Here is a 64,189-nt window from a genome sequence, read left to right on the forward strand (position 1 = left end):
TCTACCGTACCGGCGATTGGGGATCTGAAACTCGATCGGTCGCCCTTTTCCCATCACCCCTCTGAGTGGATCTTCTGAGCCGAGAGAATTGGGTGGATTTTACTCCATTTTTGTCTCTGCATTTCGTGGGGTTTTGCGCATGCACGGATGCACCCAATCTCAATTTTCCTTTTTCTTTTTTAATTTTGAGGGCCGGGACGATCCCATATCCAGCCACCATGATTGATGCTGCCGAGCTTGCTGCAACAATGCCATCATGCCGCTAATCTTTCTTGGAGTAGCTATCGATCGCTTCCAGTCAAGCCTCCGTGTCTCACGTCGCTGCCGGCCTGCCGCCGTGCCGCGGCTACCTGCATGCTATGCATTAAGACTGCTCATAGTGGGAGTAACTTAGGTAGTAATATCACACATTTCAAGGTGTTTTGGTGACATGGCATAGCAATAAATGAAGAAAGAGAGGGATGTGGTAACTAGCTATGTTACCATAACATCACACACCCCAAGATAAAATGAGTGTACAAACTAATAAATGAGGCTTTGCATGATACCATCTCTAAGTTACTTTCCACTATGAAGGTAGTAACATGAACTAGTAACTTATGCATGACATCACCTTATGTTACTCCCCACTATAAGCAGCCTAACATAGCCAGCGAAGCAGCAGCACCTGCCTGCTGCCGAGGCTCGAGCTCCCATTCGCTGTGCTGCTTTCGAGCGCACGAGTTTGATCGAATAAAGGTTCGATGAAGAGTGCTGTGCCTGTACTGGGTGTACTGGCTGAGCCGGCCAGATGCTGCACTGCTGCCGCCCTGTTCGTGTTGCCGACACGACTGCACGGCAGGCACTTGCGCGGAAAATAGGGAGCGTGTCCGTGTGCATTGGTACAACCTATGACGAGGAAATGCTGTACAGGGACGAACTTTGCATCGTCCTCGACCGAGAGCACGGCCAAGTTTTCGTCGTGCTGCTGATTATTGGCGCACATCGACGTTGAAAGGTGGGGGATTTGATCTGGTGCGTATCTCTTGTTCTGATAATCTGATGTACTACGTACGTTCAGTACCATGCTCGATTACATATTCACGTGCATGCATCCATAATTCCATATGCATGTTTGAATTCTTACTACTATCATGGATGCTTTTTATTATAAGCTGCGGCTGTTCATTCAGTTAGGAGCCTGCTGTGGCGCGATTTAGATTCCAGAGTAAAGCTTTCATTGTTTGGATAAATTGGATTCCTTTCCTCACTAAAGCTTTCATTTGCTAACGATTTTCAGACTAGCAATCTATTCGAGACAGTCTAACTTCGTAATAAATGTAGGAACACATACCGATCAACGCTTATGGAAAACTAAAAGAATTTTTTTACAAGCTTTACAGTAGGTTTGCCCACTGCACTTTTTATTTTTTTATTATAGTATAATAAAAAAAAAGTACTGTACACCTGTAAAAGAAGAAAAAAACAAAAAACAACTAATTACGCAAAGTTCCGCATCCAAATCCTCATCCTAGAATAAGATTTCCTTGTTGCCTTGTGAAGGAGTAGATCCATTTCATTCTTGGAAATTCTTCGGCACTTGTAGAGATTTGGCTCTAAAACCATTTGAACATGAAATCATTCCTCATAGTTCAAATAGCCCATCAAACTAGCATAATTATTTCCAAGGAAAAAGGCGGTCCAACAACCCTCTTGAGACCGTCAACGAAGTCATTAACATGAGTATGTCACACAGTATTGGCTGGAGAGATCCAAGAGGGACAAATATACTGCCAACACATGGTGGCATAAGGACAAGTAAAATACAGATGACTGTGAGCCTCCAGTAGCGATCCATTACACATTGGATAGGAATAACCAGCCAGGAAAAATCTGTTCACTGGAGAAGTTGTCTCGTGTTTAGTCTGCTTGGATAAGCAGCCAGAAGAACATTTGTGCTTCAATTGGCGGCACATTTTCGATATCTATTGAAGAAATGGATTGACAATGCCTTGTTCCATAGCCAATTTATAAGTTGCCGACACTTTAAACAAATCATCACTACCAAATCCCAACCATCTAGCATGACCATTGGAAACATGAAGGCTATCAAGAATATCCTGGAGTTGTCGAAGCTCAGCAAAAGCCTTAGTGGAGAGAGGTAAGTCAAAGTGATCTACAAGTGATTCCAAGGACTTGACCTGAAGAATAGAAACATCATCATCCTTGGAGAAGGAGAAAATGTGTGGAAGCGTCCTTTCCAAATGATCTGAAGTCCGCTTATCATGCCAAAGAAGAATAAAGGTACCAATTATATTTATAACACCAAAACCTCCTTTATCCTTGGGGTGAGAGGCAAGCTCCCAAGTAGCTAAAGGGGTACTCTTTACATCAAGATATTTATTTCTCCAAAGACAGTGACCCATTGATAAACCTTGAGAGTATTTAAATAGAAAGTGGGCAATGAAGGCAAAACAGAATTGGCAAGTCTAAGCTTGTCTCCATAACTGAGATACGTGGAGCATGCATAGAGTCTTCTTTCAGCACTAACGAGTAGAGGGCATGAAGAATTCTTTTCTGAGCTTGGTAGTGTTCAAGTGCAGTCTAAGATAAGTAGAGGCAAGGTTTCTTTCTGACACTGAAGTGCTTCCAAAAAAATAGACACTTTATCTCAACAATGTTCGATTTGCCACACTTGCATCTCCAAATCGATGGAGAAGGTTTTCAAGAAGTTCATGTGGGCTTCGGCAGGGAGAATAATAATTGTATCATCAACATACTAAATTATTGGATAGTCTAGAGAGCTTGTCAGGGAAAGTGACCTAGTTAGATCACTCTGATTCATAGAATGATTGACAATAGTTTGAAGAAAATCTGCAACAAGAACAAAAAGCAAAGGGGAAAGGGTGAAAGACAATCTTGAATGGTTCTTGACTTAATGAAGCCATATTGATTAGCATGGGTCAGCTGCATGATTACTTTCTTTAGCCTATTTGCCACTAATTTGGTACTAATTTTGAGTCTACAATCTAGAAGTGATATTGACCTATAATCATTCTTGACTATTGGCCAACATTTTCTTAGAAATTCAGCATTGAATCCATCAGGTTCAGGAGATTTGTTGCTTGGAAAATCATGTAGTACATCGTGAATATCCTTATGGGTAAAGCGCATCTCAAGGAAAGACAGTTCAACTGAATTACCCCAGAAAGATCTCTTGTTGAAGTCATTGGTGGTGGGTTCAGAAGTACCAAGCCTAGCCTTCGAGGCTTCAAGAAAAAGACCAACCTTTCCTTCATGGAAAATATTAGAGACACCATCACTGGAAATGAGTGTGGCAATGTGGTTTTTTTCTTTTCCAAACACTAGCTAAAGAGTAAAGAATTTGAAATTGGAATCCCAAGGGTAACTCAGTTAATCTTTCCTCTTTGCTTCCAGTAGGCCAACCGTTGGTCGAGAAGACGAACAAGATGAGCCTTGAGAGTAGATATCAACCTCGCCTCTCTTTGAGTTACGACTCTATAATTCTCCACGCTATCATAGCATTATGAAGTAATGTAGGTGTCTAACTTGCATTTTTGTTTTTTTATTTCCCCAGTTTTCTAGATGTCATTTATTATTATTTTCCTACTTTTCTATTTTCCATTTTTTACTTTTTCCTTTGTTTTTTATTTTTATGTATGCACATGCACGTCCTGGAAATGCATACACTTTTTTTATTTTGAAACTAAATGCATACACTTTTGTATGCTATGAACGTCGAAGTTATCTGTATATATACATTTTTCCGAGTGTGGAACCAGAGCTATATATAGCTCATTTTTTTGGAAAAACAAATCGGCATTTCAAAGTTTTATAAAACGTCCCGCCACGCATCAGTTTCTTTTGTTGAGCGGATGTCCCATATCGAGGCAGCCAGCATGATTGATGCTCCAACGGGCAGCAATGCCATGATGCCGCTACTCTCAGAGCTATCGCGATCGCTTCCGGCCTCCGTGTTTCACGTCGCTGCATTCAGCGGATACGTGCTACTCCTGGTATAGCTAGCGAAGCAGCTGTTGCTGCCGACTGCCGAGGCTCGAACTCCCATTCTTTGTGCTGGTCGATCTCAAACGCACGCACGCCGGCCCGGCCGGGGAGTTGAGTTTGATCGTCGGCAAAGAAGCGCTGTCCCGCCGTACCGGTTGAGCACTGCTCGTAGTGCTCGTGCGGCTACCTAACTCTGGCCAGACGCTGCCGCCCTGTGCTTGTTGCCTGCGCGGCAGCCGACACGATTGCACGGCACCTGTGTTGGTACAGCCGTTACGCGAGGAAATGCTGTACGTACGGGGATGAGCCGATCGAGGGTGATTTTTGTAGCGGTGCTGATTTTCGGCGCGTCCAAAGAGGTAGTTAATCTATGCAATGCTGAACGTGAAAATCGATCCGAACTGATGCCAATATGTCAGGAGATTAGGGATTTTAGGAGACCTTTTCTAGCTTTTGCATTTCGTTTGTTGGACGGGATGCTAACAATGCTGTCCATTTGTGTGCAAAACAAGCTAGTGGTGATAGGAGGAGATGCCTATGGATGAATTATAACTCAGGTTTTCCCGTTGATACTCTTCGGAGTAATTGTAATCCTGTCAATTAATATATAAAGCTCACTGATTCGCAAAAAAAGCGGATGGATTTGATCTGCTCGTTTTTTTGTTGTCTGATTATCTGCTTGTGAGTTGCGGCCGTTATTCAGCGATGAAGAGACCGTACGTGTGGTGTGATGCATATTCGTTTCGTTCCTCCGTACGTTGTCGCGTGTGGGACAACGGAGTGATCATTGCTTTTTTTTTCTCATTAGAGCTTTTGTTTGATAACGATTTTTACGGCAATAATCTTTGTTTCTTCAAAGGAAGGGCAAAATCAAAAAACCATAACCAACATGTTAATTCATCAAAAAGGCTTAAAGGCCATGGATCGACACTTTTGGAAAACTCCAATGCCATTGTTGTAAACAAAATCGACCTGGAATGCATTTTCTTGGGTTTTATTATTATCATCTATATTTTAATGATTAATAAAGGTATAAAAATAAAAGATAACTGTTATTGGGCCGTTTTCATTATGAATAGAAGGTCCCATGGACATCCGAGGCTCTCTACTCAGTCCATACTTAAACGGGCTCTTTATGTCAAGTCTTGCTGGCTGCTGCAATCCTGACACCGATCCAACCAAGTCGCACCCAAAAATGTGCTGATCAGCCCAGGCCTACATGCCACCACAAAGTCCACTTATCGTATAGACCTAACCGCGCCTAAATTTAGCCCAGTCCATCACCGCGGTGCGGCCTGCGGCCCTCCGCTCATGCTCCAGCGGCGTCTCCCCGGTTCCCGACGCTTCCCGAAGCTCGGCGGCGGCTCCGCCCGAGGCGCCCGCGTGTCGAGCTCTCTCCCGGCCTCTCCAGAAAATGCCTACCCACCTTCTTCTACCTCCTCCCCCACCTCCTTCTCCCCACTTCTGCTCAGTCAGTTTCGCGCACACCCTCGCTTCCTTTTGCGCTACCGCCAAGAAGCACCAACGAGCAGGTCCGGCGAAGAGAGTCCTCAGCGCGTGTCCGTCGACCGGTCCGGTAAGGCATCTCTGAACCCTACGAATTCTCAATTTTCTCCATGCGTGTTAATTAATTGGGAGGGAGTGAATAGCCCCGAGTTCTTTTTTATTAGTATCGAGTGAGTTGCCCTGAATTCGTTCTTAGGCGCCCAATTTGCGTTCTGTGTTATGTCGGGGTTTTTTTTTTTTTCAATTGATTATGTCGACAGTGGGTAGTACCATGTAATTGTGATTTCCTGAGTCACAAGGTTTGCATAGTTTGCGACAACATGATGTACACTTTGTTCTGGGTGTGATGTCTCTGTTCACATTTAACCAGGTAAATGCAGGATCGTGCGTGGAGGCTAGGTCCTAAGTTTTTCCTTCTGCTTAGCTTGTAGCCTTGGATAACTCTAGCAGGTCACACAGCAGCCAGGATCGTGTATTCATGTACGGAGTATTGTGGTAGTGCATGTTGACTGAAACACAAAAATTTCTATAAGTAACCCGTAAGCAAGTGTTTGATTCATCTGTCTTCTCACATGGAGTTGGTGTGGCAATCAGTTAGGAAAGCTAAGTTGGGTTGCTCTTTTTCTGGGTCACAAGTTAGATGGTGAATTCATTCATGGTTTATTACGGAGGAGTATTGTGTTCTGTCTATGCTAACTTCTGTAGTGTTTGTGATAGTCTGATTGTCTTTACAAGGTGGAAGGGCATATCCGTCAACCGTCATGATTGTATATGCTGAACCACTTGCTTTCAGTGTGTGGCTGGGGAAGACTGCCGAAGGAAAACAAACTAATTAGTTCAAATTACACGATGGGTGTTCAGAATTCATGCTGCCCTGTGTGACATGCATCATGACACAGTAGGATTATAAGTGTAGAGCATAGATGACCAATAAGGATTTTTTATCTTATTATTCACATTGAATGTGCTAATACTGTATAATTTAGCAACATACTGTTCGCACCTTGTTGTATGATGGAAGTTAAAACTTGACTGTTCATTCTATTTGTTGATCCAGGTTTGCTAGGTAGAGCAGGTAGTGGTCCATCCATTTTTTAATTTAACATAAGAAAAGCTGGACGTTCTGCTGTTTAATTTCCTTCCTAGGCTGGTGTTACTGGCTTGTATTTAATGAAATTTGCTGGCGATTCCTATTGATGATTGGAATTACCTTTTGTTCAACATTGGCTCTCAAATGTTTTACAACTTCCGTTCTGCAAGTCAGGCTAACTCCTATCTTAGATGATTCAGTATTTACTATCCATTATTTCCCCTGTTTTAAAGAGTCTGTTAACCATGTCTAACTGGACCATCTGTGTGTATATTTGCAGGATGGCTGAACAATTCTACACTGTGACATCGGATAGTGAAACCACTGGGGAAGATCAAGCACAGCAATCATTCCCTGATGTTGCTATCGGCATTGATATTGGCACTTCAAGATGCAGTGTTGCTGTTTGGAATGGTCATCAAGTGCAGCTACTGAAGAATACTCGAAGCCAGAAAGGGATGAGGTCATATGTCATGTTCAAAGATGACACCCTTTCAGCTGGTGTTACTGGAGGAGCAACCAAGGAACACGCACACGAGGAAAGAGATATCTTGTCAGGAAGTGCAATATTCAATATGAAACGTTTAATTGGGAGAATGGACACTGATGAAGTGGTTCAAGCTAGCAAGACCCTCCCTTTCCTTGTGCAGACATTGGGTATTGGTGTGAGGCCATTCATTGCAGCGCTGGTGAACAATATGTGGCGGTCCACAACTCCTGAGGAAGTTCTTGCCATCTTCCTGCTTGAATTGAAGGCCCTGGTGGAAATGCATCTGAAACATCCAGTCCGGAACGCTGTTCTAACCATTCCAGTTGCGTTCAGTCGGTTCCAGCAGACCAGGATTGAGAGAGCATGTGCCATGGCTGGACTGCACGTGCTGAGGCTCATGCCAGAGCCTACTGCTGTTGCGCTTCTGTACGCTCAGCAGCAGCAACAACTTCTGCATGACAACATGGGAAGTGGCATCGAGAAAATCGCCCTGGTGTTTAACATCGGTGCTGGTTATTGCGACGTTGCGGTGTCTGCCACTGCTGGAGGTGTTTCTCAAATCAGAGCCCTTGCAGGTTGCACAGTTGGTGGAGAGGACATTCTTCAGAATGTGATGCGCCACCTCCTACCTAATTTTGACAGCTTATATGGTAATGCTGGTCAAACAATGGACAGAATCAAGTCAATGGGTTTGCTGCGTATCGCAACTCAGGATGCGATACACAAACTGGCCACCCAGGAAAGCATCGAGATCAACGTTGATTTGGGGGGCGGTTACAAAGTGTCCAAGGTTTTGGACCGTGCAGAATTTGAGCAAGTGAATCATGCGATCTTCGAGAAATGCGAGAGGATCATCAAGCAATGCTTGGCAGATGCGAAGCTAGCGCCAGAGGACATCGATGACGTGGTCCTGGTTGGAGGATGCTCCAGGATTCCTAAGATCAGAAGCCTTGTCCTAGGATTATGCAAGAAGGAAGGCTCGTACGAGGGCGTAGACGTTCTGGATGCTGCTGTTTCAGGTGCCGCCCTGGAAGGGGCCATTGCTTCAGGAGCGACTGACACTTCAGGGAGCTTAGACCTGCTGACAATCCAGGCTACCCCGATGAACCTCGGAATCCGTGCCGACGGTGATGGATTTGCCGCGATTATTCCAAGGAATACTGCAGTTCCTGCGAGAAGGGAGATGCTGTTCACGACAACACGTGACAATCAGACCGAAGCGCTCATCGCTGTCTACGAAGGTGAAGGCAAGGAAGCGGAAGCGAACCATCTGCTGGGGTACTTTAAGATCACCGGCATTCCTCCAGGAGCAAAGGGGACTGTCGAAATCAATGTGTGCATGGACATCGACGCGGCCAACGTCCTCAGGGTGTTTGCTGGCGTTGTGAAGCCGCAAGGCGAGGCTGCCCCACCGTTCATGGAAGTGAGGATGCCCACACTGGATGACGGGCACGGCTGGTGCGGACAGGCACTGGCGAAGATGTATGGCAGGGAGCTCGACCTGGCTGTTCTCCTCCCTAAGAAGGTGCAGCCGTAAGACTTGCTTATGGCGCTCTTACAGACTATAGTTGTGTTCTACAGTATTTAATTAGTAATTAGTTTGTGAACTGCGGTTCGACGACAGTCAGTCATGTGTGCCCTCTATGCAGTACTGTATGTGTAGACAAATAAACGTTAGTGTCGTCTAATAGCGTGTCGTGTGTAGAATGGGATGTTGCTTCCTCTGTTGTGAGTTTTCTCTGTACTGCTGAACATCCGAAGTTAATAAGAGGTGTTTCATGTGCGGCATGTAGAATTTCCTAAGCTATTCGCTTCCGAAACTGGCTGGTGCTTGGAAAAAACCTCTCGGGCAATTGATATAACATACACTGCATATCATTTTCAGTTCACGATGGCTGTCTACATTTCAGGAGGAATAACTGACCTAATGGGTGGCCAGTGACTGGATGTCTACTGGCTGCAGCATCAGACACCCAATGGGCGGCCTGGAACGCGCTAAATCATCCGTGTAAAGATCATGGGCAGACACATCAGTGCTGGACTTATATTACGTTGGTGCAAACGGTGCACGCATCGATCAGTGCTGATTAGGAGAATATCGGGTGGACGACTTGCAAGGCTGTGAGTGACGATTGTCCGCTGTCAGTGCCACGAGGTCCAGCACGCGTGAATCACCTGCTTCTAGTCGCTCGATCATTTTGGACAGCTAGACGCCGCACCAGAAACAGAGCTCTCAAGAAATTCCACCCTCGCGCCCTTGACTTGGGCGCCTGTGAGCTTCAGAGGACAAATGCGATGCCGCAACATTCGACCTCCACGGCGACTCTGAGCTCCAGAATAATATACCAACCAGATCGATATGCTCAGACTTGTTGTTCGGTATAGCGATGTGAGCAGTTCTATATCAGTAGTTCTTTCTAAACTGGGTTGCCGACTTGCCGGTGTATCGCGACGTGTCAGGAGGGAGATGGCGCTTACGTCGTCAGTTACCGCAGAGTCAAGCCCGAACTGGACCGGCCGCTCCTAGTTGGAGTAGTTTCCGACTTTGCCTGAGGGTGACCGGCCGTTTGTTCAACTCAAAATTCAAAGAGATCGTTAAGGACTTCCCAACGCCAACGGCCACGGGAAGAAAACACGGTGCTTGAAGCACGTACTACGTGAGACACCCATGCGCGTGGCGCTGATTACGTACTCCCTGTGTTATACTAGTATTACAGTACAAGAAAATTTTCACTGCACTACACCTCACACTTGCTTGTGCGTTGCCGTGGCGGCCTGTGTTGCGCCCAAGTGTCGTGCTCCGTCGTGAGCAGCTGAAAATTCGCCGTCGGCGGAAACTCCAGTTTTTTTTCTCATTCTATTTTGCTTGTGCTGGTAGCACGCGCATCGAACGTCGCAATCCGGCAAAGCTGAACGAACTAGTATTAACAAAGCAAGCAGCGGCGTCGCACGTCGTTTAAAATTCCAAAACGGGTGGGCAATTTGGCGTGTAAACCGTGCTAAATCGTCTGTTTTCTTTCGATTTGACGACAGCTGAATTTTGGACGTGCTCAAGTCATTGGACATCAGAGCAACTCCAACTGAGAAATTTGACCTCTCCATCTATCCGTTTTAGACCGGGGGAATACACCGGCCCATGGCAGCCTCCCCAAACATGTCCACTAGCTGTCCTACCCGTCATGTTGTCTCCGTTCTCGGCTGCCTACACCGTCGCTGCCCCCCCGCTGCCGAGGCCATATTCCTGCCGAAAAAGGAACCTTCGTTGCAAAGAAAGAAGTTGTAGGACCGATGCCAAAGGGAGAAGGAGGAGAAGAAGGCATGCGCCATGACTACGGCCGCCCAAGCTGAAGCCAGCACTCAGTTCACCGCCGAGGCAATGGTGAACCAACAACTGTCCTTGCACATGATCACCCGACAGGAAAAAAATCCTTGCTTGCACACCAAGTCCCTTACGCGCGGCGACTTGGTCCTTTGGCATTCACCCCGCCTAGAGCATTTTGCCGCCAGTGTCATCTCAGACCAACGGGTTTCATCCCGGGAAGTGGCCATAGCCAAGCATGAGCCGCTTTTCCTCGGAAATGTTCTATCTTAAACCTATGATCCACACCATCAGCTGATTGCCAAATATATTCATAACACTATATGTATGGTCGGTATAAGATAGAACATATCAGATGAGTGGCATTACATATCTAGCAACTTGAATTGGAAAAAAAGTATTTAATAGTCTCTTCATGATGATATAAGATACACATATTGCTTCCATGCTAATTGCACTTTGTAAGGATTTTTTTTGTGAGGTTTACACCTCGATAAAGATATATAGATACCACACAAAAACTTTATTCTTTTTTGCTTCTGCCCAAAAACTCAAGTTCATGTAGTGCGACCAGCTGAACTAAGACAAACTAGGGCTTCAGTTAAAATTTCCAAAAGCAAGTGAGTTTTCCCGTGTAAAGCGTGCCGAATAATATGTTTTCTTTGGACCAAGGGATGTATTTGTTGTGAAGTGTATATGTGGATTGCCTAGCCCTTTCCATAAGTTCGGACTTTTGGTTCAAGTGGCTAGTGCATGAAGCTTAACATGGTATTAGAGCACTAGGTCTCAAGTTCAAATCCTGGCTTTCACATGGTTTTTGCAATTAAGCCTAAAAATTGTTGTTGCCCCCCTCTATAGCCACCGTTGTTTCGGTGTGCTCTTCTTCTTTCACGTGTTGATTTTCTCTTCTCCCGTCACACGCGAGTGGGGGTGTTGTGAAGTGTATATGTGGATTGCCTAGCCCTTTCCATAAGTTCGGACTTTTGGTTCAAGTGGCTAGTGCATGAAGCTTAACAGTTTTTATGTGTTTTCTGTTTTCGATGAAGGTTATGTATTCTCTATTTTTTAATAAAAGGAATATGTTAATATGGTACATATACCAATTACATCTAGCCTTTGCACCAACATGATGCTTAAAAATATCTAGGAAGTACACAACTGAAATAAAAAATGAAAATAGAAAAAAGAACCCAACATGGTGATCAACCATCCACAGGAGCACACCACCAAATACAACACTCGATCACAAAGGAGGTTCTTCAAATGCAATGTCTCCAGAAAGAAAACAATGCACAAGCGTTGGCGTTGCTCGATCAATGATCTTCGGTTTTCGCCCTAGGGAAAGACCGTCTTCCCAAACAATGCCTTCAACAAGGTCACTACAGGCCAACCAATAAAGGCATAGCAAGTCACGTACCAGCAGACTCACATGAACTCGTGTCCGGTTTAGACGGGAACATATCCCGCAAGTCATGTCCGAACAAACTGTATGTGAAGCAAACTCTTCATCTCATGCAAGACCCTAACCTCACCACTTAAAGGTCCTCCAATCACGCCATGGCATTCTCCGCATGTGTTAATCCCTTGGAAATCTTGGTCCATACATGTCCCAAGGTGTCAATAAAAGAAAGAACTTTGGTGATACCCCCATGAAGCTTGTTAGGTTGATTTTGCGTGTGCACACGTGACACGACCGACCACTATCCAATCAAGGTGTCCAAGGAGCGCCAGTATTTGTTTTTCTTCAGAAGGAGAAGCCCAGAACTCGCCGATGGCCAGATATACGAGGACCGACCGTAGGCAGATCGGTGACTTCTCACGAAGACCACTAGGGCCACCGCCTAACCAATTATTCGGCAAGACATGAGATACTGAGATCCACCATATCTCGCGGTCCACCTACAGCGGAAGGAGGAGGCCACCGTCGCCATGTCCTACCCCGCCTCCCAAGTGGTGCGGGCATAGCCACAAACCATCATTGCCACACGCAGGAACCAATAGGGTGCAGGAGCTTGGGCTCCCTCTAGGCCCATTCGGGACCAGATCAAGCCCAACCGCCTCGCCGCTGCTGCCAATCGCCTGCCGTTGCGCGACTAGCAGGAGCCCCGCCGCCACCACAGTGCATTGGCTTTGCCCGGCGGAGGAGGAAATGGAGGGGTGAGGGGAGGGGACCTTGAGCGCCGAGAGGGGAGCCTGAGCCCGGTGCGGCCACACTTATTTTGTATTTTGGACCTAATAATTTGATTTTGGCCAGACGGCATTAGTTGTCGCAGGGGCTGCTGAGTGTTTGGCCGTTGAATATTCATGTGATAAGGATAGTTGACTTATATTATACGGGTACGTACGAACTGAGCATCGATCATCAATGAGAAAACGTGCAAGTGTATTCCGGTTGCTAGCTGGATATAAAGATCGCGGCGAAATTCGATTTTGCACAGATAGGTTATGTCGAGTGTGACCGGTCGTTAGTTAGCCCACATGGTTTAATTCCACGCAAAAATAAAGGGAAAGAATGCGTGGCTTATGTTCCTTTCCCGTGAGCTAGCCTAACGTGGATAATGAGTTGCTTTTTTCAGTGGCAGCTGCGGCGTGTGCGTTTGCTCTCAGAAGTCAGAAGTACGCGGGAACTGATAGCGAACAACTATTGGAACAATGATAAATTTTTCGATAAAAGAAATATATTAATATTAATAAGATACCAATTACACCCAGCCTCTGCAACAACGCACCACCCTAATAGCACTACGGATGCACACAGCAAAAAAAGGAAAAGAAAACTAAGAAACAAAAGTCCCGCTACAGTATCTCGGACTAACAACAGCAATACATCCACCGCCAAGACAACACCTGAATTACAGACTCTCCAAAAAACGACGTCTCCAAGAAGGGAACAGTGCTCAAACACCGTCGTCGCCCGATCAAAGATCTTAGGTTTTCACCCTGAAGATAGTCCACGCTCTCAAAACAATTCCTCCACCAAGGCCATTGCCAGGCACAACCAGTTAAGGTCAGACCTTGGGTTTTCACCCTGAAAGGTAGGACTCTGCACTTCACCTGTGTTATCGCCCCCACTTTCATACCGCTGTTGTGAAGCCCGGAACACCAAGCAAGTCTCTCAACAGTGTGAAGACTTGAACCTCCCTTAGCTAGTCCTCCCCTCTGGCCTTCATGAAATTCTCTTCTTCCGACTTTCATCATGGATCCATAGTCATTTGATGCCAACACAGAAAAAGAGCTTCGTGCCGCTCCCTCCAGAACCAATCGGTCGGAATAAAAGCATGGGTGTGCACGACCGAATACCTCCAATCCAGCAAACTCCAGGCAAAGCACTGTTACATTCGTCGGTGGAGCCTTCCGGAACTCAACCCCTGGCCAGATCACGAGTCCAGGCCTCTGGTAGGTCCTTCTCTTCATGCAAGAGAGGCCCTAGGACCGCCACCTTTATACAGGTCGGACCCCCACGTCGGCGACCATCCCGGGCTGGCCAATCCAACCCTCCACCGGCGACGCCATCGCCGGCTTCCATGCCCCTCCATCTCGCCACCGGATCGCGGTGATAGATCAAAAGATCCACCACCACCAACCGCAGGCCGACCCTCTCCGGCGTAGAAGAGAGCCACCTCCTTCGTCGAACCCAAGGCTGCTGCCCCGGGCGCCCTCGTGACGCGGAAGAAGCCCGAGATCGCCTCCACGCACCAACGAGAGGCGGGGGGGAGGGCATGGCACAGACTGAGGGCCTGGCCTCCGCCCACCACCAGCCCATGCCGGTGTGCCGCGGGTGGAAGCCTAGGGGATGGGAGGGGGAAGATCGCAGCGCAAGAGCCGCCGCCGCCCATCACCATCCGCGCTGGCCGCCGCCGCGTGCGTCGAGGAGGGGAGAGCCCGTCCGCCGTCCCCCACGTCGGCGAGGAGGCCGCCATGCCCCGAGGGTCTTTGCCCCGGCGGCGCTACCGGCAGCGGCGGCGGCGGTTAGGGTTGGGGAGGGGTCGGGAGAGGAGGCAGATAAGCTCCCAGAAGCATAGTTCTATAAATTATAGCAGTACCATATAAATTATAGTAATACCATATAAATTATAGGAGTACCATATACCCGAGTACTGTATCATAATGTATTCATATCGAGTTGTCGACGAGGCTAGCTAGCTAGACTTGATAATTGCTTTACTCCTTCCGATTCGTATTATTTATTATAAATGAGATATTTCTAGATTTAAAATATGTTTAAAACTTTAGATGCATCCATATTACGATAAGTAATACTCTCGCCTTCCGTGCACTAATATAAGATGTTGTATATATTATTAAAGTAGAGTAGATACAAACAAAATACTGAACTTGTAAAATAGCTATAAATAGTTTTATATTTCTGCATGTGGGGAGTATGAAATTACGAATAAGAGGGAGTAGCATGTTCTCCGTGGACATGGTGACAATATACGAGCATGCGATCGTATCTGGCTGCGATCGTGAATGATCCGAAGCTAAACGTAAACTAGCACCACTTGGCTCGCCAAGATCTTTTTCCCATCTACTACAGAAGTACATGCATGCACGAACTGTCTATTGCCACAAGGAACAGTAGCTCGATCAGCCGACCATGAGTCAAACCGCTTACGTCTATGCTGTCCACAACAGCTCCACATCGTCACGCATTTTTTTCCGAAGCAAAATCCGTCCACACGTGCGTGTAATTTTCCTCCTTAAACTAATAATCAAAGTCAAGGTCCTCCATTCACATGAATCATCAAGCAGACAAAGGAAAGAAAACAGAGCAGCGCGCTCATTGTTGACACTCCGAAACTTCGGGCATTTGGATAGATGGTTACACAGACATGTGGGCCCAGCGAGAGGTCTCGTTGTCAAAGAGGTCGGCGCCCGATAATATCATCCAGCTTCACCGAAGTACACCACTCGCTTCTACGTACATTTTTCCTTTCCAAAAGGTGGCCTGATTTGGATAAGCTATAATTTCTGTGCGGAACGGAAAAGTCTTGCCGCTTATGCACAGTCCCTGGCCCGTGGGCCGTGGAGCCGTCCGTTGACTGGCCAGCCGCCGTAGCGCACGGGCCCACCGTACGATTCGCCGGGGCGACGTGGCCGCGTCTGGCCGCTCGGATCCCTTTGAAGTTTCTCCGTCGATGGCTTCTCACTCTCTATATATACCCACGTACTTTGGAGCCTTGTCTCTCATCTTCCCCCACTCTCTCTCTGGCCAGCTCTTCCTGAGTTCCTGTGGTTCTGTGGAGACTGGAGAAACGCTCGCTAGTTGCCCATCGCTGATCTCTCGTGTAGCTAAGCCTCACCGTCGAGCGAAGATGACGGGCGGAGGGATGTCCGTCTCCGCGCCGGGCGGCGTGGAGTTCGAGGCCAAGATCACGCCCATCGTCATCATCTCCTGCATCATGGCCGCCACCGGCGGCCTCATGTTCGGCTACGACGTCGGAATCTCAGGTAACCTCCTAAACTACATGTCTGTCTAGTTCTCTCCGAGATCATCTCCGCGCGCCGTGCATGATGGCGTAACCATTAGGGCCTAGTAACCATCGGTATCGTCGATCGTTCTCATGTATTTCCGTGCTTGCTTCCGATATGCCTCCATTGATTTACAGTTTATTTTGACTGCAAGTTCGTCTTCTTATGACGAAGCAGATATATAGCCACACATACTCCTCCTCTTTGGAAGGAATTAATGTGAATCCTCGTCATTAACCTGCAACCCATCATTGATCACCATTTTGGCATTTTGTATACTACTTGGAGTAATTGTATGTATTGACTCGGCTGTGAACGCCTCCAGCTTTTGCGCAGGATTATGCTCCACCCTGTCTACCAGCTAGTTTGATCCTGTGATGATCCGATCTCTATTTGTCTATCATATTTGGAAGAAAAAAAAATGGTAGAATGCTGTGAGCTAGCCACCTGCTTTGGCAGGCTGTTAAGTCAACCCATCAGTATATCTGTTCTCTACTATCATGTGTGGACACGTTGCCTTTCGAGATTCAGGCCAATAAATTCCTACCAAGTTTAAGTAGAAAACCTTATCCGTTTCACCCAAAGAGTCAGTTCAGTCAGCAACCAAAAACCCATCACGTAATTAATCTCTGTCAATTAATCAAGAACCTAAAAAATAGGAAACAATTATGTTTCGCAGGCGGCGTGACGTCCATGGACGACTTCCTGGAGGAGTTCTTCCCGGCGGTGCTGCGGCGGAAGCAGCAGGACAAGGAGAGCAACTACTGCAAGTACGACAACCAGGGCCTGCAGCTCTTCACGTCCTCGCTCTACCTGGCCGGGCTCACCGCCACCTTCTTCGCCTCCTACACCACGCGCCGACTGGGGCGCCGCCTCACCATGCTCATCGCCGGCGTCTTCTTCCTCGTCGGGGTCGTCTTCAACGGCGCCGCGCAGAACCTCGCCATGCTCATCGTCGGCAGGATCCTGCTCGGCTGCGGCGTCGGCTTCGCCAACCAGGTGAGAGCGCATGCATTTAATACACTATATTTACATTAATTTGGTACGCTCGTAAGTCAAAAAAAGTTTTTGTGGAAACTGAAGTCAAACATGGAAAGCTAGCGGTGGCTGGTTTGCGAATTTGTATAGCACGCGCGCATGCCCGGGGCATGATTTTCCGCGCCCTCGGAAAATGACGTGCTAACTCGTCTGCAGTTTCTTCTTGTTTGGTGGCAATCAGTCACCGTCCATGTGCTGAAGTATATTTGGGCCCAACTTAAAAAAATGTCTGCCTTATAATATTTCATACGTCCAGATTGGTACGTACTAAAAAAAAAAGTTAAGTTTCTACACGTACGTACAGTGGCGTGCCATGCTGCAGTAGGTACATCATACGGGACCTTTTTTAAGTTTCTACACGTACAGGCCGGAATTTAAGGGTCAAACGCGTAGAAACTATGTATACTCTCGTGCATGACTTGTGTTGGTGCACGTTGACACCTGCCATTGGCAGCAGCATATGCCATGGCCTCGCTAGATAAACCTTTTTAAGTTTCAAAGATTCCGATTTCATCGATGGTCCGAGGGTGACTAGCTAACGCCAAGTTCAGAATCTACTGGACCGAAATGTTTGGAGAAATTTGAGCCAAGCCGATACTGATAGGTGATGCACACTTGCAACTTATCTCCGTGGTTTTACTAGTCTCCGGCGAACTGATGGTGTGGCTGCCTGCTCTTCAGTTGTCCAAGTCTCTATCAGCTTGGACTAGAGATGCATATACGGCTTTGGATGCTTCCCATTTTGCCGAAGCTGGCCTGTGTATTCAGTTGCAGGCTTGCAGCAGACGCGGTTGTTCATGCATAGACCACACACACATATAGCTGCCCTAGCTGCTAGCTGGTGGAAGGAGTGGTGCCGCATAAACTTGGGGGAGGATTTCGCCGAAATTGTTACTGTCCTTGGCTGCCTGCAACTTGCAAGAGATGCTTGGCTTGGAGGTGTACTTGCCTTGGATTCTTCTGGTTACGTAATTTTCGAACGTGAAAACCAAGATCAATGAGGAGATGCGTGTGTGGATTGTAGACAATCCTAGAGCAGCGATCTTTCGTCGGTTGAAAATGCCGAGAACCTGTGCACCTGCTTTCAGATGGTAGGACGATGCATTAGATTACTATACAGATCAGTGCACTGATTGACCATTAGTTTAGGTGTTCTGCATACTAACATACAAAACGAATGACATAGTTATACATGAGATGCCTCTGGGCTCAATTATACGAGCAGGCAAGACACGAGCATGTGTGCTAGAGGCCTAAAACTCGAGCAGGAGTAGATCATCAGTCCAACAAATTTGATTAGTTAATTTCACAACTGCTGATTAGGATGATTAATTAAGATTCCGACAGTGGTAGGTGGTTTATGATACTTACTTTATTTGTATAATCACTGTCACATTTTTTTAGATATAAGTACAGTCACATTCACTTGTTTTTTGAGAGTACAATCACATTCACATTTTTTTTTTTGAGCTTACACACAATAACATTCACATGGTACTAGTACTACTTGATGAAAAAACAAAGGAAAGAGACACGTATGAGCCCAACGGGCCTCTTTAAGGCCATCTGAATACTTCATGTTTTTTAAATGAGACTGTTCCGTGATTTTGCCGCGTCATTTCTGAATCTCCAACTGACGAGAACACACCTCTATGTGCAGGCCGTTCCTCTGTTCCTGTCGGAGATCGCGCCGACGCGGATCCGTGGCGGGCTCAACATCCTGTTCCAGCTGAACGTGACCATCGGCATCCTCTTCGCGAACCTCGTCAACTACGGCACCAGCAAGATCCACCCGTGGGGCTGGCGCCTGTCGCTCTCCCTGGCCGGCATCCCGGCGGGGCTCCTCACCCTCGGCGCCATCTTCGTCACCGACACCCCCAACAGCCTCATCGAGCGCGGCCGCCTCGACGAGGGCAAGGCGGTGCTCAAGAAGATCCGCGGCACCGACAACGTGGAGCCGGAGTTCAACGAGATCGTGGAGGCGAGCCGCATCGCGCAGGAGGTGAAGCACCCGTTCCGGAACCTCCTCCAGCGCCGCAACCGGCCGCAGCTCGTCATCGCCGTGCTCCTCCAGATCTTCCAGCAGTTCACGGGCATCAACGCCATCATGTTCTACGCGCCCGTGCTCTTCAGCACGCTGGGGTTCAAGAACGACGCCTCGCTCTACTCGGCGGTGATCACCGGCGCCGTGAACGTGCTGTCGACGCTCGTGTCGGTCTACTCCGTGGACAAGGTCGGGCGGCGGGTGCTGCTGCTGGAGGCCGGCGTGCAGATGTTCCTGTCGCAGGTGGTGGTGGCCATCGTGCTGGGGATCAAGGTCACCGACAAGTCCGACAACCTGGGCAGCAGCTGGGCCATCCTGGTGGTGGTGGCCATCTGCACCTACGTTGCGGCGTTCGCCTGGTCCTGGGGCCCGCTCGGGTGGCTCATCCCCAGCGAGACCTTCCCGCTGGAGACGCGGTCGGCGGGGCAGAGCGTCACCGTGTGCATCAACCTGCTCTTCACCTTCCTCATCGCGCAGGCCTTCCTCTCCATGCTCTGCCACATGAAGTTCGCCATCTTCATCTTCTTCTCCGCATGGGTGCTCGTCATGTCCATCTTCGTCCTCTTCTTCCTCCCGGAGACCAAGAACGTGCCCATCGAGGAGATGACCGACAAGGTGTGGAAGCAGCACTGGTTCTGGAAGCGGTTCATGGACGACGACAACCACCACACCGCCAATGGCAACGGCAAGCACAACGGCTCCGTTTAAGCGCCGATATATCTCAACTGTTCTGCGGTCGCCTCCTCGGGTGCAGAACTCGAATTAGAATTAAACAAGATGGATGCTGAGCTTTATAGATCGATGGATCTCGTGTGTAAAGATATGCATATACTTTCAATCGCGTGCTCAACTATGAAACCCATGAGAAGAGCAGGCAGGGCTTATATATGTACTCGTTTAGTAGTGTAGAGCACAAGCGCAAAGTACTCGTTTAGTACTGTATCATTTATGTGTTTATTTTGTCTTTGCGAGTTCAAGTAGATTTGGTCTCTGACAGCAGATTCGTTAATAGACATCAGTAATGTTTCCCATCCACATCTCTTTTAACCAGCTAATATATATATCTCATCATCGCCATCGTCGAACTCTGTCCATCGCGTTGCAAGCTGGAATCACAGCTAGTCACAGGAACACAGTTCAACCCAGTGACATGACTTGAGAGCATCTACAGCCGCGTCCCCCAAAGCATCCACCAAAGGGATTTGGGATGCGCCGGATAAAAAATGCTTTCCAGCCGCGTCCCCCAAAGTCCATTTTTGTCCGGTGCGGCCCGATACGGTGTCCGGCACCCCGAGCCCGTCCCCGTCCCACAGGGGACGCACCGGGGACGCCGGACACACCGAAAAGCGAGGCGAACCGACGCGGGCCCGGCGCGTCAGCGGCTCAGTGAAAAATCGTCTCCCACTCCCGCCAAATCCCGCCCCTCCCGCCATATCGCGCCTATCCCGCCGCGCATTTCTGGCCTCCCCCGCCGCCGATTCATTTCTCCTTTCCCCGCCGATTCGTTTCTCCCTCCCGCCGTCCACCCGCCGCCGCTACCTTCTCCCCATTCCATGACGCCGCCGGTAGCCCCCAAGAAGATGGCCAAGAAAGCGGCCAAGAAGCCGCCGGGCAATGCGACGAAAGGGGCGAAAGCGCCGTTCGCGAAGCCGCGGAAGGCGCCGGCCCCGAAGAAGAGGCCGGAAGGAATGACCGATGATCAGTGGCATGAAGACTGTCTGCGCCGGAAGATGTCGACGGCGGAGCGGAAAGGGCAGAGGGCGGCGGAGCAGGAGAAGAAGGCTCTGGCGGCGCGCCAGCACCAGCACTTAATGGTCGAGTGTCTCGCCGCCACCAACGCGAGCCCATATAGTACGAACGTGCCGGTGTACGTTCCGGGAGTCTTCTCTCCGTCGTCATCCGCCTTCTACAACGACGCCCCCTCCGGCACTCCCGGGTGCGTGACGCCTAACTTGTCGCCGCACTACCAGGATGCGCTACCGCATGGCGGCTTCAACCCCAACAACCTCTACTCCCCGGCGTACGAGCAGCGCGAGCCAGGACCCGGTGCAGACGGCGACCCTTTCACTGGCCGCAGGGGGCCGCTCGAATTCGACGGCGCCAGTGCTGAGGGTGCTGAGGAAGAGGAGGACGATGAAGAGGAGGGGGTGGAGGACGAGGACGACGACGAGGACGAAGAGGGCGGCGAGGAAGAAGACGAGGAGGGTGCCGGTGACGATGATCTCGTGGAGGTCGACGCGAACGGCGTGAAGAAGAAAAAGAAGAAGAATGCGTCGGGCACATGAGGCCCCAAGTGGACGGCTTTGGAGGATCTTTGTCTGTGCGAGTCGTGGGCGACGGTGAGTCATGACTCCATCATCGGCGCCAACCAAAAACACGGGAAGTATTGGGCGAGAATCAAGGCCGAGTTCGATGAGCGCAAGTTCATCAAGGGCGACTACAACAAAGTGACAATGAAGAGGAGCCAAAAGGCAATGTCGACGCGATGGGCCATCATCCAGGCGTCGGTGAAAATGTTCCATGGATACCATCAGGAATTACTGACCAGAGCCGAGAGCGGCGCCGACCTCTCCCAAATGGTACGACTCTTTCTTCCATAATCTGTAGCGCCTACATTGTGTTCGATGAAATTATTTCGCTTCCTTTGGCTAGTTTGATAGGGCCATGGAGGTTTACGCGAGGAACTCGGATGGGCATAAGCCGTTCGCGCTGATGCATTGCTATAGCAAGCTCAAAGGGAATGAGAAATGGCGGTTGACGCGCCTCTCGCTGTCCAAGGGGAAGGACGCCATTGATCTGGACGCGGCGTCGGCAACGTCGGCAGGGCGTCCTACTGGCAACAAGGCTGCCAAGGCCGCCTTGGCCGACGCCGCGTCGTGTGAGAAGACGCAGGCGTCGATCACGAAATGCCTCGCGGACGTCTCCTCGACCTTTCTCTCCCGCGCCAAAAAGAACGACGAAAGGTGGGCGGAGCTGCTCAAGAGGCAAGAGGAGAAGTTGGAGCTCAAGAAACGCAGGGACGACATGTCCCTGCTGAGAGCGTCGACAGAGGGAATGTCTCCCCGAACGCGAGCGGCGCACAACTTCTTCAAAGGCCAGATCCTCGACGACATCGAAGCCAAAATGGCGGCGGCCGACGCGGCGGCCCAGGAAGCGGCAGCGGCAGCAACTGCGGCGCAAGAGCCGGCTGCCGCGTCTTCGACTGCTACACCATCATCGGCCTACGCGACGGCGGCGGAGGAGACGGAGCATGCACAGCACCAGGCAGATCGCGACGAGGTCGTCGTGATCGATGGGCCTGCGTCGACTCAGTATACGTCGTCGTCGACCAACCCCTTCTTCTAATTTAGCATGCACTATATGGTCTGTAATATGATCGCCGCTACTCTGATCGGCGGGAACGGTCTCTTTTGAATGCAAAATTTGAATTCTTGATTGGGGGCGGCGTTTGGGGGACGCGGCTGGGGAGCGACGTCCCCCAAAGGCGGCACGAACAAAACACGTCCCCCAAACGCTCAATCCGGCTCGGTTTAGGGGACGCGGCTGGAGATGCTCGATTCGATTAAAAATCTCAGGACAGCATTTCTCAAAAATTTCTCCCACATTGAACAGTTAAAACAGAAACCTCTGAGGGATAAGATCATGAAATTACTTAGTATGGCGAGATAGCCTTGGATAACATGAGCAGAAATCCGTACATCTGTTAGCCATTCAGACATGGCCTAACGCAACTTCCCAGTGAGAACCACTAATGTATCATAATTTACACATACAGTTATATGCCCTACATAGACTACCACCAACCTGCCTCTAACATACTTCAGCACCGCATCTTGCACCCAGTAAAATTTCGAGCCCAGGAGCTTCCGGACCTGTTGGCTTAAATCAGGACTGTTCCATTGTACGAAGTCGTACACAATTCAAAACTGGAACAGCAAAGCTGGTTTGGTACATTCACAGGAATTCACAGGAATAAGATATGCCCGTTCGGTTCATTCACAGGCGAAAACACTCTTGCCGCATTCTCCCATTTGTGATGCTTGCACCTAGCATCCTTGTTTTCTGAAGAGCAATTCTTCAAGGAAGATGACAGGACGTTTGCCAACCAGCTATGTAAGCCACAGTATGCTCAAAGGATTGTCCTCCTAGAAAAAAGAGAAATTCAAAAGTTAATATTTCCATTTATCGAGAACGATAATATATACCTAGATGAACGCCCAAGAGAGCCAGCCTACAGCTCTACATTCTAATGATGGTGTTCCTCATGAATTTCCAGTTGCATTCAAAAGTTAGCCTGATTGAAGATTAAATTGTTACTACGTCTGATCCAAAGTTGTAGATCATTTTATGTAGATCCTTCCCCACTCCCAATGCACTTCCTTTCATCTTGTCCCAATTTCGTCCCCTCTTTAATTTTCATACAAAACTGAGCTTACAACTCTACAAAAATTTGTGTTTGGGAGGAAAAGAGAAAGTAGTTAAAATAAATGAAGGGCGATATTGGCATTTTACCAACACCCTTAACTCTCGTGTACCATTTTAACGGACCTGTATTTTGGATAGGACTACAAACATCAAATACAACATATTTGGCCACTTGCATGAATTATAACACCAAATTAATCCAAATACACCGTTGGGTTTGGCACAAAATTGTCAATAAACTAGCAATAGAAGTTCATTTCATATATCTAAAAGCTTGAATAGTGAATACACGAGTTCCTTTGTCTTTACTCAGGAGCCTCAAACCATGTCAATTATGTAAACTGATTATAAGCCACATGCCCACATTAGTTTAGCTGCATCATGGTAAGCTACTCTCATGGGAAAAAAGCTGCATTGTGATAACTAGAATCAACGGGCCATGCCATTACTGACAGCAAATGACACTGCCTAAATAAGAAAAGAACTCCATGATAGGTCCATTAATTTAGTAAGCAAAGCTTTGAATACAATCAGTGGCCTCGTTTAGTTTATTTCGTAGAAACTTACAACAGTAAAACACCACGTGTGCGTGCAGATATTTATTCAAATAGTACAGCAACAGCTGAAGTTAATAGTACAATATTGCCTATGTGAATGGTGCACACATGACATAACATAGAAACTGGTAGCAGGTGAAACTTCTATATAGATATGTCAGCTTGAAAAATGAATATACTATAATCTTAAGTTAATGATATTAAATAATAGAAAAGAAAAGAAAGATGTAGGACAACAAGAGAGAATAAATAACCCTACTATATGGCACTTAGAAGCATCAATGGAACAAACCAGAAGAGATTTATAACTTACACAGTACGGAGGCTGCCTTCAGTAAGCTCAGCAACTTTTCATAACTGTAACTAACCACGGGAAGTAACCTCGTTCATGTCCTTAAATTTTGTTTTGCTGCCTCCATTTTCAACATTAATTCCCTGATGCTATCTTCCATCCTTATTTTCGTGCTAAGAAATTGATGGCGTGATCTTTCGATGACTTGAAGTTCTTCAAACTTTTGCTTGCGCCTCTCTTGTAACTCATTTATGCGGAGTTCAGATATTTGAGTAGCATAATGTTCCTCGATGCGGGCATATTTTAGCATCGCGACATGTTTCAGACTCTCAGCTTCTTTACGTGCTTCATTGGCACGTTCCTGGTACATATTTGCCTCAGCCTGCTTTAACCTAACTAGGCCATCCAGTTCATCAGAAACTGGCTTATTACTGTTGACCGCCTGAAGCTCTGTTTCAGCCATTTTTTTAGACATTGATTGGCTCCCAGGGGTAGAAAGGAGACCTGCTTTTTCTAGGAATGGAACTCCTTCTAAGGTAACTGATGGTAACCATGTTGCCGTTCGACTTGAACTAGGAATCCCATTTGTTCCTTCAGCAATGCTACATGGAATGCCCTTCAGTGGTACTAATGGACCACTGCCCATGCCCAGGCTAGGATTGTTATCTGGAATTGGAAAATAGAGTGTTAACATGGTTGCCAACAGATGGCAGCTTGTGCTATATTTAGACATCACGGTGATGAAACCATGGATCACAAAATTTACTGTAGTACTGCCACTCTCAAGGATCTAATGTGTACTTGAAAATCCTTAATGGAAGAGCCTACAAGCTGGGTAATTGTTCTTGGTCTGAGCATCAAGCAAGGGCAATGCTAACACAGTTACTACTCTTCTTTATATGTCATAAATATAAATAAAAGCAATAGTTCAACAAGCATAGACATGGCAACTATTACTTCTCATTACTTATGATGAGTTGCTTACCAGAAAAGAATGCAATGACATATTTGACGACTTCAGAATAATAGGCCTTGTTTTCTAATTTAATCAGCATCTGCTTGACAAAGTTCCTGACTCTCCTACCCTTTGCATCATCACTCGCTGAGAAGATTCTTTCGACATACTGAAGCTCTCTGATAAGAGCCTCCATCCTCCATTGCTTAGCACATGTTCGAAAGACTTCCTTCACAAAACCATACATCTCTGATGCATGTCCACAAGCAGCACAATTGAAGTGCATCTCGTTAGTGCCATGTGCCCTTGAACCACTTCCCCCCTTCCGAATAAGGGAGTGTCGTAAGCCACAATCTGTGTGGCACCAATGGAGGCACACATCACAACCTACCCAGCTACATGTATTAGATGCCATGTCAAACTTCAAGCAGACAGTGCACATGCAGTTACTACAGAAACCAGTCTTCTGTTGACAAATTTTACAATCACAATCAGACACTGGTAGAACGCTTTGGCATGAGAGATTGCGGCATTTCAAATTCAGAAAAATGTCAACTAAATCAGATGTAGCAATGCTACCACTTTTCTTTATAACATCTGGAAGACCAGTCCTTATAGCAACAAGTATCTCCAGCAACACCCGTGGACACCTTTGCAATATTTCACTATTCAAGTCTGATCGTTTTTTAAGTGCTTCCTGCAATGCTAATACATGTTCTCTTTTACCTGCATCAATTATGATCTCAGAAATGGCCTCCTTCAAATATGCTCTAGAATTACTTGTCATCTCTTGAAACATCCTTGCTGTATAATTCAGAGGTTCCGAAACAATCTTGGAAATAACCTTCTCAACAACACCAGCACCATTCAGCACAAGCCGTTCCTCGTGCTGCCGCTCACCCCTTGAAAGACTGCTGCTACTTCTCTCTCTCGTGAGCTGCCTTATTTTCCTATTATGTTCCGGTCCAGCATCAGGAGAACCATGATTCCGTGTGGGTGACAAGACGTGTGAGAACCCATTGTTCTGCATGTTCGCACCAATCAAAGTATTATCTGATAAATGACCATTTTGGAGTACTCTCTGAAGTAGTGGGGTAGCATCCCCTTTCTCAGTAGATCTGTTTGACGACAACTGAGTTTGCCATCCTGTGTTGTTGCCCACCATATCAGCTCCTTGAAACAAAGGTTTACTGCCTACTGAATGCTCACAGTTGTCCAATGGCTGTTGGGTAAGTGAGAAACTAGGATTGTGAACTAGTGTAGAACTGGTCAATGGTATGGAAGCTGTTATTCCATCTGAATTTGTGCAGAATGATGATGATGAGGAGGACGACTGAGAGCATGGTCCATGGGCTAGAGAATCAGGTCTGGGAATGAAGCATTTGAATTCAGGATTCTGTAAACCACCCGACAAGCTTAGCGAAAGATCAAGTCTCCCTATCTTGAGATTGTCATCTTCCTTCTTTACAGAAGTAATTCTTGCAGTTTTCGGTGAATCGTTTTGGTCTATGTCAGGGGGACGCAATCCCAAGTCAACACTTCTCTCAGCTAAACTAGCAGTACCTGCCTTATTAAGCACATCAAATGCTATACCCTTTCCTTTATCTTCAGCCCTTGGCTTCACCGCAATCAGATCCAAAGTCATGCCCTCTTCCTTACTGTCCGTAATATGGTCCGTAGGTGGTTGAAGGAAAACACTAGTACCTACTGGGTTGGCCTCTAGATCAGAATGTTTTGCTGGTTCCACGACTATTTCATGCTCAATAACTGCCTCTTTGTGTACGACTTCGGTTTCACCAAATGAAACTCTGCTTTCACAAGTATACCTCTCAAGTCCCTCTTCCACTGGCTGGGGTGCAATAGATTCGGTTGTTTCATCAGTCTTCTTGCCACTCATACTTGCGATGTTAGTTTCTTTAATTTCTTGAGCCTGTTGAAACAGAGGAGTCATGACCTCTTCCTGCGGCAGAGTAGAAGAACTGCTCTTTCTAGCTATACCAAAATCATCTGGAGTTCCTTCTTGCGTGGATACCGTCTCATGAATTGCTTCCTCCAGCATACCAGATGAATTATTTGGTCCTGCCACATCAATGGTACTGGCTGGTAGAAGCATGTCTCCTTCATGCATCGCTTCCTTCAGTACACTGGAACAACTGCCCTCTCTCGGCGCATCAACAACATTGGCAGCTACTTCTACTATATTCACTTGTCCCTGCACCGCCCCCTCCAGGGAAGCAGATGAAGTGCAATTTCCAACACCGTCACTGACATCGGCATTTCTACCTCTCACTTCTTCGGGAAGAACTTCCTGCAGCATACTCGACGAACCGCCCTTGCAAACAACATCAACATCATTAGCAATCTCACCTAACGGCATCACTCCTTCCTGTGGCTTTTCTTGGTGTACGCTAGATGAAGTGCCCTGGCCAACTTCATCGACAGCAACAGCAGTTTCTTCTTCTTTTTCGCGTGATGCAGTTTCATCTTGTGTTGTCACTTGTTCCTGAGTAGTCTCCTTCGGGATAGCAGACGAAGTGCTCTGCCCACCCACATTAGAAGCGTTGGCGGTATCAGGCCGTGTAACCAGTTCCTCCTGCCGCATACCGGGTGAAGTGGTCTGCCCACCTTGATCGACGGCACTGGGAGGAGCCCCATCTCCTCCGCCAACTTTTTGTGACGCGGCATCAGATGCCGATTTGTGATGCTGTGCGCTCTTTACATCCCCCGCTTCTGCAACCGCGTCTTGTCCAATCTTGGCTTTCTCCTTTCCCAAGTTGTGCGCAGCTTGAGTTCTGAAATCCACTCGTATTCTCGGTCGAGAAGATTCTACTACTTTCTTGGAGTCGCATCGCTCATCGGCACGGATCGAGTCAGCCCGCTTGTGATGCTCCGGCGCAGCAAGCGGGGCCTTGGTGCCGGGATCTGGCGCGACCTCCCCCTCCTCGATCTCACCGGCGCCGCAGCTGGGCTTCCTGGACTTGGCAGCAGCAGCATCTACCCTCCGCCTGGGCTCGCTGGGAGACCGCCGAGGCGGCGTGGGCGGCGACGGGGCCTGCCGCCTGGCCGCGGACCTGTGGCCGTCCACGCCGTTGTGGGGATCCCTCCAGCCGCCGCTGGGCCGGCGCCACGCGGAGCTGCCGGCTGCATCCCACCGCGGTCGGTCGCGGTCGCGGAAGCCGTCCCGCCGGAAGCCGGAGAAGCTCTCGGAGCGGTGCATCGCGCCGTAGTGGCCGCGCGGCGACGCGGAGGAGGGGTCCCGGTAGCGGTGGTCGTGGAACCTGCCGCCGAGCCCCTTGCGGCGGTCGAGCTCGTCGCTGGAGTAGTCCGCCGCTGCGGCGGGGCGGCGGCGCGGCGGCGGCGGGGAGGAGGGCGGGCGGTCGTAGAACCTCCGCCTGTCGCTGTCCGGGTCGTCGTCGGTGTACGACGGCCTCTGGCGCTTCATGCCACCGCGCGCGTCGGGCGGGGCCGGGGGGACGAATCGGATGGTGAGGCTCGTGTCGTCGGATTCGGCCGAGGACGGCGGTGGGTTGGTGGTCAGTGGTCAGGAGAGATAAGGAAAGAACGGCGGAGGGGCGTGCGGGAGAGCGAGACTGGCGCTGATCTCATCGGCTCCGGTTGCTTGCTTCCGGCTGACTCCACCTCCCGGCCACCACTCCCCTGGCTGGCTGGCTGGCTGGCTAATGGCAGTCAACGGGCGTCAGCTAGATTTGGACCCGGGTCTCGGAGCTCCGGGTTTTCCTTTCTTTTTACCGCCGACGGTGTGCAGCGCAGGTCCGTGGGTTTGGTTCGGCGTGCGACTGGCGAGCGGGAGTGGTTCGGACGGGGCCCGCCGGCATGGATCGGGAGGACTGAAGGAGAGGTGGGTGGGGCGTGGCGTGGCGTGGGGGAGGAAGTCCCCGGCCCGGCTCGGCTGCACCACGTGAGGATCCCGCACGGGGAGGTGGAACAGGGGAGGCGGGACCGGGTGTCGCGGCGCGGCGGCGCGTGGCGGAGCGGGATGAGTGGCGGTGGTGGAGTGGTGGGGGATGTGGCTGGGGCCTGTGGAGATGGACGATGGCTCGTGCCGTGTGGAGGACTCGGGAGAGACGCAATCACGCAAGGTCAGCTTTTTGACGGGTGTTTGCCTATGGAGGGAGGATAGCCAGCGGTACCACCATCAGCAAAGAAAAATTGCGTCTTTTGTCTGACCTTCCAGACTTGTCCAGCGACACCGTCATCCCCACTGGTCCACTTTCCAGTGGAGTATACTCTCACAGCATCTTTGAGCCGCATCGCTTCCCAGCCGAGGCTCCTAAAGGCACCCTAAACATTAAAAAGTAAAATTCATCGTAGGTAATGAAACTTAACGAGCAATCTTAGAGCATCTTCACTCGCATCCCCAAACCGTCACCCAAATAGATTTGGGGCGCGCCGGACAAAAAAAACGTTTTCAGCCGCGTCCTCTAAAGGCTCTTCTTGTCTGGCACGCCCCGATACGATGTCCGGCGCACCGAGCCCGAGCCCGTCCCCGCTAAACAGGGGACGCTCCGGGGGCGCCGGACACACCGAAAAGCGAGGCGAAGCGACGCGGGCCCGACACGTCAGCGGCACAGAAAAAATCGTCCACCTCTCCCGCCACATCGCGCCTCTCCCGCCGCGCATTTCCGCCATCCCAACACATTTGACCTATCCCATCCGCCGATTCATTTCTCCCTCCCGCCGTCGCTACGTTGTTCCTCCCGCCACCACCCTCTCCACATCCATGTCGCCACCGACTGCTCCCAAAAAAATGGCCAAGAAAGGGGCAAAGAAGCCGCCGGGCAATGAGACGAAAGGGGCAAAGGCGCCCTTCGTGAAGCCGCGAAAGGTGCCGGCTCCGAAGAAGAAGCCGGAAGGCTGGACCGATGATCAGTGGCATCAAGACTGTCTGCGCCGAAAGATGTCGATGGCGGAGCGGAAAGGACGGAGGGCGGCGCAGCTGGAGAAGAAGGCGTTGGCGGCGCGCGCACACCAGCACGTGTTGGCCGGGTGTATCGCTACCACCAACGCGAGCCCATGGAGTACGACGGTGCCACCGTACATTCCGGGAGTGTTGTCCCCATCGACATCCGGGTTCTACAATGACGGCCCCTCCGCCACTCCCGGGTGCGTGACGCCAAACTTATCGCCGCGGTACGATGATGCGCTGCCTCATGGCGGCTTCAACCCCAACGCTATGTTCTACTCCCCGATGTACGAGGCAGGAGCCGGCCCGGAGGGCGCCCTGTTCAATGGCCGCAGGGGACCGCTCGAATACGACGGCGACGGTGCTGAGGAGGAGGAGGTGGTAGAGGACGACGAGGAGGAGGAGGGGGAGGGGTGGAGGACGACGAGGGCGAAGAGGGCGGTGACGAAGAGGACGACGAGGGTGCCGGTGACGATGCCGATGTTCTCGCAGAGGTTGACGCGGACGGCGTGAGGAAGACGAAAAGAAGAAGAAGGCGTTGGGCACACGAGGCCCCAAGTGGACACCTCTGGAGGATCAATGTCTATGCGAGTCATGGGCGACGGTGAGCCATGACTCCATCATCGGCGCCAACCAAAAATTTGGGAAGTATTGAGCAAGGATCAAGGCCGAGTTCGATGAGCGCAAGCTCATCAACAGCGACTACAACAAAGTGACAATGAAGAGGAGCCAAAAGGCAATGTCGACGCGATGGGACATCATCCAGGCGTCGGTGAACATGTTCCATGGGTGCCATCATGACTTAGAGGCCAAAGGCGACTGCGGCGCCGATGTCGCCCAACTGGTACGACTCTTTCTTACATAATCTGTAGCGCCTACATTATGTTCGATGAAATGATTGTGTTTCCTTTGGTTAGTTTGACAAGGCCATGGATTTGTACCGTAAGAACTCGGATGGGCAAAAGTCGTTCGCGTTGATGCATTGCTATAGCAAGCTCAAGAAGAACCACAAATGGAAGTTGACGCGCATTTAGTTGTCCAAGGGAAAAGACGCCATTGATATGGATGCGCCGCTGGCAACATCGGCAGGGCGCCCTATCAGCAACAAGGGTGCCAAGGCCGCCTTGGCCGACGTTGCATCGTCCGAGAAGACGCAGGCATTGCTCACGCAGTGCCTCGTCGAGGTCTCCTCGACCTTGCTCTCTCGCGATAAAAAGGCTGAGGAAAGGTGGGCGGCGCTGCTCAAGAGGCAAGAGGAGAAGATGGAGCAGAAGAAACGCAGGGACGACATGTCCCTGCTGAGAGCGTCGACAGAAGGAATGTCTCCCCGTACGCGGGAGGCGCACAACTTCTTCAAAGTCCAGATCCTCGACGCCATCGAAGCCAAAATGGCGGCGGCCGAGGCGGAGTCCGAGGCGGCAGCCCAGGCAGCTGCAGCGGCAGCGGCAACGGCCCCAACCCTGGAGGAAGAGCCGGCAGACGCATCCGCTACTACACCTGCGTCGGCCTCTGCCTCGATGTCGGCGACAGAGCATGCACATCGGGTAGATCACGACGACTTCGTCGTGATCGATGGGCCTACGCCGACTCAGGATGCGCCGTCGGCGTCGGCATCGCCCTACCCCATGTTGGAGATATGCCAAGAGGCAATAATAAAATAGTTATTATAATATATCTTTGTGTTTATGATAAATATTTGCATACCATGCTATAATTGTATTAACCGAAACATTGATACATGTGTGTTATGTAAACAACAAGTAGTCCCTAGTAAGCCTCTTGAATAACTAGCTTGTTGATTAATAAGATGATCATGGTTTCGTGATCATGAACATTGGATGTTATTATAACAAGGTTATGTCATTGATGAATGATATAATGGACACACACCCAAATAAGCGTAGCATAAGATCACGTCATTAAGTTCAATTTGCTATAAGCTTCTGATTCATAGTTACCTACTCCTTCGACCATGAGATCATGTAAATCACTTATACCGGAAGGGTACTTTGATTACATCAAACGCCACTACGTAAATGGGTGGTTATAAAGGTGGGATTAAGTATTCGGAAAGTATGAGTTGAGGCATATGGATCAAGAGTGGGATTTGTCCATCCCGATGACGGATAGATATACTCTGGGCCCTCTCGGTGGAATGTCGTCTGATTAGCTTGCAAGCATGTGAATAGTTCACAAGAGATGATATGCCACGGTACGAGTAAAGAGTACTTGTCGGAGACGAGGTTGAACAAGGTATGGAGATACCGATGATCAAACCTCGGACAAGTAAAATATCGCGAGACAAAGGGAATCGATATCGTATGTAAATGGTTCAATCGATCACTAAGTTATCATTGAATGTGTGGGAGCCATTATGGATCTCAAGATCCCGCTATTGGTTATTGTTCAGAGAGGAGTCTCGACCATGTCTACATAGTTCACGAACCGTAGGGTGACACACTTAAGGTTTGATGTCGTTTTAAGTAGATATGGAATATGGAATGGAGTTTGAATTTTGTTCGGAGTCTCGTATGGGATCCAGGACATCACGAGGAGGTCCAGAATGGTCCGGAGAATAAGATTCATATATAGGAAGTCACTTTCCATGTTTGCAAATAATCCGGTGCATTTATGGAAGGCACTAGAATGTTCTAGAACCTTCCGGAAGAAATCACCATGGAAGGTGGAGTCCCGGTTGGACTCCAGCAACCCTAACCAGCCAACCAAGTGGGAGGGTGGAGTCCATGGTGGACTCCACCTCCTTGGCCGGCCAAGCTAAGGGGGAAAGGGAGAGTCCCTTGTCTCCGTGAAACTTGAAGTTCAAATCTGTTTGAAAAGTAAGGAGCTGAAAATTTTGTTTTCAGAAACAAGCAAGGTATGAGATATATGTGATATCTAAGACCTTATTGCAAGGTGATAGAATATAATTTGGCGAGACTACATAAACTCATAAGTTTTATGGGAATGTACGAAGGTTGAAGACGCCAGGTTTCCCAATCCTCCAACTAGTTGGGCACTAACAATATTGGCATATCCATGTGATGGGATTCGTAGCATAGAAAACAAAAAAATTCCTACCGCAAGAACGAAAACCAAGCCAAGATGCAATCTAGAAGATGGTAGCAACGAGAAGATCATGAGACTAACCCTCGAAGATTTACAAAGCCTACGAGATTAGATCTCGTTGTTGCTATAGTCGATCACTTGCCGCTTTCGAAAGCGCGTAGAAGATCTTGACGGTGCCACAGTCGGGCAGCACCTCCGTACTCGGTCACACGTTCGGTGTTGATGACGACGTCCTTCTCCCTGTTCCAGCGGGCAGCGGAAGTAGTAGATCCTCCTCGGAATCCTGACAGCACGGCGGCGTGGTGGCGGTGGCGGTGGAGAACTCCGGCAGGGCTTCGCCGTAAGCGCTACAGGAGAGAGGTGTGAGGAGGGGCGGCTAGGGTTTGGGAGAGGGGAGCTGGGGCGCCGGCCTCAAGGGGCTTGGGTGGTGCGTCCAACTTGTGATAGAGTGGCCGGCCCCCTCCCTCTCCTCCTCATTATATAGGTGGAATCCCTAGGGTTTGCCCAAAGTCTTCGAATAAGACCCCAATTCAAAAACTGCCATATGGACGAAACCTAGAGGGACAGGGACTCTCCCCTTCCCCCCTTTGTTGGCCGGCCAAGGAGGTGGAGTCCACCATGGACTCCACCCTCCCACTTGGTTGGCTGATTAGGGTTGCTGGAGTCCCTTTGGGACTCCTCCTTCCATAGTGATTTATTCCGGATGATTCCAAAAACAACCTTCCATAAATTCACCGGACCATTCCCAAACTTGGAAAGTGACTTCCTATATATGAATCTTATTCTCCGGACCATTCCGGACCTCCTCGTGATTACCTGGATCCCATCCGAGACTCCGAACAAAACTTCGAACTCCATTCCATATTCCATATCTACTTAAAAGAATGAAGCCTGGTGTACACATGGGTACGTGAGCACGCGGTGATTAGCTTACACGTGTCTAACGCCGTTGGCTGTCTGTTATCTTTGCTGGGAACACGGCAGCGTGTGGTACTAAAAAAATACCTGGCTTCTGGCTCATTTATCCCCATCCTCTCATATCGCCATATATCTTATCCTCTCATGACCACATAGCCTCTCTCTCTCTCATATCGCCACGGGAGCCACGCCGGAAGACTTGAGGAACGGAGGCCGGAGAGAGCAGGAGGCCGCCGTCGTTGAAGAGCACCAGGAGGGGGTGGGGCGGTCACCGCGACGGCGCCGGGAGGGGTGGCCACGGAGCGCAAGAGCAGGGCTTCTCCAATCTCCTGCCGGCGAGTCCGTTTGCACGCTCACGCTCTTGACCGCTCCTGACCACGAGCCGCCCATCAGCGCCAGCCACCGAGCCACCCTCGCCTCGCTCCCGCGTCTCTATCAACGCTTGTGTGCGCGACCAGGGGGAAGAACAAGATAGGTTCTGCACATCGAGCCGACCAAGCTCATCGGTCGGAGGGCCCGGTATCTCCACCGACGCTTTCATCCCTCAATCGACAGCTCCCACCGGCGAAGGGTGCTTTGTTTCCACGCGCCTGGTTCGATTCTATTTGATTTCTTCCAGGTAAAGCCAGCTTGTTTCTCCAAATCAGATGCGGGAGGAGGCCAAATCAGCATCAAGCAGCAAGAAGAATCAATAGTAGCAAGCAACATCCACAGTAGCCTGCGCGGGGAGAAGGTGGCGCAGGGCCTGCGCAGCGGGTGCAGCGCTTGTAATTTGTAGCTTAATCCAGTGTTTCTGGTTTTGCTATACTAACCATATGGATGATTGTATTCGTTGGCTAATAATCCGGCTCACTATTCGAGGAATCGAGGTAGTGCACAGAGCGACCAAGCCGGGCAAGTGGAGAGAAGGCGCGGTGGAGTGCGGCCAGCCTACAGTCAGTCCTTCCTACAGTGGTCGACAAAGAGAGGACAACAAACAAAAGCAGATTCCTACTCCGTTTGTCTCCGTCAGTTCACTAGTTCAGATGGCAGAATCTAAAAGCAAATCCAACGGTAGCGAGGGGGTGCGCACGTACCCCCGTGAACACCAAATCCACTCTCTCTACTTAAAATGACATCAAACCTTAAGTGTGTCACCCTACGGTTCGTGAACTATGTAGACATGGTTGAGACTCTTCTCTGACCAATAACCAATAGCGGGATCTGGAGATCCATAATGGCTCCCACATATTCAACGATAACTTAGTGATCGATTGAACCATTTACATACGATACCGATTCCCTTTGTCACGCGATATTTTACTTGTCCGAGGTTTGATCATCGGTATCTCTATACCTCGTTCAACCTCGTCTCCGACAAGTACTCTTTACTCGTACCGTGGCATATCATCTCTTGTGAACTATTCACATGCTTGCAAGCTAATCAGACGACATTCCACCGAGAGGGCCCAGAGTATATCTATCCGTCATCGGGATGGACAAATCCCACTCTTGATCCATATGCCTCAACTCATACTTTCCGAATACTTAATCCCACCTTTATAACCACCCATTTACGCAGTGGCGTTTGATGTAATCAAAGTACCCTTCCGGTATAAGTGATTTACATGATCTCATGGTCGAAGGACTAGGTAACTATGTATCGAAAGCTTATAGCAAGTTGAACTTTAATGACTTGATCTTATGCTACGCTTATATGGGTGTATGTCCATTATATCATTCACCTAATGACATAACCTTGTTATTAATAATATCCTATGTTCATGATCACGAAACCATGATCATCTATTAATCAACAAGCTAGTTATACAAGAGGCTTACTAGGGACTCCTTGTTGTTTACATAACACACATGTATCAATGTTTCGGTTAATACAATTATAGCATGGTATGCAAACATTTACCATAAACACAAAGATATATTATAATAACCATTTTATTATTGCCTCTTGGGCATATCTCCAACAGTCTCCCACTTGCACTAGAGTCAATAATCTAGTTTACATTTGTAAAGATATAACACCACAGCCTTACGGTGCTTTATCATGTTTTGCTCACGGGAGAGGTTTTAGTCAACGGATCTGACACGCTCAGAAACATATGTATTTTGCAATTCATTTGCGTCTCAACGCATCACTCATTTTCCAAATGAGTCGGCATTTATCGTATATGTTCGGTCTTCCGGTGGAACCTTAATTCCGCGGTCTGAAATATGTCACTAATATTGTCACACACAATATAGCTTCAAAGTTCTGACACTATCAGAACTACACCAAGTTCTCAAAGAACTTTTCGACTTAACATCCTCAGTCATTGTCATAACAATGACATATTCTACCTTCGTTTGTAGAATCCGTCACAATATTTAGAACTCATCTAAATCTAGCATAGATTTCTTCTAGCTCATTGTGCTACCTTTTAATCAACACTTATCCTAATTGAGATTGAAATTTATTTTTATATGTGACCAAACTAATATCGGTGCAACACCTTACATCGATTTGTTTGTCATTACCCCATACAAAACTATATATATATCCTTGGTTCTGCTAAAGTACTCAAGGATATTCTTACTGTTGTCCAATAATCATCACATGAATCATTCTGGTATATGCTCCTAACTCTTTAGAGCACAGGACATCTGATTGTGTACATATTATTCGTGATCTAAAATCACTCATGTGGTTTTACTCATTGAATGTCAAATACACTCAAGTCTTGTTAAACCTTCACATGGAAAAGAACACATTCTTAATATTTTTATATTGAACTACTTCAATATTCATTCTATGTACTTTTAACTTAAACTTATTATGTGTTTCAATCAATCTTCATAGATCTTGACACTAAATATGTTTCTGTCCATATCCTTTCATTGAAGTTAATTCTCAATGAAACCTTTTATTCACATCAAGTATATAATTACATCATTTATAATCAACGATATGTCATCTACATAAAGTATTATAAATATGTCTCAGCACTCCCACTTAATTTCTTGCAAATGCAAGCATCTTCATCATTTCTGATGAAATCAAAAACTCTTTGACTATTTCATCCGGTGAAGATTCCAACTCCGCGATACTCACTTCATCCAATTGAAGTTTGTATACTTATCTAGTATTTTACGGACTAGCAAAACTCTTTGGTTTGTATCTAGTATACATTACTTCTGGTAAGAAATGTATTTCTGCCATCCTACTATCATATCTCACAAAAGAAATATGTAGCGATTACTAGAATAATGCACATAGACTATAAGCATTGGTACGGAAGATCTAATCTTATCATAGTCAACTCTTTGAACTTTGTCGTAAACAACTTTTCGACAAGTCGAGCTTCTTCAAGGATATTCCATCCAAGTCCATCAATTTTATAGATCCATTTACTTTCAAAAAGTATTCACCTATCTTGGATTTCAAGGCGCATAGCCATTTTAACGGAGTCAGGGCCCATCATAACTTCTTTGTATGTAGTTGGTTTATCATTGTTCAAAATCAATCCTTTGTCCACAAATCATTTATTTGATCACAAAGTAAACCATACTTACAAGGTTCAATAGGTACTTCGATCTCCATGGCTAAAACATTTTGTAGTCATGGGAGCCATGATCGTCGTGGCCGCTTCCGGAACTATTTCCGATGCTGCGCTACTCTGATCATTATGCTCAGGTTCATAAACCTTATCAAGTTCTATTGTCCTCCCACTCAAATACTTCGCTAGAAAACGATTTCTTGGAAATAAGCAAGTAACAATAACAAACACTTTTGTCTTTTACTTCATAGTGAAAAGAATTCCCAATTCTGGGATAACAACAAAGACATTCATCCGGTTTTGGTTGTAAACTTATTTACTTATACCAAATTTTAAGAAAGGACTATTAGGGTTTATACCCATGCCACAACTCGTATGGTGTCATTTCAACGGATCATGATGATGCTCTATTCAGTGTAAAAGCGGTAGTCTCTAAAGCATAATCCACAAAATTATAATGGCTTCATTTTATATTATCTCATCATTAATCCAACAAAGTTTGGATACGTCTCTTGGATACTACATAATCACTATGATACTCCAAGAAACGTGAGTTGTAGAACAATTTCATAACTCTCCTAGATGTTCGCTAAAAACTCGTAATTCAAATATTTCCACCATGATCCAATCATAGATATTTGACTTTTCTATTACGAAGATTTCCATTTCATGCTGAAATTTATTTGAATCCATTCAAATGTTTCAAACTTCTTCCTTATCGAATATATCCACATATTTATACTCAATTCATTGTTGGAAGTTTTCATGAAGTAGAAGAATATCCCGCACACAACTATGCCCAGTGAACCACATACATCATCATGTATTTTTCCACTAAGATAGTTGCCGTTCAACTCTTGGCCTATGAACGGTATTTCAGTCATTCTCTTTAGAAAAGATTTGCAGGCGCCAAACGATTCATAAATCAAATGACTCCAAAAATCCATTTGCATGGAGTTTCTTCATGCGTTCCTTTCTAACATGACCTAAATGGCGGTTCCACAAATAAGTGGAATTCAAATCATTTGCCTTATGGCATTTTAGCGTCAGTGTTATGTATGTGTGTTTCACCATTAAGATTTATAATAACTTATACATCGTACATGGAGTAATGTCATAATTTGAGCAACTCATTGTTTTTATTTGACCAGAGCAAAATAACAATTATTAAGTTCTTTATTATAAATTCTAAGGGCTAGGTAGAATGCCAACGACAAACATAATAACACTTTATTATGTTCCAGACGTGCATTATTACCATAGAGAGTGGATTTGGTGACCGGGTGTATACGTGTGCACCCTCTCTCTACCGTTGGATTTGTTCCAATATTGTGACTTCATAAACGGCAATGAAACGGGCGTCAAATCTGCTTATCCAGCCACGGCCCCCTACCTCGAGCTCCTTTGTAGCCGCTCCGCGCCTAGTATACTTCGCAGCTGCTCCGCGCTGCCCTTTGCTGAGACGGCCATGGTGGCCTCCCCTACCTCGAGCTCCTCCGCGCGGCCCTACCTCTCTGCCTCCCTGGTACTCCACGGCGGCGATGAAGAATCCCGACCGAATCCGTTCGTAAAGAGAGGTGGTGCTCGTTATCGATCTACCTAAACTCCAGTGCGATTTGATTCCTCTCGGAGCCACCGATTGAGCCCGTTCGTGGCTGGGTCGAGCTTGTGGGTGGCTGGTACCTCTCCTCCCCCAATGCTTATCCTCTCTCTCGTCTGCATTGCATCCATCTACTTTGGAAAGAAAAAATTTGGATACAGCAATTGGAGTTCGCGACGGACGCGCCGAAGAGCGGCGGGCACGTCCAGATCGAGCTCTTGCCAGAATCACCGCCGGGTTGGAGCCATCTCCGCTATGCTGTTCGACGCCACAGAGAGGTTCTTTTACCTGGCACCGGCGACTCGCCCCACCGCCCGTCAGACCCGGTCGTCCCTGAGCTCTGGAAGGAAGAGGCGAGCACTGCCTATGTTGGTTGGAAGCCCTGACGCGGCATGGATTCGGCTTGTACGCCGCAGCGGTGTCCAATTGATCCCATTTTTCCCAAATCAAGGACGCATGGTCGCCCATCTCCAATTCCAGCGGCGACGAACACTGCTCGTGGTCGACGGCCGTTGACGCGGTGCGGCGGACGCAACCCTCTGACCGGCTGACGACGCCCCTGATCCGCGGACAGGCAACCCCTTTGGCCCCCTTCCAACCATGGCGCGCGCACGGAGGGATCGAGGCGGGGCCATGCCGGTCAGCGCGAGGTGGCGGCGAGAAGTAGGGCGACGAGGAGGCGACCTGGGGGCGTCAGTTGTTGCGCCTCTCCTCCTCAAGCGCGCCGCCGCTTGGGAGAGAGGCGATGGGGAGCTGCGCCCCAGGTCCCGTTCGCCGTGGCCGGAGGCACCGGTTGGAGGCCAGTGTTCTGCTCGCCGTGGCCGGCGGCGCCGATTTGGGGGGAAGTGGTCTGCTCGTGTTCAATTTTGGAGAGGGGGAGAGTTCGATTGAGGGGAAGCTGCGGCGCATCAAGAGGTATGGAGGTGGAGGGTGCTGCGGTGGCGCCTGGTGGAGGTGGACAAGGAAGAATGGGGAAGAGAGAAAAAGATTCGGATGATAGTGGTGGGCCCATCTGTCTCCATGCGCGAATCATCTCACGGTAACACTAACACCGTTAGACACGTGTCAATCTCTCACCGCGTGCTCACGTACACACCCGGTCACCAGGCTTCATCCGTATTACCATATTCCTTATTAGTCACTTAGGCCATCGTATTCTTGTATTGCGTTGTATTGTATGACATCTCATACCAACCAATCTGGTACAAATACCCAAGAATTTCATTTTGTGACCAAACAAGGAATACATCCATAACATGTATATCATCTATATACACCTGAGCTAGACTTTCTAGTCTTTTCTTTCTTTCTGCCAAAATATCTTTTGTAGTTTCTCTTTTAGCTTTCCTCATTCTCAGAAAACACTTCACCTTCAATAACTTCTAGCTTTGTTGGTCAAATACCAATAACCTTGAGGTTCTTACTTTGAAGTTGATCATCATATGACAAGTGTTCCAGATTTCACTATTAGTAACTTTTTAATATGATGAACAATTTCAGTCATAATTTTATCCATCATATCATGGTGACTTTCTGAGACCATGTATGTACATGCTAGGCTCATAAAGTTTAACCTTAGTATTCGCATGTGCAAATCTGGCTTGCACCCGTTGTATACACACATAGAATCTATAACACCCGATCATCACGAGATGCTTCGAAACGACGAGTCTTAGCAACGGTGCATACTAAGGACGATCACTTCATGGATATGCGAATATCGTTAGTGCCCAACTAGTTGGAGGATTGGGACGCCGGGCGTCTTCAATCTTCGTACATTCTCATAAAACTTATGAGTTTATGTAGTCTCACTAGATTATATTCTATCATCTTGCAATAAGGTCTTAGATATCACATATATCTCATACCTTGCTTATTTCTGAAAACAAAATTTCCAGCTCCTTACTTTTTCAAATAGATTTGAACTTCAAGTTTCACGGAGACAAGATGATTCTAGGTACTAATTGAAACCATTGTTCTTTGAATCAGCAATGTGAGGTTTACTAAAAGTTTGCAATATGACTTAATCATTTCTTGATTCTTTAACAATACGGTACCAGTCCGTAAAGTTTCTTGTCAGACTTAACAGTATTTCTATCTCAATTACAAGACTAGCGCATGGTAGAAAACGGATGTCAATACTACAAAATTAATTAAAAATATTACTCAGACTATGTTCATGATAATTAGTTCATGTTTTAATCTAATTACTAATGAACTCCCACTTAATACAACATTCCTCATAGTTGTTTAGTGGTACACGATCCAAATCCACTACACCAAAACCGATCATCACGTGAGATGATGTAGCTTCAATGGTGAACATCAACATGTTGATCATATCATCCATATGACTCGTGTTCAACCTTTCGGTTTCCTGTGTTCCGAGGCCATGTCTGTACATGCTAGGCTCGCCAAGCAAACCCAAGTATTCCACGTGTGCAAACATGGCTTACACCCGTTGTATGTGAACGTAGAATCTATCACATCCGATCATCACGAGATGCTTCAAAACGACGAACTATAGCAACGGTGCATACGAGGGGAGAACACGTTATTATCTTGATATTAATGTGAGGGATCATCTTATAATGCTACCGTCGCGATCTAAGGAAGATAAGATGCATAAAGGATTAACATCACATGCAATTCATAATGTGATATGATATGGCCCTTTAGTCTTTGCGCCTTTGATCTTCATCTCCAAAGCACGGACATGATCTCCATCATTAACGGGCATGATCTCCATCATCGTCGGCGTAGCGTCAAGGTCCATGGCGCCGTCTGATACATCTCAAACGTATCCATAATTTCTTATGTTCCATGCTACTTTTATGATGATACTCACATGTTTTATACACATTATATGTCATTATTATGCATTTTCCGGCACTAACCTATTGACGAGATGCCGAAGAGCCAGTTGCTGTTTTCTGCTGTTTTTGGTTTCAGAAATCCTACAAAGGAAATATTCTCGGAATTGGACGAAATCAACGCCCAGGGTCTTATTTTTCCACGAAGCTTCCAGAAGAGCGAAAGGATCACGAAGTGGGGCGACGAGGCGCCGCCACACTAGGGCCGCGCGGCCTAAGGGGGGCCCGCGCCGCCCTAGCGTGTGGGGCCCCTGTCAGCCCTTCGACTCCGCCCTTCCGCCTACTTAAAGCCTTCATCGCGAAACCCTCTGTACCGAGAGCCACGATACGGAAAACCTTCCAGAGACGCCGCCGCTGCCAATCCCATCTCGGGGGATTCAGGAGATCGCCTCCGGCACCCTGCCGGAGAGGGGAATCATCTCCCGAAGGGCTCTTCATCGCCATGATCGCCTCCGGATCGATGTGTGAGTAGTTCACCCCTGGACTATGGGTCCATAGCAGTAGCTAGATGGTTGTCTTCTCCTCATTGTGCTATCATGTTAGATCTTGTGAGCTGCCTATCATGATCAAGATCATCTATTTGTAATGCTACATGTTGTGTTTGTTGGGATCCGATGAATATGGAATACTATGTCAAGTTGATTATCAATCTATCATATATGTTGTTTATGTTCTTGCATGCTCTCCGTTGCTAGTAGAGGCTCTGGCCAAGTTGATACTTGTAACTCCAAGAGGGAGTATTTATGCTCGATAGTGGGTTCATGCCTCCATTGAATGCGGGACAAGGATGTAAAGTTCTAAGGTTGTGGATGTGTTGTTGCCACTAGGGATAAAACATCGATGCTTTGTCTAAGGATATTTGTGTTGATTACATTACGCACCATACTTAATGCAATTGTCTGTTGTTTGCAACTTAATACTGGAAGGGGTTCAGATGATAACCTGAAGGTGGACTTTTTAGGCATAGATGCATGCTGGATAGCGGTCTATGTACTTTGTCGTAATGCCCTGATTAAATCTCATAGTACTCATCATGATATTGTTATCACCAGAATTTGACCGGATCAGAGGTGGGCCGCGATTAAGATGGGCTTGAAGAATATACCTGGAAGAATTACATGAATCGGCCTTGTATGCAAAGTTTGGGCTAGTTTGCCCGTGTATCTGTAAATATAGTAGGATACGTGTCGGTTAGATAGAATTTGGCTCGTGCACGGTTGGGATTACTCCCACGTTAGAAAGTCTACGGACTATAAATATGTATCTAGGGTTATTGAGAAAAACAACAATCACGTTCATCACAGACCAATCTAGGCGCATCGCCAACCCCTTGTTTCGAGGGTTTCTTCCGGGTAAGTATCATGCTGCCTAGATCGCATCTTGCGATCTAGGCAGTACACGTTTATTCGTTGTTCATGCGTTGCTCGTGCTGAAGCCTTGTTGATGGCGAGCAACGTAGTTATCATAGATGTGTTAGGGTTAGCATTGTTTCATCGTGTCACATGCTTTCGTCCATGCAACCCTTAGACATCTAGCCGCCCTTACACCTATCTTAGGTGTAAGGGCGGCACCTCGCTTGATCATTATTTAGTAGATCCGATCCGTTATGATTGCTCCTTGTTCTTCAAGGATTAGTTTAATATCTGCATAGTTAGGCCTTGCAAACGGGTTGAAGGATCCAGTAGCACGTAGGGTGTAGTTTGCTAGCCCTAGATGAGATGTTCCGGGGATCAACTTCACGTTGGTTTTTAGGCCTTATCTAGGGTCGGTTTATTATCACCGTGCGTGGCTGCCAGGCTCAATCACGAGTAGGATGTTCCGATTATGTGGTGAAAACCCTAAATCGTCGTAGGTCGTTTTAGCTTTATATTGATCAAGCAGGACCACCATGTGATCGTATACCCCATACGGATCATGGGTGGATCGGCTCCTTGAGCCGATTCACAGGACAACCTGAGAGCCGATCGAGGCTCGTATTTAGTGTTTACGTGTATGCCATGCAGGAAACTAAGCGAAGCAAATCCATCACCTTCCTGACCAGGTATAGGTCAGGTGGCACGCCCTTGCACCAGCATCGGACGTGCGTGCCGAGGCTTTGCGGGCCATCGCTCGAGGGACCAGGGCCAGCCGCAGTCCTGGGAGCCTCCCGGCTCTACTTTGTTGCCCGTCGCTGCTCGCCGGTGGGTTTCTGACCGCAACACATTCTGGCACGCCCGGTGGGACAGTCTTCGACATCAACTGCATCGCCATCTACATCTGAGATGGCGGAAGGTACTCCAGTCACGTACGAAGATCTGACTGAGGAGCTCAAAAAGAAGTACGACGAGGTCAAAGCTATCCTCGAAGCCGACCTCATCGGCTCTTTCCAGAGAACCCGCTCACACGGCATCAGGTGGAAAGGGTTCTCACCTGAAGGCGCGCTCGATGGAGTGGACCTGTCCGCCCCTTCAGAAGAACGCACCAGGTCTCTGCGTCAGGAGATTAATTTCATGGTAGCTCATTCGCTGCACCGCCATTCTGAGAGCCTGGTGAACACTTTGGAGCGTGTCGCCCTTCGGGTGATCCAGGAAATCATGAGGCATCAGTATTCTCCGTCAGGACCTGCTCTAGGGACTCACCAAGGAGAGATACCACTCCAATCCCGACCACCGCTGCCGTTCGCGTTGGCAGCACCAGAAGTGCCGAATTCACCGGCATTCGTCATCTACAAGATCGGTGGTGACCCTAGTGATTACCAGTTCTTGTATGAGGCGCCTAAGGAGATCCCTCACGGATACACGTGCACATACGTGCCAGACTGCAGTAACTGGGCACTCACGAACCAGACTGCAACAACAGGGACTCCTGGAACAACAGGAGGAACTTCTGGAACAGATCTTGAGAAGCAGACGTGGCTAGCTAAGTATGCCACTCCGACGAACCTCCAGAGCTCAACTCCTGCAGTTGGCTCAGAGCTTGAGAAGCAAGCGTGGCTGGCTAAGTATGCCACTCCAGCGAATCTTCAGAGTTCGACTCCTGCAGCCAGCACCGCGGATCAGATCAGTACAATCTTGAGAGACCAGTTCGGCATGGTGCCGAAAAGGAGGGCAATCGGCTATTCCAAGCCGTACCCCAACGAGTATGATTTGATCCCACTACCACCCAAATATCGGCTCCCTGAATTCTCCAAGTTTAGTGGGTCAGATGGCTCCAGTTCAATCGAACATGTGAGCCGATATTTGGCGCAGCTGGGCACGATCTCAGCATCAGATGAACTACGTGTGAGGTTCTTCGCACAGTCCCTCACAGGATCGGCTTTCGGGTGGTACACATCGCTGCCACCAGACTCAATCCGGACTTGGAAGCAGTTGGAAGAACAGTTCCACATGCAGTATCACTCAGAGGCTTCCGAGGCTGGCATTGCCGATCTAGCACAAGTACGACAGAAGCGCGGAGAAACAGTGTCAGAATACATCCAGCGCTTCAGGACCGTTAGGAACCGATGCTATTCGGCTCGTGTGACTGAAAAAGAAGCAGTCGAGTTGGCGGTGGTGGGTCTCGCATCACCGATCAAAGATGTGGCCTCCCAAGCGGACTACCCTTCACTGGCGTATATGGTGCAGAAGCTGTCATTATATGAACAGCGCCACCCAGAGGTGTACCAGGATAAATTCAAGCGTGCGGTGGTCCTGGTTGAGGCAGATGAAGATGAAGGCTCTGCGGGAGATCAAGAGGTAGCAGTGGCTGAATGGACTCGGGGGGCAAGCCCCGTGTCCTGCAAATGGGTTAAGCCACAAGGTCCTCCAAGAGGGTTTGACTTCGACGTGACCAAGGCTGAGCAAATTTTCGACCTCTTACTTAAGGAGAAGCAGCTAAAGGTACCCGAAGGCCACAAAATCCCCACGGCGCAGGAGCTGAACGGAAAGCCATACTGTAAGTGGCATAACACGTTCACCCATACCACCAACGACTGCAGGGTGTGGCGTCAGCAGATCCAAATGGCGATAGAACAAGGGCGTCTAATTTTTAGCCAGTACGCCATGAAAGTCGACACACACCCCTTCCCCGCCGTTAACATGGTGGAGTGCACTTACCCTGGGAGGTGCCAACCAGGTTTCTCGTTCAGCATCAACATGGTGGGACCTGGGCACCACTCTGGTAAGGACAGAGACGAGGGCAACTGCTCTCACAACAAGGACAAAGAGGAAGCCGTTCCACGCGACCGGCCCCGGCACGATGGCAAGCGCTACATTACAGAGGGAGAAGTGAAGAATGTGAGATATCAGCGACCTCTCTCTGATCACCTCCTCAACAAATACGTGAGTCAATACGACCAACGCCGACGATATGACGATGATGACGAAAGAGATCGTCTGGCTAGCAGGGACGCCAGGAGAAATCGTCGGCAGGATTGCGATGAGGAGCGATATGAGCGCCACGCCAAGGGAAAGTCAAGAGAGCAAGACGACGCGGATAGGCACTGGAACTGTCCCTTCTTCAGACACTGCTGGGATTCAGGAATGAGCCGATTGCCTACAATCGGCAACTGCCCAGAATGTAGACAGAAAAAGAAGGATGCAGGTGACGTGTCCGTGTTCAAACGTCTAGGGCCTCTCCCGCCTCAGAACAAGCACGCTGAGTCCTCTCGGGTGGAAGATCTCGAGGAGTTAGAAGACGATGATGAAGAAGAAGAAGATAAGTACCACCGGCCAAGGTGGTGTCCTGATGGACTCAGCCGTTCACAAAAGCGTAGGGTTCAGCGACTACGTGGTTTGGAGGAAGCCGAAAGGTTATACCTGCACACGTTAAGGAAAGCGCGGCCTGATCTGGCCGCGAAAATTCAGCTAACTCTGGACGAAGAAGGTCGGCCACAAAAGAAAGAGTGGCGCCCCAGACAAAGGAAAGCCGATGATGAGACATCGGCTGGCACAAACATGGTGTTCATCCTTCCGGTGGAGTTTAGTGCTCCAGGATTAGACGAAGCACCTGTGGCACAACTTGATTGCGGCCCACGGCCAGTTATCTTCGAGAAGCCACGAGAAAGAAGCTACAGACACCTGAAGGCCCTGTACCTACGAGGTTATATCAATGGGCAGCCTGTCAATAAGATGCTGGTGGACACCGGAGCGGCAGTCAACATTATGACATACTCCATGCTACGTCGGTTGGGACGCTCTAGCTCGGATCTAATCAAGACCAACGTTACACTGAGCGATTTCAACGGCCAAGCATCTGAAGCACAAGGTGTCCTGAACGTGGATCTGACCATAGGAAGAAAAACCATCCCTACGACGTTCTTTATTGTCGATAGCAAGAGCACCTATGCTGTCCTGCTAGGGAGAGATTGGATCCACGCCAACTGTTGCATTCCATCCACGATGCACCAATGTTTAATACAGTGGGATGGAGATGAAGTAGAGGTCGTCCAAGCAGATGACTCAGCCGAGATTTCAACGGCTGGCATGCACGTTTGGGAGACGACAGGCCAAGATCCACTCTCAGGCATCACTTTGGACGACTGCGAGCGCATCGATGTGACAAAGGACGGGGTAAGGCTGGTCTTATCCACCGGCCTGACCGTGTAACAAGAGCAAAATCTGTGGACGTACGTGGCTAGGCCGATCCTTGTGATCGGCCCCAAAAAATAAAAAGGGATAGTCTTGTCTCAAGCATGTCACGTGGTTATAGTAAAGCAAGACCAAGATGTAAACCTTCATTGAGCGATTCAATCAACATGGAAGCCGATTCCAGCAATCGGCCAAGATTATCCTCACCATACGTTCTGCCCGTGTTCAACGTCGATCTAACGGGCGCGGAAAGCGGGGATATAGGTTTACGTCGGCTGACGAGCTGGAAGAAGTCAACATTGGTCCTGACGGAGCCGATATTCAAGTACAGTGCCTTGGCTAACTACAGAGCCGATATCTGCAGTTACCTGACAGATTCGGCTCGGGGGGCACCTAATCAGATGAACATGTGCGATACATGTGCAGTGAGATATTGGGGGCCGATAGAAAAATCGGCCAGTAAAAAAAAAAGCGAAATCACAGCCGATGCACAGACATCGACTTGAGGAAAGATGCGAAGACAACAGTATGCAAGTCACAGCCGATGCACAGACATCGATTTCAGAATGTAAAAAGCCGATGCACAGCCATCGACTTTAGACAAGTTCAGCAAAACATTTATCAGTTTACACAGAGAGGCTCTACAGAAGAAACGCGTTGAGGGCGTGAAGGGCATCGGCACGGATACGATCCACCTCGGCGATCTCAGCCTCGTCGTCCTCGTCTTTGCCCGTCACCAGCTGACTGCTCAGGGCACGAATTTCAGCCAGATCGGTCTTCAGATCGGCTGTGAGGCCTTTTGCTTCCTCTTGAGAGCGGGCAATGAGGGTTTCCTTGTCTTGGATAAGTTGCTTGGTCTCCCTGACCCTCTCTTCAAGGTTCTCCAGTTCCTTGCGCAGGGTCTCGAGTTCGGCACTGTTGGCAGAAGTGTCGGTTTTGGCGTCTAAAGCAGCCTTCTTCTCGTTGAGCCGTTGACACTTGTCTGCAATATCAGCTCTCAACGGGAGCTGGGCGCGACGAAGGGTAATTCTTCGACGAGCCGACTGCACCCTTGACCTGAAGACCGACAGAGTCACAGCTGGCCAAAGCTTAACCTGCAGTGTCACCGGGAGATGGGGCTGGATGTCTTCGAGGATGCCCTTGACTGCCTCGAGGTTTTCGACCAGGGTCTCAACTGAGGAGGAGAGCAAAGCCTTGAGACGCTGGAGTGGACCATGGACCATGCTAGGGCTTGGCTCTTCACCTGCCTTGGAAATGGCTGGCTCGATGGATTCAGGGTCGAACATCAGCAAGCTTGAAAGATCACAACCCTGCCAGACGAACAAGAGCAGTATTAGTATACAACAAAGGAAAGAGTAGAACCGAGGGAGTGGAGTGTACCTCTCCCAAAGCAGGAGGAGCAGCCGATGTCGTGATAATCGGCTTTTCGGTGGACTTGGCTAGGGTAACCACTTGGTCAGCCACGCTCGTCGAGGTGGCTAGGTCTAGCGTGGCGGATGGCATCAGTACCTCTTCAACGTCCCCGCTAGAAGTCTCATTAGTCTGCACAAGAAATGGTGAGTCGATCCAAGTAGCGATAGGACGGCATGAAATATGAACTAGTGAGGCAATTACGTTTGAAACCTCCTGGCTTGGCGAGGAAACTCGTGGGTCTTTGCGAGCCCTTTTGACGCATCGACGCTTCACGCGTGATCCCGTTTTGGTCGGAGCGTGAGGAGCAACAGGCTCGGGAGTCGACCTTTTCCCAGAAGCCGACGCTGGCGAGTCCGTCTGACTCTGTGTGGTGGATCTCCCGGAGTTGCCCGGGTTTGAGTCCCTTTGGCTGGACTGTGCCTCCCCGCTGGAATTCTCTTCGGTGGAAGTCTGTAAAAAGAAGTTCAAGCATGTTGCGAAGGACTGGGAGAACAGATAAGTTCAGTCAAGGCACGAGTCAGCTTACATGCAAGCTTTCTTGGGCAGGAGCTTTGCGCTTCAGGGTCTTTCTGACAGCTACTTTCCTCACGGTCTTCCTCGCTTGGATTGAGGCTCGGGGGGCAACTGGCCCCGAGGATGCTTTGCTCTTGGGAGCCGATTTCGGTGAAATCAGCTGGCTTTGCATTATGACCTTCTTCAGGGGTGGCGAGCTCTGGCAGAAGAGAACCACCAGGGCTGGTGGAAGGAATTTGAAGGGGGAGCCATCGACTTGCGGGGGCTCTGGGCCATCTTGTTGCTACCAATAGATGAGAGCCAGGTTACGGACAATCATCATGAGCCATCGCAAGAAATTTATATGTAATGGTACCTGGTGGGCAGGAACATCATATTCGGCATCAAGTTGCTTCAGCAACGGTCCTAGAGCTCTTCTGAAGGCGTGGGTCTTCCACATGGACCACCAAGTCTCGAAACCATCGGTAGTGATGGTGAAGCAGAGGTTGTGAGGAATTGGAACGGCCAGAGCGTCAAAGAAGGTATAGCACCTTTGGCCGGTAAGAATGTCAGGCAGCTCAGCTCTGCTTGCTGTCAGGTGGTGGAGAAAGAAGTGTGGGGGCACTTGCCCGAGACCAAGCTGCCGGGCTACTACCACCGGTTGGTAAGACTCATAACCAGGCTTGATGATCCTATTTGAGGTACTCATGCCAACTGGGAGAAAGCAAGGACGGATCATGATAGAGTACAACTGCCGGGTGCTAGCGTCATCAGCGAAGCTGTCTAACCGGAAGGAGACTGGATTCTCAAAGTTCTCCGATTCAGTGTAAGGAAGGAACAGGGGGTTATCCAAGCCTTGGAAGAAGATCTTGAACCACTCTGCTGCTTCCTTAGGGATCAGCCTGCTGCCTGGGAGGCTATATAGAGCTTGGCCGTAGCTAGTGCATCGGATCTCCTTCCCATTAGCATCTGGGAAGGTGCAGGTGGCCAAAGGTGGGAAGTTTGGGATCTGGTTCTGAAAGTACAGCTGAGCCCATAACTGAATAAACCACCAGGGGCCTCCTGTTTTAACTGTCTTTTGGAAAAACAGTTTGACAGACATCAGTTGAAGGGATCGATAGACCTCTCCAAGGAACAGTTTGCCAAGGCCAAGTTGTGTGCCTTTGGCGAGTTCATAGGCCAGGGAAAGGTAGTTCTTGGTTGGGGCGAGTGAAGGACCACAGAATATGAAGTGCTCCAGCCAGAAGTTCAAGAAGGCCGTGTGCTCTTTCTCTGTCACAGGGCCTTTGATTTTCATATAACGCCTCAGGTAGGCGCCCCAGCTTGTACACTCTGTTTTAGAGGAGAGGGTGAAAGGGACCTTTGGCAATTTAAAGGCAGAGGGGCTTGAGGATGCAATATCCAGGCCTGTGATCATGGCTACGTCCAACAGAGTTGGTGTCATAGGGCCATGGCCGAACATGAAGCAATTCAGCGCATCAGACCAAAAGTAGCCGATGGTTTTCAGAATGTTTTCATTCTTTTCAAGAGGAGACAATGATAATGACAAAGCATCGGCTATCCCTATTGTTTCCCAGGTGGCATAATGGGTTTTAGACACTCTACTGTACCATGCCACCCAACCTTCAGGAGGATTAGGCCAGGCTCGCAGGCAGTCGGCCCAGGAAGTCAGATCTAAATTCTGGTTCACGAAGGGGATTCTATTGGCCTCGCATGAGATTAAGTGAGCGGGACTCTCGGAAGAACGGGGGCCAAGACACATAGAGTTTGGGAGAGAAGGATGCGGCAGCAAGATGTCTGAAGCCTAAAATTAATAACAGAATGGGACATTAATTCAGGTGTTTACTGTTTAATCCTAACATTGATTTGAATGGCGAAGAAGCGGTTAAGGATTACCTTCAGACCGGAAACCATGGCGTTGGCGTTGGATGATTCCGCCATTTGATGCGCTGTGGAGTTGGGACGGCGCGGTTGAGATCTGAGATTCGTGGAGCTGCTTGGGCGGCGATTTGGGGATCTGAGGTTGCTTTCTCAGACGGAGGTCGCAGGTTACCGTTTGGAGGGGCAATTAGGTTGGCCTTACTCGTGTTTTATGGTAAAGGCCGATGCGATGCCATCGGCTCTTTTGGGGGATTGGTTGACTTTGACTATCGGCAAAATTAACTGGAAACACTTCTTCATTAATAATAGGGGTTTTTTTTACAGTGAAGAGCCGATTGCTCAAGAGAGGAGGAACAAAAGAAGAGCCGATTGCTCAGGAGCTACTAATCCTACACTACTAATCCTCGCTGGCCTCGTCGTCGGCATCGTAGCTGCCGTCGGCGCTGCTTCCGGAGAGTTCCTCGTCGCTGCTGCCCCAGCCCTCGGCCGGAGCCTCTTCTTCCTCGTCATCATCATCGTCTTCGCTGTCCGCCCAAGCACGGAAGCGCTTCGCCGGCGGATACCCAGCGGAGGAGGAGGAATCATCCTCCTCCTCTTCCCCCTCTTCCTCCTCTTCTTCTTCTTCCTCCCCCTCGTCGGAGGAGGTGAAGTTCGCCCAGGAGTGGAGGTCGTCTTCGCTCTCGCTCTCCAGCTCCCCTTCGATGAGGAACTGGAGGTCGTCCTCCCCATCGGTCAGGGGTAAGTCACCATCTGACCCGACGAGGGCCTCGGGTGGCCCATCTGGCACATAGTCAAAGTCCCACTCTTGCTCGCTCGAGGAAGAAGATTGGAAAGAGAGGCCTGATGAGACGGAGGAAGAGGAAGACATTGCTACAGGGAAAGAGGGTTTTTGGGATGAAGAGGCGAGCCGTTCGGCACAGTTAAATAAGGGGGGTATAGTGGAGATTTAATGCCACTACGGTTTCCGAGGAAGTGATGTTAAAGCTATCAAATCTTGCAGAGAAGTTGATAAGGCAAGGCATCATGATGAAGGATACTGCGACGGTTTTGCTCTGCCACGACATGACCCGACGAAGAAAAAACAGAATGATTTTGGAATTGTCATTTCCAAAACCAGGGGGGCATGTGTTATCACCAGAATTTGACCGGGTCAGAGGTGGGCCGCGATTAAGATGGGCTTGAAGAATATACCTGGAAGAATTACATGAATCGGCCTTGTATGCAAAGTTTGGGCTAGTTTGCCCGTGTATCTGTAAATATAGTAGGATACGTGTCGGTTAGATAGAATTTGGCTCGTGCACGGTTGGGATTACTCCCACGTTAGAAAGTCTACGGACTATAAATATGTATCTAGGGTTATTGAGAAAAACAACAATCACGTTCATCACAGACCAATCTAGGCGCATCGCCAACCCCTTGTTTCGAGGGTTTCTTCTGGATAAGTATCATGCTGCCTAGATCGCATCTTGCGATCTAGGCAGTACACGTTTATTCGTTGTTCATGCGTTGCTCGTGCTGAAGCCTTGTTGATGGCGAGCAACGTAGTTATCATAGATGTGTTAGGGTTAGCATTGTTTCATCGTGTCACATGCTTTCGTCCATGCAACCCTTAGACGTCTAGCCGCCCTTACACCTATCTTAGGTGTAAGGGCGGCACCTCGCTTGATCATTATTTAGTAGATCCGATCCGTTATGATTGCTCCTTGTTCTTCAAGGATTAGTTTAATATCTGCATAGTTAGGCCTTGCAAATGGGTTGAAGGATCCAGTAGCACGTAGGGTGTAGTTTGCTAGCCCTAGATGAGATGTTCCGGGGATCAACTTCATGTTGGTTTTTAGGCCTTATCTAGGGTCGGTTTATTATCACCGTGCGTGGCTGCCAGGCTCAATCACGAGTAGGATGTTCCGATTATGTGGTGAAAACCCTAAATCGTCGTAGGTCGTTTTAGCTTTATATTGATCAAGCAGGACCACCATGTGATCGTATACCCCATACGGATCATGGGTGGATCGGCTCCTTGAGCCGATTTACAGGACAACCTGAGAGCCGATCGAGGCTCGTATTTAATGTTTACGTGTATGCCATGCAGGAAACTAAGCGAAGCAAATCCATCACCTTCCTGACCAGGTATAGGTCAGGTGGCACGCCCTTGCACCAGCATCGGACGTGCGTGCCAAGGCTTTGCGGGCCGTCGCTCGAGGGACCAGGGCCAGCCGCAGTCCTGGGAGCCTCCCGGCTCTACTGTGTTGCCCGTCGCTGCTCGCCGGTGGGTTTCTGACCGCAACAGATATATCTATGTGCATTGTTATGCCTTCTTTATTTGTCAATTGCCCAACTGTAATTCGTTCACCCAACATGCTATTTATCTTATGGGAGAGACACCACTAGTGAACTGTAGACCCCGGTCCATTCTTTACATCTGAAATACAATCTACTGCAATTGTTCTTTAATGTTCTTCGCAAACAAACATCATCTTCCACACTATACAATTAATCCTTTGTTTACAGCAAGCCGGTGAGATTGACAACCTCACTGTTACGTTGGGGCAAAGTACTTTGATTGTGTTGTGCAGGTTCCACGTTGGCGCCGGAATCCCTGGTGTTGCGCCACACTACACTCCGTCACCAACAACCTTCACGTGTTCCTTGACTCCTACTGGTTCGATAACCTTGGTTTCTTACTGAGGGAAAGCTTGCTACTGTACGCATCACACCTTCCTCTTGGTGTTCCCAACGGACGTGTGTTAACTGCACGCATCAAGCACTTTTTCTGGCGCCGTTGCCGGGGACCTGAAGAAAAGTTACACCACAAAGATTTCTATCTCCCACGTCAACTGCACGCCAGCAGCACTTTTTCTGGCGCCGTTGCCGGGGAGATCAAGACACGCTACAAGGGGAGTCTCCTACTTCCAATCTCTTTACTTTGTTTTTGTCTTGCTTTACTTTACTTTATTTACTGCTTTGTTTGTTCTCTATATCAAAAACACAAAAAAATTAGTTGCTAGTTTTACTTTATTTACTGTCTTGTTTGCATTCTCTATATTAAAAACACAAAAAAAATAGTTACTTGCATTTACTTTATTTGCCTTTTGTTTATTTCATCATGTTTCCTCCTAAGTTCACTCTGAAAAAAATACCGGTAGGACAAGGGTCTATCATTGGAAGAGATAATATAGAAGAATTTTTCACTCATGTTAGTATGGATGAAGATTTTGAAGATATACCATTATTAAAAGTTGCTCCTACTTATGAAAGTGCTTCTGCCTGTTTAGTACACATGTTGGAAACTAGATTTGTTAATCTCAATCCCATAATACAACATATGTTTCTTACACTTTCTGATATGGAGATGGGAGAAGAGAGAGATTTTGTTTTAAAATTCCTTGATAGAGAATTTGAAGATATAGCTAAAGAAGCTAGAAAAGTTTTTATTAAGCATAAGAGGCTTGGTTTGTTCACTGATTTTAAAAGAACACTCGAAAAGATGGACATGGATAGAATAAGGTACACTAGTAATGTTAATGGTGGTAAGGAGATTAAAGTACCGATACCTAGTAAGCTCCTAGGAATGCATGAAGCTCTAGAAAATAACTATGCTTGGCTTGTTCCTGAAAATTTGTTTGATGAGAATAGTAAGCCTAAAAGCGTACAAACAGGAGTTACTTATATAGACCAGATACAATGCATTGTTGAGGAAACTCCCAACACCCCTGGTAATAATGTTGATGCTTCATCTCTTGATAATACTTGATTCACACTTTCTGCGCCTAGCTGAAAAGCGTTAAAGAAAAGCGCTTATGGGAGACAACCCATTATTTTACTTCTGCACTTTTGTTTTATATTTGAGTCTTGGAAGTTGTTACTACTGTAGCAACCTCTCCTTATCTTTATTTTATTGCATTGTTGTTCCAAGTAAAGTCTTTGATAGTAATGTTGATACTAGATTTGGATTACTGCGCAGAAACAGATTTCTTACTGTCACGAATTTGAGTAGAATTCTCTGTAGGTAACTCGAAAAAATCTGCCAATTTACGTGCGTGATCCTCAGATATGTATGCAACTTTCATTCAATTTGAGCATTTTCATCTGAGCAAGTTAAGTGCCCCAGAAAAATTCGTCTTTACGGACTGTTCTGTTTTGACAGATTCTGCCTTTTATTTCGCATTGCCTGTTTTGCTATGTTTGATGGATTTCTTTGTTCCATTAACTTTCAGTAGCTTTGTGCAATGTCCAGAAGTGTTAAGAATGATTATGTCACCTCTGAATATATGAATTTTCAATTATGCACTAACCCTCCAATGAGTTTGTTTTGAGTTTGGTGTGGAGGAAGTTTTCAAGGGTCAAGAGAGGAGGATGATACAATATGATCAAGAAGAGTGAAAAGTCTAAGCTTGGGGATGCCCCCGTGGTTCATCCCTGCATATTTCAAGAAGACTCAAGCATCTAAGCTTGGGGATGCCCAAGGCATCCCCTTCTTCATTGACAACTTATCAGGTCACCTCTAGTGAAACTATATTTTTATCCAGTCACATCTTATGTGCTTTACTTGGAGCGTCTGTTTGTTTTTGTTTTTGTTTTTGTTTGAATAAAATCGGATCCTAGCATTCTTTGTGTGGGAGAGAGACACGCTCCGCTTTTTCGTATGAACACATATGTTCTTAGCTTTATTCTTAATGTTCATTGCGAAGGTTGAACTACTTCGTTCATTGATATATGGTTGGAAACAGAAAATGCTGCATGTGGTAATTGGTATAATGTCTTGAATAATTTGATACTTGGCAATTGTTGTGCTCATATAGATCATGTTTAAGCTCTAGCATCATGTACTTTGCACCTATTAATGAAGAATTACATAGAGCTTGTTAAAATTTGGTTTGCATGATTGGTCTCTAGAGTCTAGATATTTTCTGGTTAAGGTGTTTGAACAACAAGGAGACGATGTAAAGTCGTATAATGCTTACAATATGTTCATATGTGAGTCTTGTTGTACCATTTATACTTGAGTTTGCTTCAAACAACCTTGCTATCCTAGCCTTGTATTGAGAGGGAATTCTTCTCGTGCATCCAAATCCTTGAGCCAAAAAACTATGCCATTTGTGTCCACCATACCTACCTACTACATGGTATTTCTCTGCCATTCCAAAGTACATTACTTGAGTGCTACCTTTAAAATTCTATTCTTTGACTTTACAATATATAGCTCATGGGAAAATAGCCTTAAAAACTATTGTGGTGAAGAATATGTACTTATGTATCTTATTTCTTAATAAGTTGCTTGTTGAGCGGTAACCATGTTTCTGGGGACGCCATCAACTATTATACCTTTGTTGAATATCATGTGAGTTGCTATGCATGTTCGTCTTGTCTGAAGTAAGGGCGATTTTCATGATCAAATGGTTTGAGTATGCATATTGTTAGAGAAGAACATTGGGCCGCTAACTAAAGCCATGAATCATGGTGGAAGTTTCAGTTTGGACACAAATGCTCAATCTCTTATGAGAATATTATCTGTTGTTGAATGCTTAAGCATTAGAAGAGGAGTCCATTATCTGTTGTCTATGTTGTCCCGGTATGGATGTCTAAGTTGAGAATAATCAAAAGCGAGAAATCCAATGCGAACTTTCTCCTTAGACCTCTGTATAGGCGGCATAGAGGTACCCCTTTGTGACACTTGGTTGAAACATATGCTATGCAATGATAATCCGTGTTAATCCAAGCTAATTAGGACAAGGTGCGGGCACTATTAATATTCTATGCATGAGGCTTGCAACTTATAGGATGTCTTATACATAACACATATGATTTATTACTACCGTTGACAAAATTGTTTCTATGTTTTCAAAATGAAAATCTCTAGCACAAAAATAGTAATCCATGCTTCCCTCTGCGAAGGGCCATTCTTCTACTTTATTGTTGAGTCAGTTTACCTACTTCTTTCTATCTTAGAAGCAAACACTTGTGTAAACTGTGTGCATTGATTCCTACATGTTTACCTACTGCACTTGTTATATTACTTTGTGTTGACAATTATCCATGAGATATATATGTTGAAGTTGAAAGCAACTGCTGAAACTTATATCTTCCTTTGTGTTGTTTCAAAGCTTTCTACTAAGAATTTATTGCTTTATGAGTAACTCTTATGCAAGTCTTATTGATGCTTGTCTTGAAAGTATTATTCATGAAAAGTCTTTGCTATATGATTCAGTTGTTTACTCATTGTCTTCATCATTGCTTCTAATCGCTGCATTCATCTTATGTGCTTTACAATAGTATTGATCAAGATTATGATAGCATGTCACTTCAGAAATTATCCTTGTTATCGTTTACCTACTCGAGGGCGAGTAGGAACTAAGCTTGGGGATGCTTGATACGTCTCAAACGTATCCATAATTTCTTATGTTCCATGCTACTTTTATGATAATACTCACATGTTTTATACACATTATATGTCATTATTATGCATTTTCTGGCACTAACCTATTGACGAGATGCCGAAGAGCCAGTTGATGTTTTCTGCTGTTTTTGGTTTCAGAAATCCTACAAAGGAAATATTCTCGGAACTGGACGAAATCAACACCCAGGGTCTTATTTTTCCACGAAGCTTCCAGAAGACCGAAAGGATCACGAAGTGGGGCGACGAGGCGCCGCCACACTACGGCCGCGCGGCCTAAGGGGGGCCCGCGCCGCCCTAGCGTGTGGGGCCCCTGTCAGCCCTCCAACTCCGCCCTTCCGCCTACTTAAAGCCTTCGTCGCGAAACCCTCTGTACCGAGAGCCACGATACGGAAAACCTTCCAGAGACGCCGCCGCCAATCCCATCTCGGGGGATTCAGGAGATCGCCTCCGGCACCCTGCCAGAGAGGGGAATCATCTCCCGGAGGGCTCTTCATCGCCATGATCGCCTCCGGATCGATGTGTGAGTAGTTCACCCCTGGACTATGGGTCCATAGCAGTAGCTAGATGGTTGTCTTCTCCTCATTGTGCTATCATGTTAGATCTTGTGAGCTGCCTATCATGATCAAGATCATCTATTTGTAATGCTACATGTTGTGTTTGTTGGGATCTGATGAATATGGAATACTATGTCAAGTTGATTATCAATCTATCATATATGTTGTTTATGTTCTTGCATGCTCTCCGTTGCTAGTAGAGGCTCTGGCCAAGTTGATACTTGTAACTCCAAGAGGGAGTATTTATGCTCGATAGTGGGTTCATGCCTCCATTGAATCTCGGGGACAAAGTGATGAAAGTTCTAAGGTTGTGGATGTGCTGTTGCCACTAGGGATAAAACATCAATGCTTTGTCTAAGGATATTTGTGTTGATTACATTACGCACCATACTTAATGCAATTGTCTGTTGTTTGCAACTTAATAGTGGAAGGGGTTCGGATGATAACCTGAAGGTGGACTTTTTAGGCATAGATGCATGCTGGATAGCGGTCTATGTACTTTGTCGTAATGCCCTGATTAAATCTCATAGTACTCATCATGATATATGTATGTGCATTGTTATGCCTTCTTTATTTGTCAATTGCCCAACTGTAATTCGTTCACCCAACATGCTATTTATCTTATGGGAGAGACACCACTAGTGAACTGTGGACCCCGGTCCATTCTTTACATCTGAAATACAATCTACTGCAATTGTTCTTTACTGTTCTTCGCAAACAAACATCATCTTCCACACTATACAATTAATCCTTTGTTTACAGCAAGCCGGTGAGATTGACAACCTCACTATTACGTTGGGCAAAGTACTTTGATTGTGTTGTGCAGGTTCCACGTTGGTGCCGGAATCCCTGGTGTTGCGCCGCACTACACTCCGTCACCAACAACCTTCACGTGTTCCTTGACTCCTACTGGTTCGATAACCTTGGTTTCTTACTGAGGGAAAACTTGCTACTGTACGCATCACACCTTCCTCTTGGGGTTCCCAACGGACGTGTGTTAACTGCACGCATCAAGCACTTTTTCTAGCGCCGTTGCCGGGGACCTGAAGAAAAGTTACACCACAAAGATTTCTATCTCCCACGTCAACTGCACGCCAGCACCGTCTTCATGGTTGTTCACCGTGTGTAGCAACTATTAAGACTACTTTGAAATAATACTACAATATGAAATATAAAGACAACCATAAGGCTCCTGCCGGTTGCCACAATACAATAATGATCATCTCATACATATTCATCATCACATCATGGCCATATCACATCACCAAACCCTGCAAAAACAAGTTTGACGCCTCTAATTTGGTTTGCACATTTTACGTGGTTTAGGGTTTTCGAGTAAGATCCAATCTACCTACGAACATGAACCACAACGGTGATACTAGTGTTGTCAATAGAAAGAGTAAATTGAATCTTCACTATGGTGGGAGAGACAGACACCCGGAAAGCCACTTATCCAATACAAGTTGCATGTCGAGCGTGGAGCAAAACTCATGAACGCGGTCATGTAAAGTTAGCCCGAGCCGGTTGATACGTCTCCAACGTATCTATAATTTCTTATGTTCCATGCTAGTTTTATGACAATACCTACATGTTTTATTCATACTTTATATCATTTTTATGCATTTTCCGGGACTAACCTATTAACAAGATGCCGCAGTGCCAGTTCCTATTTTTTGCTGTTTTTGATTTCAGAAAAGTTAGTTTACGGATATTCTCGGAATTGGACGAAACAAAAGCCCACGGTCTTATTTTCCACGGAGTCTTCCAGAACACCGAAGAGGAGACGAAGAGGGGCCACGAGGCGGCCACACCATAGGGGGGTGCGGCCCCACCCCTGGCCACGCCGCCATATGGGATGGGCCCCTCGGGCGCCCCCCGACTCTGCCCCTTCGCCTATATAATCCTTCCGTCGCGAAAACCCTATCACCGAGAGCCACGATACGAGAATAGTTCCAGAGATGCCGCCGCCATCAACCCAACCTCGGGGGGTTCAGAAGATCGCCTTCGGCACCCTGCCGGAGAGGGGAATCATCACCGGAGGGCTCTACATCACCATGCCCGCCTCCGGACTGATGCGTGAGTAGTTCATCCTTGGACTATGGGTCCATAGCAGTAGCTAGATGGTTGTCTTCTCCTCTTGCGCTATCATGTTTAGATCTTGTGAGCTGCCTATCATGATCAAGATCATCTATTTGTAATGCTACATGTTGTGTTTGTTGGGATCCGATGAATATGGAATACTATGTCAAGTTGATTATTGATCTATCATATATGTGTTGTTTATGATCTTGCATGCTCTCCGTTGCTAGTAGAGGCTCTGGCCAAGTTGATACTTGTGACTCCAAGAGGGAGTATTTATGCTCGATAGTGGGTTCATGTCTCCATTGAATCTGGGGGAGTGACAGCAACCCCTAAGGTTGTGGATGTGCTGTTGCCACTAGGGATAAAACATCAATGCTTTGTCTAAGGATATTTGTATTGTTTACATTACGCACAGTACTTAATGCAATTGTCTATTGTTTGCAACTTAATACTGGAAGGGGTGCAGATGCTAACCCGAAGGTGGACTTTTTAGGCATAGATGCATGCTGGATGGCGGTCTATGTTCTTTGTCGTAATGCCCTAAGTAAATCTCATAGTAGTCATCATGATATGTATGTGCATTGTTATGCCCTCTCTATTTGTCAATTGCCCAACTGTAATTTGTTCACCCAACATGCTATTTATCTTATTGGAGAGACACCACTAGTGAACTGTGGACCCCGGTCCATTCTTTTACATCTGAAATACAACCTACTGCAATCATTGTTCTCTTTTGTTTTCTACAAGCAAACATAATTCTCCACACCATACGTTTAATCCTTTGTTTTCAGCAAGCCGGTGAGATTGACAACCTCACTGTTAAGTTGGGGCAAAGTAGTTTGATTGTGTTGTGCAGGTTCCACGTTGGCGTCGGAATCACTGGTGTTGCGCCGCACTACACTCCTTCACCAACAACCTTCACGTGGCCTTCATCTCCTACTGGTTCGATAAACCTTGGTTTCTTATTGAGGGAAAACTTGCTACTGTGCTCATCATACCTTCCTCTTGGGGTTCCCAACGGACGTGTGCTTTACCGTCACAAGGAGCTACCACTGGCGCTGTTACACCCCAAGGATTTCTAACTCCCACACGCCAGCAGGTACTTTTCTGGCGCCGTTGCCGGGGATATCAAGACACGCTGTAAGGGGAGTCTCTCACACCCAATTTCTTTACTTTGTTTATTGTCTTGCTTTATTTTATTTTCTGTCTTGTTTGCTTTCTTTATATCAACAACACAAAAAAATTAGTTACTTGTTTTACTTTATTTAATTCGGTTTGCTTTACTACTGTTAAAATGAATACTCCTGCGAACACTAAGTTGTGTGACTTCACTAGCACAAATAATAATGATTTTATATGCACTCCTATTGCTCCACCTGCTACTACAGCAGAATTTTATGAAATTAAACCTGCTTTACTGAATCTTGTTATGAGAGAGCAATTTTCTGGTGTTAGTACTGATGATGCTGCTGCCCATCTTAATAATTTTGTTGAACTTTGTGAAATGCAAAAGTATAAGGATATAGATGGGGATATTATAAAACTGAAATTGTTTCCTTTCTCCTTGAGAGGAAGAGCTAAAGATTGGTTGCAATCTTTGCCTAAAAATAGTATTAGTTCATGGACTAAATGTAAAGATGCTTTCATTGGAAAATATTATCCTCCTGCTAAAATTATATCTTTGAGAAGTAGCATTATGAATTTTAAGCAATTGGATAATGAACATGTTGCCCAAGCATGGGAGAGAATGAAATCTTTGGTAAAGAATTGCCCTACCCATGGACTAACTACTTGGATGATCATCCAAACCTTTTATGCAGGATTGAATTTTTCTTCAAGGAACCTATTGGATTCAGCTGCTGGAGGTAATTTTATGTCCATTACTTTGGGTGCTGCAACAAAGCTTCTTGATGATATGATGATCAACTACTCTGAATGGCACACTGAAAGGACTCCTCAAGGTAAGAAGGTAAATTCTGTTGAAGAAACCTCTTCCTTGAGTGATAAGATTGATGTTATTATGTCTATGCTTGTTAATGGTAGATCTCATGTTGATCCTAATAATGTTCCTTTAGCTTCATTGGTTGCTCAAGAAGAGCATGTTGATGTGAACTTCTTTAAAAATAATAATTTCAACAACAATGCTTATAGGAATAATTTTGGTAACAACAACTATAGGCCATATCCTTCTAATACTGGTAATGGTTATGGTAATTCTTATGGTAATTCTTACAAAAATAGTAGGAGAGTACCCTCTGATCTTGAAGTCATGCTTAAAGAATTTATTAGTACACAAACTGCTTTTAACAAATCTGTTGAGGAAAAGTTTGGTAAAATTGATGTTCTTGCTTCTAAGGTTGATAGTCTTGCTCTTGATGTTGATCTTTTGAAACTGAAAGTTATGCCTAATGAAGATAAAGATAACAAAATTCTTGCTACAACAAATGCTATCCAAGTTCGAATTAATGACAATATTAGAATGTTGGCTGAATTGCATGCTAGGTGGGAAAGTGAAGAAAAACTTGCTAAAGAGAATAATATGGCTAGAGTTTGGACAATTACCACCACTAGTAATGTCGATGCTTCACATGTTGCTAAACCTCCTACTATCAATGGTAAAACAATTGGTGTTGGCAATGTTTCTACTTCTACTACAAAGTGTGCAAAACTGCGTGAAACTGCAGAAACTGTTTGTGATAAAAGTGCTGAAATTTTTCAGAATGTTGGGGACAATGGTTCCATTGCTGTAGAACATAATGGTTTTGATTTTGATAATTGTCATATCTCTGAAGTTATTAAGTTCTTGCAAAAACTTGCTAGAAGTCCTAATGCTAGTGCTATAAACTTGGCCTTTACAAAACATATTACAAATGCTCTCATTAAAGCTAGAGAAGAGAAATTAAAACTTAAAGCTTCCTTCCCTAGGAAGTTGGAAGATGGTTGGGAGCCCATCATTAAAATGAAGGTCAATGATTTTTATTGTAATGCTTTATGTGATCTTGGTGCAAGTATTTCTGTTATGCCTAAGAAACTTTATGATATGCTTGACTTGCCACTTTTAGAATACTGTTATTTGGATGTTAATCTTGCTGATAATTCTATAAAGAAACCTTTGGGGAGAATTAATAATGTTCACATTACGGTTAACAATAACCTTGTCCCCGTTGATTTTGTTGTTTTGGATATTGAATGCAATGCATCTTGTCCTATTGTTTTGGGAAGACCCTTTCTTCGAACCGTTGGTGCTATTATTGATATGAAAGAAAGAAATATTAAGTATCAATTACCTCTTAAGAAAGGTATGGAACACTTCCCTAGAAAGAGAATGAAGATGCCTTTTGACTCTATTATTAGAACAAATTATGATGTTGATTCTTCTTCTCTTGATATTACTTGATTTGCACTTTCTGCGCCTAGCTGAAAGGCGTTAAAGAAAAGCGCTTATGGGAGACAACCCATTGTTTTACTTCTGCAATTTTTGTTTTATATTTGAGTCAAGGTGCTTGTTACTACTGTAGCAATACCTTTATATATTTATTTTATTGCATTGTTGTGCCAAGTAAACTCTTTGATAGTAAAGTTCATACTAGATTTGGATTTCTGCGCAGAAACAGATTTTTAGCTGTCACGAATTTGAGTTGATCTCTCTGTAGGAAACTCGTAAAATGCTGAAAAAATTCATGCGTGATCCTCAGATATGTACGTAACTTTCGTTCA

The 64,189-nt window shown here is 47.1% G+C and overlaps 3 protein-coding genes across 3 annotated transcripts; 2 read left to right on the forward strand and 1 right to left on the reverse strand.

Moving 5' to 3' along the window:
- The first annotated feature begins 5,307 nt into the window (after nt 1-5,307).
- LOC127296469 (heat shock 70 kDa protein 8) lies at nt 5,308-8,882 on the forward strand. Its single transcript, XM_051326551.1, has 2 exons — nt 5,308-5,584; nt 6,885-8,882. The coding sequence occupies exon 2, from the start codon at nt 6,886-6,888 to the stop codon at nt 8,629-8,631; it is 1,746 nt and encodes a 581-aa protein (XP_051182511.1). The 5' UTR covers nt 5,308-5,584; nt 6,885; the 3' UTR covers nt 8,632-8,882.
- Nucleotides 8,883-15,593: 6,711 nt separating this feature from the next.
- LOC127296470 (sugar transport protein MST4) lies at nt 15,594-19,998 on the forward strand. The gene is made up of 3 exons (XM_051326552.2): nt 15,594-15,864; nt 16,565-16,884; nt 18,584-19,998. Exons 1-3 carry the CDS (start codon nt 15,729-15,731, stop codon nt 19,673-19,675), a joined length of 1,548 nt encoding a protein of 515 aa, XP_051182512.1. The 5' UTR covers nt 15,594-15,728; the 3' UTR covers nt 19,676-19,998.
- Nucleotides 19,999-22,579: 2,581 nt separating this feature from the next.
- Nucleotides 22,580-28,949, reverse strand: LOC127296471 (protein OBERON 4). The gene is made up of 3 exons (XM_051326553.1): nt 25,227-28,949; nt 24,263-24,907; nt 22,580-23,112 (listed from the first exon to the last, which is right to left on the reverse strand). The coding sequence occupies exons 1-2, from the start codon at nt 28,636-28,638 to the stop codon at nt 24,336-24,338; spliced, it is 3,984 nt and encodes a 1,327-aa protein (XP_051182513.1). The 5' UTR covers nt 28,639-28,949; the 3' UTR covers nt 22,580-23,112; nt 24,263-24,335.
- Nucleotides 28,950-64,189: the final 35,240 nt, after the last annotated feature.

This window comes from Lolium perenne, chromosome 4 (assembly GCF_019359855.2).
Source record: "Lolium perenne isolate Kyuss_39 chromosome 4, Kyuss_2.0, whole genome shotgun sequence".
Lineage (NCBI taxonomy): Eukaryota > Viridiplantae > Streptophyta > Magnoliopsida > Poales > Poaceae > Lolium > Lolium perenne.

What these genes read in the sequence shown, in the direction of transcription:
- LOC127296469 (XM_051326551.1), top strand. Translation starts at nt 6,886, where the DNA reads ATGGCTGAACAATTCTACACTGTGACATCGGATAGTGAAACCACTGGG.
- LOC127296470 (XM_051326552.2), top strand. Translation starts at nt 15,729, where the DNA reads ATGACGGGCGGAGGGATGTCCGTCTCCGCGCCGGGCGGCGTGGAGTTC. An exon ending in CTACGACGTCGGAATCTCAG is followed by an intron (nt 15,865 to 16,564) that starts GTAACCTCCTAA and finishes TATGTTTCGCAG; the next exon opens with GCGGCGTGACGTCCATGGAC. An exon ending in GCGTCGGCTTCGCCAACCAG is followed by an intron (nt 16,885 to 18,583) that starts GTGAGAGCGCAT and finishes CTCTATGTGCAG; the next exon opens with GCCGTTCCTCTGTTCCTGTC.
- LOC127296471 (XM_051326553.1), bottom strand. Translation starts at nt 28,638, where the DNA reads ATGAAGCGCCAGAGGCCGTCGTACACCGACGACGACCCGGACAGCGAC. An exon ending in TGTCATTGCATTCTTTTCTG is followed by an intron (nt 24,908 to 25,226) that starts GTAAGCAACTCA and finishes TTCCAATTCCAG; the next exon opens with ATAACAATCCTAGCCTGGGC.